This window comes from Lagenorhynchus albirostris, chromosome 1, assembly GCF_949774975.1.
Source record: "Lagenorhynchus albirostris chromosome 1, mLagAlb1.1, whole genome shotgun sequence".
Lineage (NCBI taxonomy): Eukaryota > Metazoa > Chordata > Mammalia > Artiodactyla > Delphinidae > Lagenorhynchus > Lagenorhynchus albirostris.
In genome coordinates, this window is record NC_083095.1 from 88,252,041 (window position 1) to 88,324,129 (window position 72,089).

General features: G+C 39.4%; 1 protein-coding gene, 1 long non-coding RNA gene and 1 pseudogene across 5 annotated transcripts in view; 1 reads left to right on the forward strand and 2 right to left on the reverse strand.

The window, feature by feature from the left end:
- Window positions 1–2,807: 2,807 nt before the first annotated feature.
- On the forward strand, window positions 2,808–26,095 carry LOC132520520 (uncharacterized). Its single transcript, XR_009540559.1, has 3 exons — window positions 2,808–2,910; window positions 13,231–13,315; window positions 25,195–26,095. It is a non-coding gene; the product is annotated as an uncharacterized LOC132520520 (long non-coding RNA).
- Window positions 26,096–35,507: 9,412 nt separating this feature from the next.
- LOC132528466 (52 kDa repressor of the inhibitor of the protein kinase-like) lies at window positions 35,508–41,228 on the reverse strand (annotated as a pseudogene).
- Window positions 41,229–60,889: 19,661 nt separating this feature from the next.
- GATM (glycine amidinotransferase) overlaps window positions 60,890–72,089 on the reverse strand; it is a 15,372-nt gene continuing 4,172 nt past the window's right edge. For 2 of the 4 annotated variants that reach the window (XM_060149258.1, XM_060149252.1), the window contains 9 exons: window positions 68,484–68,701; window positions 68,194–68,389; window positions 67,158–67,348; window positions 66,037–66,174; window positions 65,731–65,895; window positions 64,383–64,446; window positions 63,806–63,922; window positions 63,629–63,693; window positions 61,096–61,849 (listed from right to left, as the gene is read on the reverse strand). In XM_060149258.1, coding sequence (XP_060005241.1) covers window positions 61,700–61,849; window positions 63,629–63,693; window positions 63,806–63,922; window positions 64,383–64,446; window positions 65,731–65,895; window positions 66,037–66,174; window positions 67,158–67,348; window positions 68,194–68,389; window positions 68,484–68,522 — 1,125 coding nt within the window. In that variant the 5' untranslated portion in view covers window positions 68,523–68,701 and the 3' untranslated portion in view covers window positions 61,096–61,699. Of the gene's footprint in view, window positions 61,850–63,628; window positions 63,694–63,805; window positions 63,923–64,382; window positions 64,447–65,730; window positions 65,896–66,036; window positions 66,175–67,157; window positions 67,349–68,193; window positions 68,390–68,483; window positions 68,702–72,089 lie in introns of all 4 variants that reach the window. The other 2 variants (XM_060149246.1, XM_060149249.1) reach the window with 2 other exon arrangements.

A 72,089-nucleotide genomic window follows, 5' to 3' on the forward strand; every position in this document is an offset into this window, starting at 1 on the left:
AGAGAATTACCCACCACTGACTGCGGCCACCTCGCCCAGGAAGTTACGATGCCCCCACGGGGTGGATACAAGAGATTGGCTACTACTAATTAGAGGAGTGAGAAGGGAAGATGAGGAGAGGAAGAGATCTGGAATGGTCTCTAAATCTGGCTTGAGTCTAAGGGGGGCTGCTATTCATTTACTGAAATAGTTCTGGGGTGGGGGTAAGGGAGGAGATAGGCTAATTCCATTTTGTGTTTGTTTGGTTTTTTTTTTTGGTCGCGCTGTACGGCATGTGGGATATTAGTTCCATCTTCACCCCCTGCACCCCCAGAAGCACAGAGTCCCAACCACTGGACCACTAGGGAATTCCCCCATTTTGGACACTCTGGGTTGGAGATGCTGTGGGATACCCCGGGCATCCAGGTAGAGATGAAGAAGGCAGCTGGAGTTTAAAGTTCAGGATAGGAAATCAGAGTTGGAGACATAGATTTGGAACCAACAGCAAATAAGTGACAGTCACAGTAGAGGTATTATGTTCTCAATCCTGGCTCCATGCAGGGAAAGTTACAAGATGCTCTCCTGTTGAATCTATAGGTTAACATCAGGGAAGGCAATCTAGTTCTCCAATTTAGTCCTTTTGGTCCATTGTGAGAATTCTGAGCTGTACAATCTGGACCTGGTCTTTTTTTTTTTTAATTCTTTTGTTCCTATTGTGGCTCTGTGTCATCGTTAAGGCCAAATGTAGTAAAGAATAGTTTAAAAATAACCAACTTTTGTTCACGAGTCATAGTCACATCACTCATACATATTATGCCAAAATGAAAAAAATACAAGAGTGTTTCTTACTCTCTTCTTTCAGAGCCAGAATTGACTGTTTGCTAAAGCTCCATAACGAAGGCCATTAGCATCCAGAATCTGAAGGAAGGACAATTTTTACCCAATCAATTATACTAGACATTAAGCCTGAATTTCTATCCTCTCTGCCTCAGAAGTAAAGAGCCCTGAGGATACCTAACTCAACTTTTAGGATGGAGGCCAACCAAAGAAATTACTTGGTAAAGCGTGAACTAAGTTGCAGCAAAGTTTGGGAAGTGAGTTTCCCAACAGGGGCAGAGTTAAGTATGAAGCCTGGGAGAAGAAAGGAAGGAACTAGTTCTCCTAACACATCCTATAGAGTTCCTTACTGGTATAATTTGAAGTATGAAAGAGAAAATACATTTTTTATTCACTGCTGAAGTCCTCACCTCCAGCTACTTAGCATAACATATTGATACAGTCTTGTTGCTCTGTATTAATCTGAACCACGATGCATTCCTTTGCCTTTTCATGTCACCACTTCCCTGAAGGGACCATCACTTTCCAGTCCCTAAGTGAAAAAGAGTTTAGGGTTTAAATAGGCCACTGTGAGACTGGTTCATTTCTTTACTCTTCCTTATTCAAATTACCTTTTTGTTGGCAAAGTTAGTTGAGCTCCTGCTCTACAATCAACTTACCAAGATCTTTAATAGAAAATCTTAAATTTAGTCTGTTCACTGTATCCTAAAAGTGAAAACTTACTGAACAATATTAGAAATTGACCATGGACCTTACCTGAACTTAGATTTGAAATAATAAATATTACCATAATATGGTAATAAATTCAATCAAATAAATGCTTAACATTTTTGTTCCTGGTAGTCAGTCTATAAATTATATAATGTAATGTGGTATACATGTGTTATGATGAGTAATGGAATCATGGTGAATGTGACAAGTATTGCGACCTTAGTAAGCACCAGGTGCTGTGCATGTCTTATATGTATTCGTCAAAAACCTGGGCTGTAGGTACTATTGTTCCCTTTTTACAAATAAGGAAACAGGCTGAGCAATTAACTTTCTAATATGTGGTATAGCTGGGATTTGATCCCAAGAGATCTGACTCTGAAACCTGCCTGCCTAACTGATTAAGTACAAAAAAAAGAATTACTAGATAGTGGCAGGGCCATGATTTTTTTTTTTTTAACCACACCGGTTTCCATGTCTTAAGTCTAAGGCTCTTTATACTTATCACAAGTTCAGTTATCTATACTGTATATAAATGGCACATGTATCTACTTCGCTACCGCAAGTTCAGTTCCTCCATTTGGTCACAAAACACTTTAGTTTCAAGAAAATTTTATATTTTAGGCTTCCCTGCTAAATTAGGAGTTAGGGAATGCTGACTTTACAGTTCTGACTGTAGCAGTAGATTTTGCTATGGCTACTGTGGAATAGGCAAGGGTGAAAGTTGAGAAATAAAGCCGGAAATCCGACCACCTGTGTTCTAGTTTTAGTTCACTTATGAAGCTGATCATGGGCAAGATACTTAACCTCCCTGTAACTTAGTTTCCTCATTTGTAAAATGGAGATAATATGCATCTACCTTACAGAGAAATTAGCTAATTCTTATAAAGCGTCTATAATAGTGTCTGTGGCACAGTAAGTTTGGAGTGTTAGCTACTATCATCATCATGGAGCTCAGTCCATGGCTATGAATCAGTTTGTTGGACTTCTTTAAAAGTTGGGCCAACACACATGAACATGGAGACAATTTGGAGAGAAAGGGCAGGCTTTCTAATTCGGATTCGTCTCCTATGTAAAGAAAATCTGGGTGCAGCTCTCCTCGCAAGGAAGCAAGACCGTACTAAAACCGTCGCCCGCAGAACAGACTGAAAGGTTGGAAGAGGAACAACGAGGCTTGTCCGGACCTTGGCAGGCTGGACACGTCGGTTGGGTGGAAAGAGCTGCCAGTCCTGGGAGGCGCACCCTGGGGACCAATCGCTCTCGGGCTGCGCCTTCAGGGGGCGGGAGAATCGGGACGTCCACGCGCGTTGGGCGGGGCCTCTGGGGCGCTCGCAATTCTGCCTTCAGTCCTGCGTGGGTCGGCGAGCCGCGGTCGGCTGGAGCAAGGTGAGCGCGGGAAAGCCGCGTGTACGGGGTGGTAAAGGAAAGAGGGGGGGTTACGACCGTAGAAAATGGGAAATAGGAAACGATGGGAAAGAGAGAGGGTGGGAGTTTGCGAGGGTCCGGATGAATGGGGAGAGGGAGGGAGGGATGGGGACCGGGCGGCGAGGTGAGACCAACTGGAAGGGGAAGGGAGAGTGCAGACGGGGCGTTGAAAGGGGAATGGGAAGAGTAGGATAACCCACCTTACAGGATGCCCTAGGAGTTCATTCCGAGTGAGGCAGTAAAGCAAAACCTGGAAGAGAGCTGTCATATGATCACCAACCTAGCCACACTTTCTGCCTCACTCGGCATGCAAATTACCCGGTGAGTGCAGAAGTGCTGTCTGGCCCTTTAAGACGAGGCTGGTAATGGGACTTTTCCTAGGCTCCTTTAACTGGGACTGCCTTTCTACTCAAAGCCTTGGACTAACAGATCAACAGATTCGACCTCTAAGTCACTGCAGGATTACCCCTCACATCCTCTAGTTTTGAGAAAGGAGCATCTTTTCTTACCTTTTCCTTTGCAGGATACCTGACACTTTGACTCCTCCGACACATTCTCTAAAGTATACTCCCCTAAGACAGTTTCTACTGATTTATCTGCCACCTTTCTGAAAACTTTTCTTTCGTTGACTTTTATGTTAGACTATTTTCTCTACATCCTCCCAGCCCGCCACCCCCTAAGAAACCCATCCTGATCGTGTAGACTTACAGACTGGTAAGGCAGGTTTGGGACTTTTGAGATAATCTAGTGGGGACCTCTCATTTTTTAGGTAAAAAAGAAACAAACAAAACAAAAACAAAAACCCCAAAAAACAAAAATAACAGAGACTCGGAAAGGTGAACGTGACATGTATTGCGACCTTAGTAAGCACCAGGTGCTGTGCATGTCTTATATGTATTCTTCAAAAACCTGGGCTGTAGGTACTATTGTTCCCTTTTTACAAATAAGGAAACAGGCTGAGCGATTAACTTTCTAATATGTGGTGTAGCTGGGATTTGATCCCAAGAGATCTGACTCTAAAACCTGCCTGCCTAACTGATTAAGTACAAAAAAAAGAATTACTAGATAGTGGCAGGGCCATGATTTTTTTTTTTTAACCACAGCAAAGTTTCCATGTCTTAAGTCTAAGGCTCTTTATACTTATCACAAGTTCAGTTATCTATACTGTATATAAATGGCGCATGTATCTACTTCGCTACCGCAAGTTCAGTTCCTCCATTTGGTCACAAAACACTTTAGTTTCAAGAAAATTTTATATCTTAGGCTTCCTTGCTAAATTAGGAGTTAGGGAATGCTGACTTTACAGTTCTGACTGTAGCAGTAGATTTTGCTATGGCTACTGTGAAATAGGCAATTAGGCAAGGGTGAAAGTTGAGAAATAAAGATGGAAATTATTGGAATGACAATTTCTGGCACTTAAGGGTTTAATCTATTAGGTTCCCTTCTACTCAAGGCCCCCAGGTTTTAGGAGTGGCTTAGGCAGGCTTTAAATGTATAAGTGTCCTCTTATACTGTAGCTACTAACTTCTATTTAAATTGAATATCATGAAGCTGGAGTTGTCCATCTTCCTGTTACCATTTTTCCTGCATGTGCAACTCTTGACATGATGAGCAGTGCCATGATTTCTGGCATCTCTTGATATCATGCAATAATCTCAAATCCTCATCACCTAGAATTTGTCCTTTTCATACTATTCATTGCCTTTTTATAGTTTATTCTTTTTTCTATTTATAATTAGATAGCTTATTTTTTCAGGAGCAAACATCAGTCATGAAACAGCCATCTACCATTTTAATTCCCAGAAATTGGCATGATATATATATATATATATATGTCCATATATATGCTATATAGATAAAAAGTATATACCTTCTCTCTATATATTAAAAATATGTATTTGTTTTAAATTATATAATTTAAGTCCCAGAAATTGGCATTTTATACGTAATTACCATATATACCATATTTTAAAATATATTAATATTATATATTAAAATATATTAATATTATATATTTAAATATTATAGATGTGTTTTAATTATATAATACCTGAATTAATGTTTATTGTAAAAAATAAAAACGAGAGATATATATAGAGTAAATGAGAAAATCCTTTTTTTTTACCCTATCCTTGTATCCCACTTATTTTCCTGAAATAATCACTGTTAATAATTTGGTTTATTCCATATCGTCTGTACATTTACATAGCTGTAGGGGGGTGGGTATGTGCATACACATACACACACAGGTTTTTAAAAACATAAATGAGACACTGTATCCATCTAGGGTCTCAGTCAGGAGACAGAAACCACACATCAAATAGAGTAAGTTAGTTTGACATAGAGAATTATTAACTAGTAATAGGGAATTAACTACCAAGGGGTGAAGAGAACTCTAAAAGAATTCGATAGCCGATATAGGGAGCAGCCACTACCTCCAGGGTTGAGGCAAAGCATTCAAGGAAGGAAAGAATTTGGAAGAGGCCCTCTCTTCCTCCAAGACTGATAATTGGACTATATGGGAGAGTATGTGATGGTTTATGTCACTGGATGACAAAGTTTGCTGAGTTGCTGCCCACTGAAGGGCTGGCATGCAGGAAACTGGATGTGCTGGAATGCCGAGTTGGAGGGCTGACGAAACTCGCCAGGAAGCCACTACGATTCTGGGAAGCTGCTCACAGGGATGCTGAGGGAACTCAATGGGAAGACACCCACAGGGGTGCTGTTGAAACTTGATGGTAGGCAAGCACCAGGCACGGAGAAGCCTACCCTCATCGGAGTTCCTCCGGCGCCCTCTACTGGTAGAGGTTAAAATCATATCAGAGGGCAAAGGAAAAATGCTTACAACGTCCAGGATCACAAAACAGGCAAAAGGTAGATTTGGAGCTAAGGAGCAATAAACCACCTGGCACAGATTCACAACTTACTGTTTTTCACTTAACATCTTAGAGAATTCTCATTTGATATATACAGCTCTATCTTATTCTTTTTAATGATTACATAATGTTCCATGTGTCTTAATTTCATTCCTTGATAGATATTTGGGTTATTTTCAGTTTTTCACTGCTGGGTGAGCATTCTTATACACATCACTTTGTGTATATGGCAACTATATCTTTAGGATTAATTTCTAGAAGTGGAATTGCTGGATCAAAGGATATACATGTTTAAACCTTTATAAATATAATACAAATTGATTTTTCACCAGTTGTGCATGATAATGCTGCTTCAGTCAAACTTTTAACAAAATGGATATCATAAATGTTTTATTTTTTGCCAATCTAATGGGTAGAAATGATGTTGTTTTAATTTGTATTTTCTTGATTCTTAATGAGATTAAGCATCTTTTCATATGTTTTTCTCATTCTGCAAGCATTGTTTTTTTAAATTACAGAAGTAATTTTTATAATAATTCAGTGTCAGAGTATATAAAGTGAAAATGATAGTGGTTAACGTGTAATGAGCATTAACTATATGTGTCAGGCACTATTCTGCGGGCATATTAACTTAAGCACAGTCTGTCAATCATTACCACCTGAGGTAACCGCTGTTGACAGTTGTGTGTGTGGTCTTCTAGACTTTATTCGAGCCTAACACAAACATATGCATTTATAGAACTTGTTCCTTGGGACTTTTCGTTTGCTTTGGTTTTACAAAAAATGGAAACTCTTGTGCATATTTTGTTCTACATTATGCTTTTTTCCCACTTAGTTATGTTTTGGACCTCTTTCTAAGCCAGTATGTAAAAATCTACCTCACCCTTTTAAATGTCTTCATAATATCTCATTGTATGGAGGTACCATAAATTATCCTTTTCCATTCTGGTAGATATTCACTTTGATTCAATTTTTTTCTTTTGCTAAAGAATCAGCGCTGCAATAAACCTTTGTATACATACCTTTATACACTCATTAGGTTAGCCTTTCAACACTATTTTCTGAGAATTAAAATGTTAGATTACTGCTTTGTGAATCCTCACATCTTCCAGTTTGTCCACTGTAGTTCAACTCATAGAGCTCCAATGCACATGTACTGTAGTATGTGTATATTACTGTACAGTATATACACAATGTGTAGTTGTAATATAATCAAGGTTTCCTCACAAATTACTTAGATAGATGTAGGTTTTAAAGCTTGAATAGTCTCTGTTAGGTATTCAGTGTCTTCCTATCTTTTATTACGATATCCTGACTGTAGGTCCTGATCCTCAGGGTAATAGTTTTTCTTTTCTAGTCTTCCCTGTATCCACTTTTAAACCATTCTGAGATATCTCTGTCAAATTCCCTTGTTCTCAGAAATGCAGGGTTCTTCTCTCTCTCTATTCCCTCTAGGTTTCTTGCCCTTCAGTATCTTACTGAGTCTTATGATAATCACTCGTCTCACCTATTCCACCAGCATTCCCAGAGCTCTCCCGATGAGAAAATCCTTGCATTTGCTTTTTTGGTGATTATGTACACTCTGCTCCCTTTTTTTGGGCTAAGAATGTTCATATCCATCATTGTTTCCAGGGTGAAATTCTCAGTTTTATAATTCCTTATTTTGATTTTCTTTGTATTTGTGTCACTATGCTTTTTTCTGTCTTACTCCTAAGGCCTTTTTGGTGGGTCTTTCAGCATCTCCCCCTTTTTTTTATTGAGGTGAAATTCACATAATAAAATTAACCAGTTTAAAGATCAGTGACATTTAGAACATTCACAATATCATTCAGTCACCACTTCTATCAAGTTCCAAAACATTTTCATTAACCCACCCCAAAAAGATAACCCCATACGCGTTAAGCAGTCATTCTTCACTCTTTCTTCCTCCAAGTTCCTGACAGCTCCAGACTGTTTTCTATCTCTATGGATTTACTTATTCTGGGTATTTCACAGAAGTAAAATCATGTGATCTTTTTTGTCTGGCTTAAACTAAGCATAGTGTTTTCGAGGTTCCTCCACGTTGTATCATGTATCAGTGCTTCATTTCTCTTTATGGCTGAGTAAAATTCCATTGTGCATATGTGTGTACCATAACTTGTTTATCCATTCATCTGTTGACGGACGTTTGGACTGTTTCCACCGTTCAGCTTTGTGAATAATACTGCTGTGAACATTCATGTACGTGTACTTGCTTGAGTCCCTGTTTTCAATTCTTCTGTATACGGTATACTTAGGGGTAGAATAGCTGGGTCGTATGGTAATCCTATGTTTAACTTTTTGAGGAACCACCAAATTGTTTTTTGCGGCAGGTGCACCATTTTACATTTCCATCAGCAATGCATAAGGGTTCCAATTTCTCCAATCCTTTCCAACACTTATTTTCCACTTTTCAAAAATAGTCATCCTAATGGACTTAAAGTGTTATCTCGTGGTTTTGATTTGCATTTCCTTAATGATTAATGATACTAAGCACCTTTTCATGTGCCTGTTGGCCATTGGTTAATTTTTTTTATTAATTAATTAATTTATTTTTGGCTGCGTTGGATCTTCATTGCTGCGTGTGGGCTTTCTCTAGTTGCGGCCAGTAGGGGCTACTCTTCGTTGCGGTGTGTGGGCTTCTCATTGGGGTGGCTTGTCTTTGTTGAGGAGCATGGGCTCTAGGCGTGCGGGCTTCAGTAGCTGTGGCACGCGGACTCGGTAGTTGTGGCTCACAGGCTCTATAGCGCAGGCTCAATAGTTGTGGCACACGGGCTTAGTTGCTCCGCAGCATGTGGGAGCTTCCCGGACCAGGGCTCGAACCTGTGTCCCCTGCATTAGCAGGCTGATTCTTAACCACTGCGTCACCAGGGAAGTCCCAGTATAATTTGTTTGAAGACATGTCTATTCAAGTTATTTGCCTATTTTTACTTCAAGTTGTTTATCTTTTTGTTGTTGAGTTGTAAGAGTTCTTTATACATTCTGAATACTAGACTCTTTTTTAAAAAATATTTATTTGGTTGTGCCCGGGTCTAAGTTGCAGCATGTGGGCTCCTTAGTTGTGGCATGAGAACTCTTATTTGCGGCATGCATGTGGGATCTAGTTCCCTGACCAGGGATCGAACCCAGGCCCCCTGTGTTGGGAGTGTGGAGTCTTAACCACTGTGCCACCAGGGAAGTCCCAAGACTCTATATTAGTCATGTGATTTGCAAATATTTTCTTTTATTCTATGGGTTGTCTTTCTCATTTTCCTGATAATGTCCTTTGATGAACAAAAGTTTTCAATCTTGATAAAGTCTAATTTATCCATTTTTCTTTTGTTGCTTGTGCTTTTTGTGTCATATCTAAGAATCCATTCTGAATCCAAGATCCTGAAGATTCACCCATATGTATCCTTGTAAGAGTTTTATAGTTTTAGCTCTTATATTTAGGCTGTTGATACATTTTGAGTTAATTTTGATATATCATGTGAAGTAGGAGTGTGGGTATCCAGTTGTCCCAGCACCATTTATGGAAGAGACTGTTCTTTCCTTGTCGAATAGTCTTGGCATGCTTGTTGAAATCAGTTGGCCATAGATGTATGGGTTTATTTCTGGACTCTCAGTTATATTCCATTGGTCTGTATGTCTATCCTTATGCCAGTACACACTGTTCTAGGTTACCATAGCCATATAGTAAGTCTGGAAATTGGAGAGGGAGTCCTCCAACTTTGTTCTTCTTTCTTGGTATTGTTTTGGCTGATCAAGGTCCTTTGCGTTTCGCTATGAATTTTAGAAGATTGGCTTTTCCATTTCTTTAAAAAACTTCTTTTTCTTCTTCTTTTTTTTTTAGTATTGTCTCTTCCTCCCTCAATTTATCCTTATAATTGATACCAAAGTTTCCTACGTTATCTTTCTTTTCACGCCTTTCTGATACCGTTTCACTACCTAAAGCCTGATGGTAGGTCCCTGTTGCATTCTGGATCAAGAATAAGTTTGCTGTAGGCTCCCTCAACTTCTCTTTTATTCCACTCCTGCTGCTTTTTAAAATGTATAAATAAGTCCTCAGGTTTAGTTATTAAAATATTTTTTCATCTACTCTGTGTCAAAATGAGTATTTCTTATCATATAAATAGTTCCTCAAATTTTGCTTTTTCCATAAAGCCTTCCCAGACTGATTATTGGGGGTGGGAAAAAGCTAATTACTTCTCTTCTCCTAATGCATTTGGACATGAGATTCCTAAGCTGTACTTGCTCCAGTATCATTCCCAACTATGTTCACTCTTGCTTTAACAAAAATGCACTTAAAATCACAGTATTTAGTGTTGGAGGGAACCTTAGGAATGTAATGCAGACTCCTAGTTAAATGTGGTTGAATGAACACATTCATTTATCTCTGCTGCCTATCCAAAGTCTTCTAAAAGGAATAAGTTCAAAATGCATAAACCCACAAGACAAAGAACCTGGGTGAGCAGATGACAGCAACCACATTTTGGAAGAATGGAAACTGACTTAGCAGAGTAGTAGTTCACTAAGCTGTTAGTGGCGAAGCCATAACAAGCCAATTTTTAGAACCCCCAGGAAAGATTAGGTGGTGGAGGTACTAGATGTCTCTGAAAGGGAGAGTGTGAGTGAGACAAAAAAAAATAAGAGGCATAGCTGAGGACAGAGATACTGTAATGAAAATTAGAATTAAGGGAACCTCAGTATTGGATGGTGACATCTCAGCCCCTTCTGTAACTCAGCTCTGAGAACGCTGGCAACCAGGCTTGCTCCATGCCCTCCTTGACCCCACAGGCAATTGGATAATTCCTCAGTGGGAAAACTTTCCATCCCAAGAGGGGCAAAACCCTGCAGTCCTAATACGATCATCCTGCACTGACCAGCCTGGCCTCCTACCCTGCCTCACCTCTGCTGTTGGTCTCATTGCTCTTCATGAACACCCTCAGACAATCCAAGAAAGGCCCAGCATGAAAGACAGACACCAAAAGGAACTCAGAGGACATTGAGGCAATGAAGCTGGCAGGGAAACTTGTTTAAAAAAATTCTATTTTCTGTCCTTGTTGATATCCTTGTCCCCCCCAAAGAAAGAAGGCTTTAAAAAGGAGCTTTCAGAAGAAAAAAAACTCATAAATTGAAGATACTATAGTAGAAGTGAAAAATTCAACAGAAAGGAAGGAAAATCAGGTGAGGAGACCCCTGAGAACTGAAACCATCTGTACCCACACAGCTTATTGTTTGCATTTACAAGACTTACTATTCCACTCATCTCAAGTGTAACTTTATTATTACAGGGAATGTTTCACAAGGCAATGACAGATGTAAATAATTTTGTTTATTCTGGGACTGTCCTTCCCCCAAACCCATTTAAATGCTGAGCTTACCAATAGATAGCATCAAGGAACAGTTGACTCCCCTAGACTCTTTGAATCTGCGTCTCAAAATCCTTCCTTGCCGGGACCACCAACACTAAACTGTTATCCTTGTCCAATCCTAATAAGCCCTAGCATTGAAAGACCTGCCCTAAACCAGGTTGCAAAACCTCAGAAATAACTAAGCTTTGCCCTCCCCCCTCCAAGAGGCTAAGACTCCGTCAAGTTAGTGCTGTCTCTTCCTTCAGTAAGAATAAACTCAGCTTTTTTTTTTTAATTTTTTTTTTGATTTTTTTTATTTTTGGCTGCGCTGGGTCTTTGTTGCTGTGCGCAGGCTCTCTCTAGTTGCGCCGAGCGGGGGCTACTTTTCATTGTGGTGCGCAGGCTTCTCATTGCGGTGGCTTTTCGTTGAGGAGCACGGGCTCTAGTTGCACAGGCTTCAGTAGTTGTGGCACGTGGACTCAGTAGTTGTGGCGCACGGGCTTAGTTGCTCCATGACATGTGGGATCTTCCCGGACCAGGGCTCAAACCTGTGTCTCCTGCATTGGCAGGCGGATTCTTAAGCACTGCGCCACCAGGGAAGTCCCTCAGCTTTGTTTTGCCAAAGGTGGTTTTGGAGATATTTTGGTGGAGCCAGAAATATCGCCTCTAAAAAAGTAGTACAAAAAAAGAGAGGAGGAACATGGGAGAAAAAGGATAAGAAAGTTAAAAGCCAATTCAGGAGACCTAACATCCAAATTATAAGAATTCCCAAAAGAGAAAATGGGGAGAAAAATATCAATGAAATAATTCAAGAAAATGCCCTAGAACTGAAGGACATATGTTTCCAGAATAGAAGCCATGATGGATAAAAGGAGACTTATACCAAGGTTAAAATCATTGTTAAATTTCAGAAAATTTGAGACAGTTAGTAGGCAGAGGGAAAAGTTCTTGGTTGCCTGTAGATTAATATTATTGCCCCCAGATGGCAGTAATGCCTCAAAAGGTCTAAGATTGTTTTGTTTTGTTTTGTTTTCTTCATAAAATGTCATCTCTTTCCAAAGCATTAGAAAGAGGCAGGCTCTGTCTGGATTCTTTCAGAGCTCACTCTGATTTTTTTCCTAAAAGACTCTGCTAAAAGGTCACCGTACAATGAAGGAAGGAAGTAAAAAGACAGTTCTCTTTGAGGAATGGCTCATGTGGCTCTGAGGGAAAAAAGACTTAAGAGAATGGACTCTGAACCTTACTTGTCTGTGTGGACAGAAGGACTTCTATCATTCATTTATTCTCTCAAGTCTTATTGATGCCTACTGTATGCCAGGTACTGTGCTAGGCACCAGGAATACCCCAGTAAAAAAAAAAATCAGAAGGAGTCTTTGTCTTCACAGAGCTTACATTCTGAGGGGAGGAATATCCAATACACAAGTTAAATCACATATGTATCTGAGGAATTTGATAGAGGACAGGGTAGAAGCAAGCACACCAGCTTGGAAGCTAATGCAGTTGTCCGGGTGGGAGATATGCATGACTTGGGTTACAGTACTGGTAGGGGAGAGAGAAGTAAGCAAATTCAAGATGTATTGGAGGGTAGAGTTGACAGGACTTGGTCATGGTCTGGACTCATTGTCTAGAGCAGATGCGTTAACGTGTCCAGATAGAGCAAGTGGCTGGGTTGCCATTTTCTCAGGTGCAGAAAGCATGGAGAGAAAGAGGTTTTGGAGGAGGGGATGGTGGTTAGAATCAAGAATTCAGTGAGGAATATTAATTAAGTTAGTCTTTCTCCCCAGGCATGAGGTTCTGGTAGATGTCACTGATCCAGGCTAAGATGAGGTTTGCTTTGATTACTGCCCAAACAGGATGGCTTGGTCTGGCATATTTGTTTTAAATTGGCTCACAGTTAGCGTTCATTAAGTTAAAAATTGCTTTAACTCAGCCTCCCACGGAGCAAGAGCAAAATCAGCTGGAATTTGCAGTGTTTTTTTCCTGAGGTCTGCATTTGAGAGTTAAAGAGCATGCCAGAGCACCTTTCACATTTTATTTTTTTGTACTCTGTTCAGGAATGGCACACAATCTCAAAGACAAGAAACTTCTAGAAAATGCAAGACCAGTTGTGTTGGTGGATCCTTGCCTTAGTATTTACAGGTAAGATCTTGAGTGTGATTCTGAGATGTCAGAGATGAAAACGTCTTCCGTTGACTCTGAGGATAGAGACCTTTGCCTTATTTTGTCCCCAGTGTAGTACCTGATACAAATGTACTCAGTAAATATGTATTGAATTGAAGCCACTCCATCTGGATTTTTTTCCAAGCCTCCAGACCCAAGTTAAACTCTCCATAGAACTTGAAATAGCTCATATTACCTGTTTCCCAAAAAGCTGTTACATGGGAGGAGGTGCCTCTCCAGACTCATCATGGCTTAGGACCACATCACCCGGTGTGTTAGGAAAAGACACACCTCCTTCCTTGTTCCTATAACCCCCCTCCATGGGAATATTTTGCCATCATCAACACAGTGTTAAGACAGAATTTTAAAATCAACTTAGCCCTGAACATCTGTGTTATCATTTGTAACCTGGAGGTTGAGTAGTTCTGTGCCCATAGTCAACAGTTAGTTACCTCAGTCACCTTCTTTGATTCCCTCCTTGAATTCTCTTTACACCTTTGGATTGTGCTTTTCTGAGGGTAAGAATTGTATATTTTATTTTTATATTTTTATTTTTAATTAATTTTTTTGGAGTGTAGTTGATTTACAATGTTGTGTTATTTTCTGCTGTATGGCGAAGTGAATCAGTTATACATCTATCCACTCTTTTCTATATTCTATTCCCATATGGGTAGAATCGTATCTTTTTAAACTTTATGCTTTCATACAATTTAGAACAGTGCTTTGTAGACCTGTGGGTGTGAAGGAGTGGCTTAGGAGAGCTTTAGCTTCCCCCCACCAATTTGCATAAAACTCACAGCTGCCCTCCAGAATCAGAATTCATATGTAAGAAGAAAAAAGTTTGTAAATTATAAATAAGAGCATCTTTAGAAAACACATTATTTTTATTGTTGTGTAATATGCATTCAAAGTAAAAACGGTGTGCTAACTACCCAGAAGCAGCCCTCAGTTAATACAAGTCCTCCAGTCTTCCCTTCCAGCCAGATAGCTACCCCTGTTTCCCAGCTAAAAAATCTGACACTCCCACTGCTCAAGAGATTTATTAACAGCTGTTGTTTAAGAGAGGGAGCCAATGCCTGGCAGAACATTCCCCTGTGAGCTGTCTCTCTCTCTGGGCTTTTCTTCTCCCTCTCCCATTAGGTTATGTTGTTTTTGTGCTGTAGACTGTATTGTGGATTTTCAGGAGTCCTTATTTATCTGTATATGTGTGATTCTTGTTTTCCTGATCCAAAGCTTTTTATGTAATACACTTTTGGGGGAAGTGACATGTCTAAAGTCCTGTGAAAACTCCCCTTGAATGTCTGCCTGAAATGGTAAGGAAAAAGTTCCGCTGTTTCTGGAAGGCAGACTTTGTTATAAGTTCATTGAAAGCAACACAGATGTGGGATATTAAACAAAGTGAAATTCTGGGAAGCTTTTTGTGTAGCAGATTTGGGGAGGGTAGTCTGGAAACATCATACTTACAGTTACACCTCAACCTAAATAATAAAATGTGTAAAGTAGTTTTCCTATATATTATTTTCTCCCAATTCAGAAGACTATTCCGAGGCTCAAGTTTTTCTCATAAAAATGATAACTGCTCCATAGACAGTATAATCAGTCAAAAAAACAAAATGAGAGGTTTAAATATTGAAAAGGAGGTGGCAAAATTATCATTAGTTGCAGATGACATTATAACGTACCTGGAAAACCTAAGGGAATCAACTTAAAAGTTACTCGAAATAATAGGAACATTCAATAAGGTAGCCATAACAAAATAAATGTACAAAAATCAATAATAGTCTTATATTCCAACCAAAACCACCTCAAAACTATCATAGGTAAAATTATAACTTATATTCCAACCAAAACCATCTCAAAACTATCATAGGTAAAATTATAATCACAAACCAAAACTATAGTAACAGCAAACTCCTAACAGGAAGTATGCATGACCTAGATGAAGAAAAATATAAAACTTAATAGAGGATATAAAAAGGCTTGCTGAGAAAACTCCATACTATAAATATATCCATTTCCCTTGCATTAATCTGTAGATTTAATGAAATCTCAACAAAAACTATAACTGATTTCTTTTTTTGGACCGTGACTTGATTTTCAGTTTCACTGAAAGAGTGACTGTGAAATTGATCAACCAAAAAAAAAAAAAAAAGTGTTGTATGGGAAGACTTAGCTCTGGTAGCCAACCTATAAGACAGACCCCAGTGATCACTGTCTGCCTCTTGGCTTTCACACCCTTGTGTAGTCCCCTCCTATATTGTACCAGGGTAGGGGCTGCCAGATAAAATATAGAATTCTCAGTTAAATTTGAACTTCAGACAAACAATGCATAATTTTTAAATGTTGCACAGGGCATACTTACATAGGCATACCTTATTTTATTGTGCTTTGCCTTATTGTACTTCACAGATACTGTGTTTTTTACAAATTAAAGGTTTGTGATAACACTGTGTTGAGCAGTCCTGTTGGTGCCATTTTTCCAAGAGCATTTGCTCATATTGTGTCTCTGTGTCACATTTTGGTAATTCTCACAGTATTTCAAACTTTTCCATTTTTATTATACCTGTTATGGTGATCTGTGATCAGTGATCTTTGATGTTACTATTATAACTGTTTTGGGGCACCACAAGCTGCACTTATATAAGATGGCAAACTTAGTTGATAAATGTGTGTGTTCTGACTGCTCTACCCCATCTCTCTCTCTGTCTCCTTGGGCCTCCCTATTCCCTGAGACACAACAATATTGAAATTAGGCCAATCGATAACCCTACAATGGCCTCTGAGTGTTCAAGTGAAAGGAAGAGTTGCACATCTCTCACTTTAAATCATAGGCTGGAAATGATTGAGCTTAGTGAGGAAGGCAGTCAAAAGCCCAGATAGACTTGAAAGCTAGGCCTCTTGCACCAAACAGTGAGCTAAGTTATGAATGCAAAGGAAAAGTTCTTGAAGGAAATTAAAAGTGTTACTGTAGTGAATACACAAATGATAAGAAAGCAAAACAGCCTAACTGATGATAGGGAGAAAGTTTTATTGGTCCAGATAGAAGATCAAACCAGCCACAACATTCCCTTCAGCCAAAGCCTAATCCAGAGCAAGGCCCTAACGCTGTTCAATTCTGTGAAGGCTAAGAGAGGAAGCTACAGAAGAAAAGTTTGAAGCCAGTCAAGGTTGGTTCATGAGGTTTAAGGAAAGCTGTCTCCATAACATAAGAGTGCAAGGTGAAGCAGCAAGGGCTGATGTGGAAGCTGCAGCAAGTTATCCAGAAGACCTAGCTAAGATAATGAATGAAGGTGGCTACACTAAGCAACAGAGTTCAGTGTAGATGAAACAGCTTTATATTGGAAGAAGATGCCCTCTATGACTTTCATAGCTAGAGAGGAGAAATCAATATCTGGCTTCAAAGATTCAAAGGACAAGCTGATTCTCTTGTTAGGGGCTAATGCAGCTGGTGACTTTAAGTTAAAGCCAATACTCATTTACCATTCTGAAAATCCCAGGGCCCTTAAGAATTATGCTAAATCTACTCTGCCTGTGCTGTGTAAATGGAACAACAAAGCCTGGATGACATCACATCAGTTGACCACATGGTTTACTGAATATTTTGAGCCCACTGTTGAGACCTACTGCTCAGAAAAAAAGATTCATTTCAAAATATTACTCTTATTGACAATGGACCCAGTCACCCAAGAGCTCTGATGGAGATGTACAATGAGATTCATGTGGTTTTTTTTGTTTTTTGTTTTGGCTGCGCTGAGTGGCATGTGGGATCTTAGTTCCCTGACCAGGGATCAAACCCGTGCCCACTGTATTGGGAGCTCTGAGTCTTAACCACTGGACCACGAGGGAAGTCCCTCATGTTGTTTTCATGCCTGCTAGCATAACATCCATTCTGCTGCCCGTGGATCAAGGAGTAATTAACAGTTTCAAATCTTATTATTTAAGAAACACATTTTGTAAGGTTGTAGCTGCCATAGATAGTGATTCCTCTGATGGATCTGGGTAAACTAAATAGAAAGCTTTCTGGAAAGGATTCACCATTCTGGATGCCATTAAGAACATTTGTGGAGACACTGTTTTGGGAAAGATCACCAGGTGTTCTCCTTACTAGCTGCAAGTAATAAATCAATCTTTCCTTCTCCCGAAAGGAAAAAAAAAAAAAAAAAGAACTTTCATGATTCATGGGAAGAGGTCAATATATCAGTATCCATAGGAGTTTGGAAGAAGTTGATTCCAACCCTCATGGATGACTTTGAGGAGTTTAAGGCTTCAGCAGATGTGGTAGCAAGAAATAGCAAGAGAACTAGAATTAGAAGTGGAGCCTGAAGATGTGACTGAATTGCTGCCATCTCATGATAAAACTTGAGAGGATGAAGAGTTGTTTCTTATGGATGAACAAAGAAAGTGATTTCTTGAGATGAAATCTACTCCTGGTAAAGATGCTGTGAAGATTGTTGAAATGACCACAGAGGATTTAGAATGCAGTAAGTCCCCTAAGTACGAACCTTCAAGTTGTGAACTTTCAAAGATGCGAACGTGAATTTGCATGTCCAATCATGTAAGTAAGTTCACGTGTCTGGCGTACATTGTCACGTGCATGCATCCTCTACAAGTGGTTGTGCTTTTGTGTACTTTACAGTACTGTATAGAGTACAGTAGTACAATATCTTTATTTCAAGCCCAGGATGTCCGGAAACAAGCGTAAAAGCAGTGGTGATGTAGCTGGTACTGCTAAGAAACATCAAGCGATAACGATGTAAACAAACTGAAAATAATTGAGAGAGTGGAGAGAGGCAAAAAGATGGTAGCTGCCACTCATTACTATAACATGAATCGTTCCACCATTGGCACAGTTCTAAAGAAGAAGGACAAGATCATGGAAACATGTGAAGTCTGCTGTGCCGATGATGTTGACAATAATACTGAAGAAGTGTGGACAAGTGACGGAGGAGATGGAGAAGCTTCTCAGTGTGTGGATGCAGGATCAGCATCAGCATTGAGTCCTGCTCAGCTTAATGCTGATTCAAGAGAAAGCTAAAAGCCTTTATGAAGACTTGAAGAAGAAGCACAGCAAATAATCAGAGAGCGCATCTTTTCATGCCAGCCGTGGCAGGTTTCATTGGTTCAAGGCTAGAGCCAGCCTTCACAATGTAAAGGTAAATGGCGAGAAACTGGAGAGGTCAAGATGGAGGAGTAGGAGGACATGGAGTTTGCATCTCCTCACAACTAGGGCACCTACCAGGTGCTGGTGGGGGACCTTGGACACCTAAGGGGACGGGAGGAACCCCCGAGCGACCGTAGGTAGGATGTGGGGGGGGAGAAGTGGGGAGGAGAAGTGGAGGCGGGACAGGACCTGTGCCCCTGAAGGGCGGCTGTGGGAGGGGAAGGGTTCCCACGCTCGGGAGGGGCCCACCCACAGTGAGATCAGTGGAAATGGAAAGAGACCCCTGAGGGATAGGAGGGAATGGGCCAGCATTTCCCCTACCCATTTGGGCCCCAGGGAGCCTGCTGAGGTCCTGATCTGCGCTCTGAAGCCCCCTCTGGCCGCACCCCATGCCAAAGCCCTGCTTCCGCCAAAGCCCTGCCCCACATGGCCAAGGCATTTTCTGGCTTTTTTTTTTTTGCTGTTGTGGTTCTGTTTTACCTTGCTGTTGTTTCACTTATATTTTTATTTTTTCTAATAAATTTTTTTATTTTTCTTATTTTATTTTATTTTTAATTCTTTGTTATTGTTCTGCCCCCCCACCTTTTGTTTTGGTCAAACCAAGCAGCTTGCAGGATCTTGGCTCCCAGACTGGGGGTTGGGCCTGAGCTCCTGTGGTGGGAGTCCAAACCACTGGACTAACAGAGAACTTCAAACCCCAGGGAATATTAATCAGGGTGAGGTCTCCTGGAGGTCCTTATCTTGGAACCAAGACCTGGCTCTACCCAACTGCCTGCAAACCCCAATGCTGGACACCTGAGGCCAAACAGTTGCTAAGACAGGAACACAGCCCCACCCATCAAAAAAAAAAATGAAGTGACAAAAATGTATGTTACAGATGAAGGAGCAAGGTAAAAACCTAGAAGACCAAATAAATGAAGAGGAAATAGGCAACCTACCTGAAAAAGAATTCAGAGTAATGATAGTAAATGTGATCCAAAATCTCAGAAATAGAATGGAGGCATGGATCGAGAAAATACAAGAAATGTTTAACAAAGACCTAGAAGAACTATAGAACAAATAGTGATGAACAATGCAATAACGGAAATGAAAAATACTCTAGAAGGAATCAATAACAGAATAACTGAGACAGAACAACGAATAAGTGAGCTGGAAGATAGAATGGTGGAAATAACTGCTGAGGAGCAGAATGAAGAAAAAAGAATGGAAAGAATTGAGGACAGTCTCAGACACCTCTGGGACAACATTAAATGCACCAACACTCGAATTATAGGGGTCCCAGAAGAAGAAGAGAAAGAGAAACGGTCTGAAAAAATATTTGAAGAGATTATAGTCGAAAACTTCCTTAACATGGGAAAGGAAATAGCCACCCAAGTCCAGGAATCACAGAGAGTCCCATACAGGATAAACCCTAGGAGAAACACACCAAGACACACATATTAATCAAACTAACAAAAATTAAATTCAAAGAAAAAAATTAAAAGCAGCAAGGGAAAAGCAACAAATAACATACAAGGGAATCCCCATAGGTTATTGCTGATTTTTCAACAGAAACTCTGCAGGCTAGAAGGGAGTGGCAGGATATATTTAAAGTGATGAAAGGGAAAAACCTACAACCAAGGTTACTCTACCCAGCAAGGATCTCATTCAGATTCGATGGAGAAATCAAAGCTTTACAGACAAGCAAAAGCTAAGAGAATTCAGCACCACCAAACCAGCTTTGTAGCAAATGCTAAAGGAACTTCTCTAAGCAGGAAACACAAGAGAAGAAAAAGGCAGGGACTTCCCTGGTGGTCCAGTTATTAAGAAACCGCCTTCCAATGCAGGGGATGCAGGTTTGGGCCCTGGTTGGGGAACTAAGATCCCACATGCTGCAGAGCAACTAAGCCAGCATACTTTGGAGCCTGCGCACCACAACTAGAGAGAAGCCTGCACACTGCAATGAAGAGCCTGCGTGCCGCAACTGAAGACCCAATGCAGCCAGATAAATAAAATAAATAAATAAATATATATAGAGATAGATAATATTAAAAAAAAAGACCCACAAAAACAAACTCAAAACAAGAAAGTGGTAATAGGAACATACATATCAATAATTACCTTGAATGTAAATGGATTGAATGCTCCCACCAAAAGACACAGACTGGCTGAATGGATACAAAAACAAGACCCATATATATACTGTCTACAAGAGACCCACTTCAGACCTAGGGGCACATACAGACTGAAAGTGAGGGGAAGGAAAAAGATATTCCATGCAAATGGAAATCAAAAGAAAGCTGGAGTAGCAATACTCATATCAGATAAAATAGACTTTAAAATAAAGACTGTTACAAGAGATAAGGAAGGACACCACATAATGATCTTGGGTTAATCAAGGGATCAACCCAAGAAAAAGATATAACAATTATAAATATTTATGCACTCAACATAGGAGCACTTCAATACATAAGGCAAATGCTAACAGCCATAAAAGGGGAAATTGACAGTAACACAATAATAGTGGGGGACTTTAACACCCCACTTACACCAATGGACAGATCATCCAGACAGAAAATAAAGAAGGAAACACAAACTTTAAATGACACAATAGACCAGATAGATTTAACTGATATTTACAGGACATTCCACCCAAAGGCAGCAGAATACAGTTTCTTCTCAAGTGCTCACAGAGCATTCTCCAGGATAGATCACATCTTGGGTCACAAATCAAGCCTTGGAAAATTTAAGAAAACTGAAATTGTATCAAGCATCTTTTCTGACCACAGTGCTATGAGATTAGAAATCAATTACAGGGGAAAAAAACCCTGTAAAAAACACAAATACATGGAGTATAAACAGTGCGCTGCTAAATAACCAAGAGATCACTGAAGAAATCAAAGAGGAAATAAAGAAAAGTGCATAGAAACACACATGAAAATGAAAACTCGATGACCCAAAACCTATGGGGTGCAGTAAAAGCAGTTCTAAGAGGGAAGTTTATAGCAATTCAATCTCACCTCAAGAAACAAGAAAAATCTCAAATAAACAATCTAACCTTACACCTAAAGGAACTAGAGAAAGAAGAACAAACAAAACCCAAATTTAGCAGAAGGAAAGAAATCATAAAGATCAGAGCAGAAATAAATGAAATAGAAACAAAGAAAACAATAGCAAAGATCAATAAAACTGAAAGCTGGTTCTTTGAGAAAATAAACAAAATTGTTAAACCATTAGCCAGACTCATCAAGAAAAAAATGGAGAGGACTCAAATCAATAAAGTTAGAAATGGAAAAGGAGAAGTTACAAAGACACTGCAGAAATACAAGGCATCCTAAGAGACTACTAGAAGCAAATCTATGCCAATAAAATGGACAACCTGGAAGAAATGGACAAATTCTTAGAAAGGTATAACCTTCCAAGACTGAACCAGGAAGGAATAGAAAATATGAACAGACCAATCACAAGTAATGAAGCTGACACTATAATTAAAAATCTTCCAACAAACAAAAGTCCAGGACCAGATGGCTTCACAGGTAAATTCTATCAAACATTTAGAGAAGAGCTAACACCCATCCTTCTCAAACTCTTCCAAAAAAATTGCAGAGGAAGGAACACTCCCAAACTTATTCTATGAGGCCACCATCACCCTGACACCAAAACCAAAGATACTACATAAAAAGAGAATTACAGACCAATATCACTGATGAATATAGACGCAAAAATCCTCAACAAAATACTAGCACACAGAATCCAACAACATATTAAAAGGATCATACACCATGATCAAGTGGGATTTATCCCAGCGATGTAAGGATTCTTCAATATATGCAAATCAATCAATGTGATACACCATATTAACAAATTGAAGAATAAAAACCATATGATCATCTCGATAGATGCAGAAAAAGCTTCTGACAAAATTCAACACCCATTTATGATAAAAACTCTCCAGAAAGTGGGATAGAGGGAACCTACCTCAACATAATAAAGGCCATATACGACAAACCCACAGCAAACATCATTCTCAATGGTGAAAAACTGAAAGCATTTCCTCTAAGATCAGGAACAAGACAAGGATGTCCACTCTCACCACCATTATTCAACATAGTTTTGGAAGTCCTAGCCACGGCAATCAGAGAAGAAAAAGAAATAAAAGGAATACAAATCTGAAAAGAAGAAGTAAAACTGTCACTGTTTGCAGATGACATGATACTATACATAGAGAATCCTAAGGATGCCACCAGAAAACTACTAGAGCTAATCAATGAATTTGGTAAAGTTGCAGGATACAAAATTAATGCACAGAAATCTCTTGCATTCCTATACACTAATGATGAAAAATCTGAAAGAGAAATTAAGGAAGCACTCTCATTTACCATTGCAACAAAAAGAATAAAACACCTAGGAATAAACCTACCTAGGGAGACAAAAGACCTGTATGCAGAAAACTATAAGACATTGATGAAAGAAATTAAAGATGATACCAACAGATGGAGAGATATACCATGTTCTCGGATTGGAAGAGTCAATATTGTGAAAATGACTATACTACCCAAAGCAATCTATGGATTCAATGCCATCCCTATCAAATTGCCAATGGTGTTTTTTACAGAACTAGAGCAAAAAATCTGAAAATTTGTATGGGGACACAAAAGACCCTGAAGAGCCAAAGCAGTCTTGAGGGGAAAAAAACGGAGCTGGAGGAATCAGGCTCCTGGACTTCAGACTATACTACAAAGCTACAGTAATCAAGACAACATGGTACTGGCACAAAAACAGAAATATAGATCAATGGAACAGGATAGAAAGCCCAGAGATAAACCCATGCATCTATGGTCACCTAATCTATGACAAAGGAGGCAAGGATATACAATGGAGAAAAGACAGTCTCTTCAATAAGTGGTGCTGGGAAAACTGGACAGCTACATGTAAAAGAATGAAATTAGAACACTCCCTAACACCATACACAAAAATAAACTCAAAATGCGTTAAAGACGTAAATGTAAGACCAGACACTCTAAAACTCTTAGAGGAAAACATAGGAAGAACACTCTTTGACATAAATCACAGCAAGATCTTTTTTGACCCACCTCCTAAAGTAATGGAAATAAAAACAAAACTAAACAAATGGGACCTAATGAAACTTAAAACGTTTTGCACAGCAAAGGAAACTATAAACAAGATGAAAAGACAACCCTCAGAATGGGAGAAAATATTTGCAAACGAATCAATGGACAAAGGATTAATCTCCAAAATATATTATCAGCTCATGCAGTTCAATATCAAAAAAACAAACAACCCAATCCAAAAATGGGCAGAAGAACTAAATAGACATTTCTCCAAAGAAGACATACAGATGGCCAGGAAGCACATGAAAAACTGCTCAGCATCACTAATTATTAGAGAAATGCAAATCAAAACTACAATGAGGCATCACCTCACACTGGTCAGAATGGCCATCATCAAAAATCTACCAACAGTAAATGCTGGAGAGGGTGTGGAGAAAAGGGAGCCCTCTTGCACTGTTTGTGGGAATGTAAATTGATACAGCCCCTAGGGAGAACAGTATGGAGGTTCCTTGAAAAACTAAAAATAGAATTACCATATGACCCAGCAATCCCACTACTGGGCATATACCCAGAGGACACCATAATTCAAAAAGACACATGCACCCCAGTGTTCATCGCAGCACTATTTACAATAGCCAGCTCATGGAAGCAACCTAAATGCCCATTGACAGATGAATGGATAGAGAAGGTGTGGCACGTATATACAATGGAATATTACTCAGCCATAAAAAGGAATGAAATTGGGTCATTTGTAGAGATGTGGATGGACCTAGAATCTGTCATACAGAGTGAAGTAAGTCAGAAGGAGAAAAACAAATATCGTATGTTACTGCATATACGTGGGATCTAGAAAAATAGTACAGATGAACCTATTTCCAGGGCAGGAATAGAGATGCAGATGTAGAGAAAGGACGTGTGGACACAGGGCGGGAAGGAGAGGGTGAGATGAATTGGGAGATTAGGTTTGACATAAATACACTACTGTGTGTAAAATAGATAGCTAGTGGGAACCTGGTATAAAGCACAGGGAGCTCAGTTTGGTGCTCTGTGATGACTTAGCTGGGTGGGATGGGGGTGGGGATTGGAGGGAGGTCCAAGAGGGAGGGGATATATGTATACATATAGCTGATTCACTTCGTTATACAGAAGAAACTAACACAACATTGTAAAGCAATCTTACTCCAAAAAAAAAAAAAAAAGTATGTGGTGAAGTAGCGAATGCAGGTATGGTAGCTGCCCAGGAATTTCCTGAAACACTTTGCGAAATTATTGATGAAGGCACAGGTTTTCATTGTGGTTGAGTCAGGATTGTACTGGAAGAGGATGCCAGACCAAAGTTACATCAGTAAGGAGGAAAAGTGGTTGCCAGGCTATAAAGCAGCAAAGCATAGGCTAACTCTGTTGTTTGGTGGCAATGCTTCTGGTGATATGAAGCTGAAGCCTGTCTTAGGTTATCATTCAGAGAAGCCAAGAGCCCTTAAAAACATAGCCAAGGGCTCTCTTCCTGTTGTGTGGAAGAGTAACCCCAAAGCCTGGGTGACACAGGCCATCTTCCAGCACTGGTTTTGCCACCACTTTATCCCAGAGGTAGAGGAATATTGCTTGGAGAAGGACGTCCCATTCAACATTCTTTTGCTGCTCAACAGTGCTCTGGGCTACCCCCATTCATGGATGACTTTCATCCCAACGTCAAAGTAGTGCATCTGCCATCGAATACTGTGTCATTCATCCAACCTATGGACCAGGGAGTTACAGTGACTTTCAGGAACTATTATTTATATAATACTTTTCGTCAGGCGGTAAAGGCAAGTGACGAATCAGAAACAACCTTGCGACAATTTTGGAAGGACTATAACATCTACAAGGCCATAAAACCCATTGATTTTGCTTGGTGTGAGGTTATGGCCGTCACCATGAATGGGGTTTGGAAGAACCTTTGTTCATGATTTTTGTGTATTTGAGAAGGTGGATGAGGAGTCCAAAGAACTCTTCAGCAACTTAGTGACCCTCAGAGAGAAGGTGGAGCTAGATCTGCAAGAGGACGACTTCATTGAACTCCTGGCTGTGCAACACGAAGAGCATACTAGTGAAGATCTGATGGAATTGGAGGCCCAGAGAAAGGACGAAGAGAGACAAGAGGAAGAAGAAGTAACTGAAGAACCGAAGAGATTCATGACGCAGGAAATATCAAGGGGATTTTCTTTATTTGAGGAGGCACTGTTAGTTTTTGAGGCACAGGACCCGAACATAGAATGGTACACGAAGGTTGCAGCGGCCGTTCAGAATGCAATCCAGAGCTACCGTGTCATTTCTGACAAGAAAAAAAAGCTACTACTCAGACATCACTGGATCGTTCTTTCAAGAGGATAGATAGAATTGAATCCAGCGAGCAACCAGAACCTGTGCTGACAGTGTCGGGCGTGAGTGAAATTGCATCTTGCCCTCCGTCTCCTATTGCTGGTGATCCCACCACCTCTCCCTCCTCCAGTCAGTAACTCTTCTCGCCTGTTCACTCGATGCCAGCCCCTGTATGCCAGCTGTTGTACTATACTACTGTACTTTTCAAGGTACTGTACTGTAAGATTAAAAATGTCTTCTTTATTTTTCGTGTTTGTTTTTTATATATTATTTGTGTGAAAAGTATTATAAACCTATTACAGTCCAGTACTATATAGCCAATTGTGTTAGTTGGGTATCTAGGCTAACTTTGTTGGACTTAACGAACAAATTGGGCTTATGAACGCACTCTCGGAACAGAACTCATTCGTATGCAGGGGACTTACTGTATTACATAAAGTTAGTTGATAAAGCAGTGCCAGGGTTTAAGAGGATTGACTCTAATTTTGAAAGAAGTTCTGTGGGTAAAATGCTATCCAACAGTATTTTTTAATTAAGGTATGTGCATTTTTTTTCAGACATAATGCTATTGCACACTTACTAGACTATATTATAGTGTAAACATAACTTATACGTGCACTAGGAAACCGAAAAATTCATGTGACTCACTTTATTGCGATATACTAAATTTTGATGTTTATCTGAAAATTATATTTAACTGAGAATGCTATACTTTTTAAAATCTGGAACACTATTAATTTACAAATTAATTGGTCTGTGTGACCCGTAACATATGACAGAGGTAAGGATATGTCAGCTTCAAGATTAGGTTATAAAAGACAGGCTTCTGCCTTGGACATCCCCCCATCCCCTGGTCTCTCACCCTGGAGGATACAAGCTGCCATATTGTGAGCAGCCCTGTGGAAAGACCTATGTGGCAAGGAACTAAAACCTCTGGCCAGCATCAAGTGAGGAACCAATCCCTGTCCACAACAACAAAGTGGGTGACCTTAGAAGTGGCTCCTTCAGCCCAGTCAAGCCTTGAGATGACTTCAGCCCCATCCTACACCTGGATAGCTACCTTGTGAGACTCTGAGGCAGAACCACCCATCTAAGCTGCCCCCAGATTCCTTACAATTGTGTGAGGTAATGTTGTTTTATGATGCTGAATTTCAGGGGTTACTTGTTATGCAACAATAGATAACTAATACACTGACCCAATTGGATATTTAATCATGAAGCTATAATGCTTGAAACAATTTGGTATGTTATGCCAAGAAATCTACACTTCAGTGGAATAGTATTGGGAGTCTAAAAATAGAATGTGTATATGGGAATTTTGTAAATGATACAGGCATTATTTCAAATCAATGTGGAAAAGATTAATTAGTAAATAAATTATGTTAGGATAGTTGCCTAGCCATTTAGAACCTTGCCAAAAATAAAGATGATCTGTCTCTGGACAAGGCTTTTAAATGAAATGAAATGGAAATTTTAGGATATTAAAAAAGCAAAAAGCATTCAAACATTTAAAAAAATTTTCCTTTATTCTCTAAGACATTTCTAAGCAAAATGTTTGTCTTATTTGCATTGCATTTAGTCTCCTGACAAAGATGAGACTATCTCAAATATTTGTGTAGTCCAGGGCCACCCAAGCTGACATGGCTTGCGTGGTCCTAGAGCTGGACAGTGCTTGCTGGACAACCTACAGCCCAACTTCCCGCGCAGTATTGACAGCTTCAAGGAAGAGGGCAATGGGTTCTGATCCCTTTAATACCTCCACCAAGCAAATACTGTGGGCGCTTGGTGACTTAACTCTTATTGTGTTAAGTGTATACTTAAGTGTATACTTAACTCTTATTCCTCACTTGCGGCAGTTTCAACATTGACATTCACACAACTTTGTAGCCTCATTCAAAGTACTAAGGGGCAAGTCTCTCTCAACTTTCTAATAGAAACATTAAATAGCAAGTGAGCATTAACAAAGAAAGATGTATGACTTCTCATGGACATTCTGCAAAACTGCATGTACTTTTTCCTTATTGATATGTATGTATTTACTTTCTTAGGTCACACAAATCCTGGTAAAAATTACTTCATGATCATAATTTGTTAACTTTATCTTCTTTCCAGAAGAAAAATGAAAAAAATATATACATCATAGTGTTAGAGACTTTGGCTAGAATTTCCCATAACACTAATTTTCTAAAAAAAATTTAAATATAGGTTTTTTTTTTTAAATACAGGAAAGCACAAAATGGCCCACTACCCAGATAACCAATTGACATTAAAAAAGTAAGGCATGGGGCTTCCCTGGTGGCGCAGTGGTTGGGAGTCTGCCTGCCGATGCAGGGGACACGGGTTCGTGCCCCGGTCCGGGAGGATCCCACATGCCGCGGAGCGGCTGGGCCCGTGAGCCATGGCCACTGGGCCTGCGCGTCCGGAGCCTGTGCTCCGCAACGGGAGAGGCCACAACAGTGAGAGGCCCGCATAACGCAAAAAAAAAAAAAAAAAAAGTAAGGCATGAAAGGAAATTCAAATATTCCAACAACCTTTTAGAAAAACAAGGGTACTACAGTTAATATATACTTGGTGATACAATGAATCCCAATTTTAGAAAATGTGTGTGGTAGAGAATGTATCTTTAAACTGATGAATTATGTTTTCTTTCCAACTTTTTTCCTTTGTATATTTTTTACATAGTTGATATGTAAAATGTATATACATTTTTGTAGCCTGTTTTTTTACTTAATATTATCATATAAACATTACCTTAATGTTAAAATTAATTATATTCTTAACGTAATTTATTTAATTAAATAAAACTTACTTTAAGCATTCCATTGTAACTAGTTAGCCATTTTCCCATTGTTGACACTTAAGTTATTTTCAGTGTTTGCTTTTATAATTAAGGATTTTACAGATATCATTGTGCATACAGTTTTGTTGACTTTCAGATTATGTCCCCATGATAAAATACAGAAGTGAAATTCTTAAGGGTCTTGCTACAACACAATATAAAGATGGCTATAGAAAATATAGGACTAAACTAGCGATACCTCAACTGAATTTGGGGCCCAACAATTCAGAGTTTTTCTGTTAACATAAATACAGACAAGCAAAGGAAATAAATATTTAAGAGATTATTTATCAGACTCTTCTGGAATCTACTTTGTTCTAGACACTGTGCTAAGTTCTGTAGAGACTATGAAGATCAATAAATAAAATTCCTTCTCTTAAGCTTACTATGACTATATTTACTAATATATTATTATAATGTAATAGTGTATTATAACCCACAGCCCATTCTAATTTAGTTTCATCTTGGTATTTAAAGTTCTTCAGGGTCATATTCCCATTTTTCTGTATGCTTTGGGCCTTTAAGCTACTTTAATATTGGCCTAAGCAAGATGTTTGGAAAGTGAAAAGAAATATAATTCATGTCAAATTACAAATGAATCGTTTGGGGTAGATATGTTTTATATAACAGAAAGGCATAAATTACTATGGATTATGCTTCTCATAAATTAACAAAAGGTAAACTGCATCAGGATTTTAGTGAACTCTGTACAAAAAAATTCTCACTTCGGGCTTCCCTGGTGGCGCAGTGGTTGAGAGTCCGCCTGCCGATGCAGGGGACACGGGTTCGTGCCCTGGTCTGGGAAGATCCCACATGCCGCGGAGCGGCTGGGCCCGTGAGCCATGGCCGCTGAGCCTGCACGTCCGGAGCCTGTGCTTCACAACGGGAGAGGCCACAACAGTGAGAGGCCCGCGAACCAAAAAAAACCAAAAAAACAAAAAAACCTCACTTCAGTCACACTATAAAGGAAATGATATTAGGCAAGAGTTGTGGTGTGGAAGATGATATCCTAAAAATGACTTGAACTTCATGGTAAAAACATAGTCTTCCCATTCAACACAATGAAAAATCATACGTTCTAATGCTGAAGAGTTCAGAGTGAGGCATTTATGGAATTGTGAGTAGGCCATATCAATATGGCATGATATTGTCACACCCATCAGCTGCTGGCTTATCCATCCCTAATATTTCCAGGCCTTGAGCCAATGTATTCATTTAATCCAAATACCAACATTACCAGATAATGGTTCTGACTTCTTTTAAATTAATTAATTCATTCATTCATTTGACTGCATTGGGTCTTCATTGCTGTGCGTGGGCTTTCTCTAGTTGTAGCGAGCGGGGGCTACTCTTTGTTGCAGTGTGCAGGCTTCTCATTGCAGTGGCTTCTCTTGTTGTGGAGCATGGGCTCTAGGCCCGTGGGCTTCAGTAGTTGTGGCACACGGGCTTCAATAGTTGTGGCACGCAGGCTCAGTAGTTGTGGCTTATGGGCTCTAGAGCGCAGGCTCAGTAGTTGTGGCACACGGGCTTAGTTGCTCCGCAGCACGTGGGATCTGCCTGGGCCAGGGCTTGAACCCGTGTCCCCTGCATTGGCAGGCGGATTCCTAACCACTGTGTCACCAGGGAAGTCCCAATAGTTCTGATTTGATATAGGAGATATTCCTCTGCTAAGGAAGGTCCCATGATCCTTACAGGATGACAAAAGGCATAAAGAGGAAAAAAAAGAGAAAAGTTTTGAGTTTTTTTCCTGTCGTCAGCACCTAGTTGAGTAGGACCAGATTTTTTTGATTTTCCGCATGATTCTTAGGTTCATCCAATGAAACATGCTGTACCTAGCAGTTTTTCCACAATTTCGGGTGCCCAATATTCCTGTTGTGGTAGTTTTTTTCATTCTCCAAAGAGTTACTTAGGTCTACTTTTTAAAAAGCAGATTAAACATGGGTAAAAAAAACATAATTCAGCTAGTAGTTCTTAACCTTTTTTGTGTCATGGAATCCTTTTAGAATCTGATTTTTAAAAAACCATGAAAATGCACATACATAAAAATGTTACAAAGTTTCATAGAGTTCAAGGGCTGCCTTGATCTATGGATGTCACAGGAGTCCATGGTCCCCTGTTGAGAACCCTCATCTAGAGGTTAGAGAGATTGTGTATTAACTATATAGCTCTTCGCCCCCCACCCCCCACCCAGATTTTCCTGAACAGTACCATAGTTGGTTCGAGATTTGTCTTTGGAGACCTACTGATGGAAGAAATATGCTTTTCAGGTATGATCATTTCTAATAGACTCATAACTAGTTTCTCTGCCTTCAGTGAGGCCACTGAGTTTTACAAAAGAGAAAAAAAATGTGCTTAGATATTTGGGGTTCTCTTTATTCATCACATAAACTCTGTTAAAATCACTCTATGAGGGACTTCTCTGGTGGCCCAGTGGCTAAGACTCTGTGCTCCCAATGCAGGGGGCCCGGGTTTGATCCCTGGTCAGGGAACTAGATCCCACGTGCTGCAACTAAGAGTTCACGTGCTGCAACTAAAAGATCCCACACGCAGCAACAAAGATTGTGTGGCAACTAAGACCCAGCTCAGCCAAATAAGTAAATAAATAAATATTTTTTTAAAAATCACTCTGTGAATTAGTTAAATTTTTAAAAACTAGACTTTATTTTTTTAGAGCAGTTTCAGATTCACAGCAAAATTGAGCAGAAAAGGCAAGATTTACCATATTCTTCCTTCCTGCGCACCCACAGCCTCCTCCACTATCAACATCCCCCCACCAGAGTGGTACATTTGTTACAATCATTGAACGTCGTTGACGTATAATAATCACCCAGAGTCCACAGCGTGCATTAGCTTTCCCTTTTAGTGTTGTACGTTATATGGGTTTGACAAATGTATAATGACGTGTATCCACCATTATAGCATTACGGAGTATTGTCACTGCACTAAGTCTTTTGTACTCTACCTCTTGGTCCCTCCTTCCACCCTAACCCCTGGCAATCACTGATCTTTTTACTATCTCCATAGTTTTGCCTTTTCCAGAATGTCATGTTGTTGGAATCATAGAGTATGTAGCTTTTACAGATTGGCTTCTTTTACTTAGTAACATGTTCTTAAGTTTCCTCTGTGTCTTTTCATGGCTTTTCATAGCTCATTTCTTTTTAACACTGAATAATATTCCACTGTCTGAATGTATCACAGATTGGGACTTCCCTGGCGGCCCAGTGGTTAAGACTCCACGCTTCCAATGAAGGGGGTGCGGGTTTAATCCCTGGTCAGGGAACAAAGATCCCACATGCCATGTGGCGTGGCCAAAAATAACTAAAATGTACCATAGTTTATTGATTTGCCTGCCGAAGGACATTTGGTTGCTCCAACTTTTGGCAACTATGAATATAGCTGCTATAAACATCTGTGTGCATGTTTTTATGTACATATAAGTGTTTAAACTCTTTTGAGTAAGTACCAGGGAGTGTGATTGCTGGATTATATGGTAAGAGGATGTGTTAATTAACTAGATGGGGAATCCTTTCACAAAGTATACGTGTATCAAATCACCACAGTGTATACTTTAAGTATGGTACAATTTTATATGTCAATTATACTTCAATATAAAGCTGATTTTTTTAAGTATTTTTTTTTAAGTTTTGTAAGTAACTATCAAACTGTCTTCCAAAGCAGCTGTACCATTTTGCAATGTATGAGAGTTCCTGTTGCTCTACGTATTTGTCAGCATTTAGTGTTGTCAGTGTTCTGGATTTTGGCCATTCTGGTAGTTGTGGCAATCTCACTGTTGTTTTAATTTGCATATCCCTGAAGACATATATTGTGATGGCATCTTTTCATATGCTTATTTTCCTTCTGTACATCTTTTTTGATGAGGTGTCTGTTAAGGTCTTTGGCCCATTTTTCAGTTGGGTTATTTGTTTTCTTATTGTTGCGTTTTAAGGGTTCTTTGTATATTTTGGACATTAGTCCTTTATCAGATGTGTCTTTTGCAAATATGTCTGTCTGTGGCTTGTCTTCTCATTCTCTTGACATTGTCTTCCACAGAGCAGAAGTTTTTAATCTTAATGAAGTCTGGGTTATCAATTATCTCTTTCATGGATCATGCCTTTGGTGTATCTAAAAAGTTACCCCTATATCTAAGGTCAACTAGGATTTTTGCCTGTGTTATCTTCTAGGAGTTTTATATTTTTGCATTTACATTTAGGCCTGTGATCCATTTTGATTTAGTTTTGGTGAAAGGTATAAGGTCTGTGTCTAGATTCCTTTTTTTTTTTTTTGCATGTGTATGTCCAGTTGTTCCAGTACCATTTGTTGAGAAGACTATCTTTGCTCTATTATATTACCTTTGCTTCTTCATTGAAGATCAGTTGACTGTATTTATGTGGGTCAGTTTCTGGGCTCTGTACTCTGTTCCCTTGATCTATTTCTTTATTCTTATGCCAATACCACTCTGTTTTGATTACTGTAGCTTTATAGTAAATCCTGAAGTCTGGTGGTATCAGTCTTCCAGTTTTGTTCTTCTCCTTCAATGTTGTGTTGGCTATTCTGGGTCTTTGGCCTCTTTATAGAAACTTTAGAATCAGTTTGTCAACATCTACAAAAATAACTTTCTGGGATTTTTATTGTGATTGTGTTGAATCTATAGAGCAAGTTGGAAAGAACTGATATCTTGACAATATTGAGTCTTCCTGTCTGTGAACAGACAGGAATAAATGGAATATCTCTCCATTTATTTAGCTCTTCTCTGATTTTGTTCATCAGAGTTCTGTATTTTTCCTCATATAGACCTTGCATATATTTTGTTAGATTTATACCTCAGTATTAGATTTTTTAAGTGCTAATGTAAATGGTAGTGTGTTTTTCATTTTAGATTCCACTTCTTCATTGCTGGTACATAAGAAAATGATTGGCTTTTGTATATTAACTTTGTATCCTGCAACCTTGCTATAATTGCTTATTAGTTCCAGGATTTTTTTGGTTGATTCTTCCACATTTTCTACACAGACAATTACCTTCTCACCATTAAGTATTTTAGCTGTATTCTGTAGGTGTTCTTTATGAAGTTGAGGATATTTTCCTCTTTTCCTAGTTTTCTGATAGATTTTATTAGGAATGGGTGTTGGATTTTGTCAAATGTTTTTCCTGCATTTATTGATATGATCATGTGATTTTCTTTAGCCTGTTGATGTGATGGATTACATTAGTTGATTTTGGGTTTTTTTTTTTTTTTTTTTTTTTTTGCGGTACATGGGCCTCTCACTGCTGTGGCCCCTCCCATTGTGGAGAACAGGCTCCGGACGTACAGGCCCAGCGGCCACAGCCCACAGGCCCAGCCACTCCGCGGCATGTGGGACCTTCCCGGACCGGGGCACGAAACCACGTCCCCTGCATCAGCAGGCGGACTCTCAACCACTGCGCCACCAGGGAAGCCCTACATTAGTTGATTTTTGAATGTTGAACCAATCTTGCATACCTGGGATAAATCCCACTTGGTCATGGTGTATAATACTTTTTATACATTATTGGACTTGGTTTGCTAATATTTTGCTAAATATTTTTGCCTTTATGTTCATGAGAGAGATCAGTCTGTTTTTTCCTTTTCTTGTAATGTCTTTGTCTAGTTTTGATATCATGGTAATTCTGGCCTCATAAAATCAGTTAGGAAGTATTTCCTCTGCTTCTGTCTTCTGAAAGAGATTATAGAGAATTGGTGTAATTTTTTCCATATTAAAAGTTTGGAAGAATTCACCAGCAAACTCATCTAGGCACAATGTTTTCAAAATGAAATTTTAAAACAAATTTATTGAAAAGCCAAATCCATATTTTATTTATGTTGAAATAAGCTTATTTCATTGAAATAAGATGAAATAAAAATTCATTTAGATTAAAATAAAATTTATTCTCCTCACTAAAGACAATAGCCATATATACTGTTATTCCTAAATGAACCACAAAATATTTATTTTTGCAAGTTTTCCAGCTCAAGATGAAGTAAGTGTAGTCAGAGAAAAAGCAGAAGAAAACAGTAAATCAGTTGTACCCATTGCCTCTAATTCTGTCTTGAGCGTGATGCAGAAGTGTTTAACATATACCTGATAAAAAGGTTATGATAAAAGAAGGTGTAGGCTCCACAAAGTAACATAGATGGCAGCAACCAGATGTGGAACAGCAGTGGTAGGCTCTTCATCTGAACTTCAGTTGTAACTTGTTCCTTTAGGTTCACTTGATAAAGACAAAACTACACGGTTTAACCAGCTCACAGTTTGTCTCTCTCTCTCTGGTAATTCCCTTCACTGTACATTACAAATGTTTAACAATATACTTAAACCTTCAACTAGTCAAAGGTCAGTTGTGAGATTCGTTGTAATATTTTATAAAATGTATTCCTTCCTCCCCCACCTCCCCAAAATTTATTCCTTCAAAGAACTGATAACTCAGTACAGTTGGGTCCACAGTGATAACAGATGCTATGTTTGAAATGACTTTCAACAATTCCAGAGTGCCGGTACCAGAGATCATGCAGAAATGAAATGTGGCGCTTTCAGTACTATCTTCTGGAAGACCAGATAAGTTTTCAAAGTGTGAGCGTTAAAACGGTGGTTGTTTTTTTTTGTTTTAACATCTTTATTGGGGTATAATTGCTTACGGTGATTGTTTAAACAGGTAGATTATCAATGGCTAATGTATTCAGTCAGAGCCCGGTAGGCAAAAATATTCAAAGATTAAGGTGCCTACGTGCACCTTACAGCTTTTCCTTCAAATATTAAATATAGGAGAAAACCTATTTTTAGACATTCTTTTAGGTATTTTGATAGTTTATGAATTATCTGTAGGAAGCATAGTTGTATAGTTTGATATATGTGTCCACCATGAAATCCAGGTCATGTTTTATATAAAAATTCATTTTAAGCAAAACCAAGTTACTTGAGCTTAGGTCTGTCAAAGTGTTCCTCAGGTGTGCTTTGAGATGCTTTCCTCCATTTTCCTGGGGCTCATTCTCAACCTCCATCACAGGAAGAATGCAAAGGCCCTTCAGCAATGCATAAACATTAGGAAAACACTTGAGGCCAGGCAGGTGGAGGGCTTCATAAGGGGTGGATGGAAGCTCTACCTCTGTCCTTCTGTGTTTCTGCTTGATTCTCCAGTTGTGGAGCTGGGCTGAGAGTGTGTCAGGGTTCGCTAAGTCACTTGTGTACACGTCAGCATGCTATTCCTCTGATGTGTTGAATTTGAGCTGTGACCGATGGTACCAGAGATAAGCATTTACATGCTTTGGGGTGTTGTTCTGAGTATATACAGTTGGTACTTGAACAACTTGGGGGTTAGGGGCACCAACACTGCCTGCAGTCGATCTGCACAATCAGCTCTCCCTAACCACAGTTCCTTCCTATCCATGGATTTGCCCAACTGTGGATCACGTAGTACTGTGGTATTTATTGTTGCAAAAATCCCGTATAAGTGGGCCTGTGCAGTTCAAACCTGTGTTGTTCAGGGGTCAGCTGTATCTTTAAGTTCCCGAGTAACTCCACTGTTGGAACACTTAGGGATTCTTCAGAGTAAGTCTCAGAGGTTAATTGAGATTCCGGGTTACCTTGCTGAACTCTGTGGAATTTCCCAGGGAGTTTCATTTGAATATCAGGTTTGGTTATCAAACTTATGGCTTCCTCAAACCGAAACCCATGGTAAGTTTTAATATTTAAATGTTGTTCATTACTGAGGGTAATGAAGATTCTTTTTTTTTTTTTTTTTTTTTTTTTTTTTGCGGTACGCGGGCCTCTCACTGTTGTGGCCTCTCCCGTTGCGGAGCACAGGCTCCGGACGCGCAGGCTCAGCGGCCATGGCTCACGGGCACAGCCGCTCCGCAGCATGTGGGATCTTCCCGGACCGGGGCACGAACCCGTGTCCCCTGCATCGGCAGGCGGACTCTCAACCACTGCGCCACCAGGGAAGCCCAAGTTTTAATATTTTCCATCACCTCGTTAGTGAATGCAACGCTGCAGTCATTCTACTGACTGCAAAGAAAACATCAAAGATTTGCCCCTGGAGATTTTCTCCAAAGACTCTTGAAAAAGATAGGACTTTTTAAAGAGGTTAAGATAGGACACTTTAAAGGACAACAGTGACAAAAATGAAATAAAAATCTGTTGATACACTGCAGAGGACAAATGCTCACCCAGCTAGATGGTTATTCCATCTAAACATAAAGTAAGTGCTTGCAGGAGACCTATTTAAATTTCAAAAGCATCATTCTTGTCTGTCCACTGAGAATGATAAATTTCCTTCAGGTCATTACCCTTTTCATTATTCTGAGAAGAGACAGAAATTACACTGTCAAGTTCTAAAAGAGTCATGGTAATTGATGGATAAAAGAACAACCTTCCTCAATTGTTCCCAATGCAACAGGTACGCCCCTAACAGGCACTGATTTTGCCAACCACATATGTAAGGCACAGGAAGAACAGAGTGTGTAGACAGCTTAGGGATACTTCCCTACGAGTCTTAAAGCAACAACTTTCATTTTTGAAGAAAATCTACTGGATACAACGTCTGCCTGGCCATGACAGTGCTCCATATTTAGTCCCTACTTCTCAGTTACCCCAGTGTGAAATTACGCAACCAGAATTTCTGTATCAACTTGTTGAGGAAGGAAGCCTACAGATTCTTCTCTTGAGTATGAAATTCCTCAGCAAACCTCACCAGGACGATCTGGTGTTCTTCCCCAGCTATGTTCACACATCATCATAATCATGAGTCCCTCGCTTTCCTGAGGGTTTCTTCCTGAATGAGGCTCTCACGGATCTCTAGGAGCTGATTCTGCTGTTTGCCAACGGTATGTTAACTGGTGTTGTCTCAAAGTGCCTCTCAGGACCTCTTCACCAGAATCTGTCTTGGACTTCTGCAATGCTTGAGAGTTATCAGAAGTTAAGAGAATTTATGGGAGTTCATCAGCCTCATGTCCATCCAGAGGTAGGTTTTGTTTTACATAAGAATTGAAATTTCAATACAAACTACTATGTATAAAATAAATAGTAAACAAGGACATACTGTACAGCACAGGGAAATACAGCCATTATGTTGTAGTAACTTTAAATGGAGTATACTCTATAAAAGTATTGAACCACTATGTTGTACACCTGAAACTAATATAATATTGTAAATCAACTATACTTAAATCTAAAAAAAAAAGTTCTTTTAAGGAAATTTCAAATAAAGGTTTTTTAGGTATTGTTTCCATTCTCTTCAAGAGTTAAAGATAAGGGGCTTCCCTGGTGGCGCAGTGGTTGAGAGTCCGCCTGCCGACTCAGCAAACAGTGGCCTGATGCCTAATCCATCCTGCCACCTGACTATGTAAAGAAAGTGTTATTGGAACATAGCCATGTCCGTTCTGTATCTGCTTTCGTGCTCTGATGCAGAGTTGAGTAGTTGAGTAGCAGGGATTGAACCCATGCCCCCTGCATTGGGAGCGCAGAGTCTTAACCACTGAACCAGCAGGAAAGTCCCTCTTTTTTCTTTTTAAACTTGCTTGTGTCAGCTCCTGTGGATAAATATTTGGCTGGTAATTCTTTCAAAGTAAGGTTAGAGAGGTTAATCCATGTTCACGGAGTTAAATATCAGAGATAAGGAGACCTTTAGTCCTCCCCCACCCCCCAAAAAAGTGGAAATGGTAAACAGTTGTCTAGACAGCTAAGTCTCCCTTGGTCAAGAAGTTTCAGGTTTTAAAAATTATTAACTACATATTTATGAAAAAATTTTTTTACTTCAATATGCTGTATTGGTGCCATTTTAATTAATCCTCCAATTTCCTCATCTGTAGAATGAGGGGGTTAGGTAGTTGGTGGCTCTCAATGCAGGCTGCATATTCAGATCATCAGGACCCCTGGTCCCCATCCTAGATAATTAAATCAGAATGTCTGAGTATAAGCTGAGATTGAGCTCAGTAAATCCTAGAGGACAAAGAAATTCATAAACTTTAAAAGATATTATCTTGGGCTTCCCTGGTGACACGGTGGTTGAGAGTCCACCTGCCGATGCAGGGGATGGGGGTTCGTGCCCCGGTCCGGGAGGATCCCACATGCTGCGGAGCGGCTGCGCCCGTGGGCCATGGCCGCTGGGCCTGCGCGTCCGGAGTCTGTTGCTCCGCAGCGGGAGAGGCCACGGCTGTGAGAGGCCCGCATACCGCAAAAAACAAAAAACAAAAGGTATTATCTCAATATATTTTCTTGAAGTATTTCCTACAACCACACAGTTCTGTCATATCATTCCTGGGTGGTGATGATGTGAAACTATTGTAGCTCACAGCTACTCCGAGAAAGGTCTGCTTTTACTTCAATTCGCCACGTATTCTGAGCCAAACTGGAATGCCCTGGAATTCTTCAAAGGGAAAAGAAATGCTCAGATGAGCAGACCTCTCCCATTGGAATTCTCCTTAACAGCTGACACAAGACTAAACAAAACCTCTTCCCCAAAGGCTTATCTTCTGGGTCTACCCTGAAGGTAAGAGGTCCCTTAGCCACCCTACAGTCTGTAGACAAACTAGAAATCTCTCATCTCCCCACAGGTTCATGACTGGATGCAGGACAAGTACACCAAAGGGATTCCTTATGATAGTGGCTTCTGGTACACACTACTGGAAAGTTAGGCTACCTTGAAGATAGTTATTAATATTCAGACAGTGTTCCTAGGGATAAATTAGACTAGACCAAAGAATACTGCATTTAGGGTACTTGTGTTCTAGGAATTGAGTGGAAAATTCCCCTGGGGTCCTCATTCTTTTACCTTTGTCTTCCCTAAAGAACCAAAGCACGGGCTTCCCTGGTGGCGCAGTGGTTGAGAATCCGCCTGCCGATGCAGGGGACACGGGTTCGTGCCCCGGTCCGGGAGGGTCCCACATGCCGCGGAGCGGCTGGGCCCGTGAGCCAAGGCCCCTGAGCCTGTGCGTCCGGAGCCTGTGCTCCGCAACGGGAGAGGCCACAACAGTGAGAGGCCCGCATACCGCAAAAAAAAAAAAAAAAAGAACCAAAGCACTCATTAAAACCAGTAAGGAAATGCCTGCATACATGTTCAGGATCCAGTACTCTAGAAGGGGCGGTTGAATAACCATATTACATGTCTGATATGCTATATTATAAACTTACATTCCTCAGTGTCTGGTGCTCTGGCTTTTGCCAGAAGCTTAACAGAAGACATGTAGACATCCATCACACTCCTTGCAGTGGTAGCAAAGTCACCAGTCATCAAGGCATGGATTTCAGAGAGCAATAGCCTTCAATGCACGGACAAATTAGAAGTGCCGCTGTATGCAAACTAGAACGATAATCAGAATTGGATGTGGGCAGCCACAGATGAAAGAACACCAGCTACTCACAAAACAACCCCAGAAGTAGAAGGAGCAAGTCATTTTACTGTGGGAACCTGAATTCGGAGAATTAAGTAGTCAACCATTAGGAAAACCTCAAGTTAACTGAACAGCAGGGATGAGTTTCTATCATTGTGGAAAGTTCCTACAGAAAAAGTTATTGAAAAACCTTCTATACCCAGCAGAGCTCTGGGGACTCTGAGATGTGTTTATAAAAATATCTGAGATTACCTAATGAGAAAGATATATGCTACTTACCATACCCACAAGAATTGTTTCCCTCTGCACTCAGAGTTTCTGTGGCTGCTATGCCCAAAGTAACCTACATTAACCAGGCAGTCTGCAAACAAGATGGCAAAGTAAACAATAAAAATGTATTCTCCTTCCTACTTCCATTAATCCCCAGAACTAAATACTGGTATGATATGGGTCAGTTTTCTGGGCTGGACACTAGTTTTGCTTTGGCTTCAGTGAATGCCCCTGGAATTTACTTTATATGGAGTATATTGGGTTGGCCAAAAATTTCTTTTGGGTTTTTCCATAAGAGGTTACGGAAAAATCCAAACAAACGTTTTAGCCAACCCAATACTTCCCAGGTTCTTCCTAAGGTTCCCCAGTGTAGGGATGGCTACTTGAACCAGCACAGGGGAAACTGGTTCATTCCTATTCACACACAGAGTTGACTCAGTTTCCCATTTGCAGATTACCACCCTGAGGTCATTTATGAACTTAACAAATCTCATCATATTGGCTTTTTATCCAACCATAGTAGCTGAATTCATTTTTTTTCTAAATTAATATTTTTATGCCCCTATTGTAATGAAAGCCAAGCTTCTTTGCTCTGTCACTATGACAGGAAATTATTAGTCTACAGCAAGCCTTCTGGAGAGTGAAGGAAAGACGGGGGCGTTAACTCATTCTCTAAACTGAGTTCCTTGGAAGAATCAGAAATTATCCTGGATGCCATCCAGTAATGGGTGGCAGAGCATTCCCATCAACCAGGAATTTCAGAATAAGAAAGCAGTCTCTGTGACACTGACCTTGCACACTGACCTTGCACACCGACTCTTCATCTTTGCTTGCTGCCTCTGAAATGGCTGCCCCCAGAGGCTTTGCCTCATTGAGGCTGATCTGTCTGGCAGTGGAAGAGTCCAAATCCAGGATAAAAAGTAGACAAATGGGGGAGGAAGAAAATGAGCAGCTTCTACCTTCCACTGAACACTGATATCCCATTATAATAAAAATGCTCTTTCTTAACACAGCCTCTCTGACATTTTACCATACTCATCTTTGGGCAGAGTTTACTCTCTCTCTCATCATTTCTAGAATAATCTTTCTTGTCAGACACCATGGACAGCCACTTGGCCCTGAATTCTACTGCTTTTCCCCCAAATTTCCTTGTGTAGGGTATAGCAGTTTTCTCTAGCTGAGTTGTTCATAGGCCCATAAAATCTTAACAGTTTTCAGAAAATGTGCCATAAAAATAATTTCTAACACAACAGGGAGGCACAGAACCTCTCGGCAGCTGCTACCAATGGAGCATCAGCCCTATCCTGTAGCTGCTGAGACGCTGTGGATTAAATGTCTCTGAATAAGTTTGTGGCCTGTCAGTAGTTGTTCCAGCATAAGAATAAATGTCTCTCTGGAATAGAAGAATGGGCAGGAAATGAATAACGGTACGTTTCTCTACGTAGCCTACCCACAGAAGTGTACAGTCACATCCATACCAGCTTGTGTTAACAATAAAATGTGGAAGAGAACAATATAATCCCCTCTAATGTAGTATGGAAACCAATGCAGGGTTGGTGCCTAGAAATGAAGACAGATCTATGGGAAATGATCATTTGGAAAATAATTATTTTCCATGTTTCAGCCCGGGCTGAAGGTGCTAATGAGCACTAAGAGTTCTGTAAATAACTAGAGGGCAAAGAGAAAGAAAAAAGGAAGAGTCGTAGACTTGGTAGCCAGCCCTTTAGAATTGATAATACATTCCTAGTTAACCCACCCCATTCCCAGAGAGTTAGCGATATCACTGGCCCCAACAATATCATATAATAGTTTTCAAATCTATAGTGTAAAGAAGGCCAGCTTCCCTAGCCTGTCAATAAAGGATAGAGCCACTATTCTAATCTCTGACAGTTTCCCATCCCTTAATCTGCGTTTTTCTTCAGTTTTTTTTTTTTTTCATATAATTGGGATGATGGAAAGACTTTTGGCAGGAGAAACAGAACTTCTCACATCTACTTTCTTTTTCTTAGGAAAGAGCTCATTCTTTGTGGATTTGCCAACCTGGGCCCCGGTAGGGATCATGTGAGAAAACTTGAGTGAGCACAATAGGAACTCCCCACTTCCTTTTCCTCCTATTAAACCTCCGGAATATTACAGACAATTTTAGAAATGGGTATATTTCATTAGGGCCAAAGTGAAGGCCCTGGTGGAAGATTTGTTTCTATACAATGTAAAGCATGAATACTGGATTTATTAAAATGACCAGGAACCACGAGAGTAGAAATGGTGTCAATCCCCTATGCCCTTGCTAAGTAGATGAACACAAGATTAGTAAAGGAAGGCATAATAAAAGCATGTTTCTTAAGAATGCGTGTTGTTCTTCGCTGAAATTCAAAGAAGAGGAATAAGGGAGGAAGAGTCAAGAGTTAGATGTTTAGAAGGAATATTTTAAAGCAACAGTTTGGACTTTTGCTCTCACATGATAGGTTTTGGCTTAGATTTGCAAAGCTAGCGTTCCAGAAGTTGTTTTATTTCTACTTAGGTATTAATTAAGCTACCACTAGGTGCCATTCTCACAGACAGTAGTTAAGAGGGTCAAAGACTGATGTGCTTTTGATTTTTTAAAAGAAATAGTACTCTCATACAGGACCTAGACATAAATAATTCCTACAATTCTTCTTAAGTGTAAAGCATTACACACAATTGGAAGCAGTTTCAAAAAATACCTAGGTATAATTAAGAGCTCTTAAAAATCCCATACTGATTTCGATATTATCGATTATTGCTTATCCTAGTGTTATCTTGCTTCGTTTTATCTAAGCCTTGAGAAGAACAGAATTTTCAAATTCACCCTGAACTCTTCTTGAATTTGGTCTTCCAAGGGCCCTAGTCACAGTTCTGGGACCTTCAGCAGCTTTGTCAACTACCAAAACCTCTTACTTCTTCCGCTGAGGCTTTAACTTAAGCTTTAGGCTGGTGTCTGCTAGTCTTGAACAAGCTTAGGTGACTTTGCCCAGTGCACCGCATCCCTGAGTACTCAGAGCTGTTTCCTTCCTCAGCTGAAGGAGAACTAGAGGGAGAACACGCCTTCTTGACTACCTCTGTGATGGTTAACTCTGTGTGTCAACCTGGCCCAGCTGTTTGGTCAAACACCGGTCTAGATGTTGCTGTGAAGGTATTTTTAGATATGATTAACATTAAATCAGTAGACTTTGAATAAAGCAGTTTACCTTCCATGATGTAAGTAAGCCTCATCTAATCAGTTGAAGGTCTTAAAATCGAAGACTGAGGTTTCCCAAAGGAGAAGGAATTCTCAAGACTGCAATAGAGAAACTCTGCCTGCCTGCCCTAAAGACTGCAGACTCTCTAGCCTCTAAAATTCCATGAGCCAATCCTTAAAATTAGTCTCTCTTCTCTCTCTGTCCCTCTCTCTCTCTATCCTATTGGTTTTGTATCTCTGGAGAACCCTGACTAATACAACCTTTCTAATAAGAAAGTTATTTCTAGTGAAATAAGTCAGAGAAAGACAAATGCCATATAGTATTACATATTTGGAATCTAAAAAAAAGAACTCGTAGAAACAGAACAGATTGGTGGTTGCCAGAGGTGGCGGATGGAGGGGATGGGTGAAGGGGGTCAAAAGATACAGACTTCCGGTTATAAGAAATAAGTTCTGGGGCTTCCCTGGTGGCGCAGTGCCGATGCAGGGGACACGGGTTCGTGCCCCGGTCTGGGAAGATCCCACATGCCGCGGAGCAGCTGGGCCTGTGAGCCATGGCCGCTGAGCCTGTGCATCTGGAGCCTGTGCTCCGCAACGGGAGAAGCCACAACAGTGAGAGGCCCGCGTACCGCAAAAAAAAAAAAAAAAAAAGTTCTGGGGATGCAATGTACAGCATGATAACTATAGTTAACAATACTATATTGTATATTTGAAAGTTGTGAAGAGAGTAGATCTTAAAATTCTAATCACAAGAAAAAAACATATGACTATATGAGATGATGGATGTTAACTAGACTATTGTAATCATTTTGCAATGTTTACATAAATCAAGTTATTAGGTTGTACACCTTAAATTAGTACCATGTTATACATCAGTTACACCTCAGTAAAACTTGGGGAAAAAAGAAAGTTATTCCTCTATCTTTGCTTTTAGCATTTTTTTCTTTGAAACCATAACTGAGCTTCTAATCTGCATCAGTCACTTGCACTTATTTACGGGCATTTCTTCATGGGTTCATGGGTTTCCTTAGTAATAGCTCTAACAGGTTTCTATTGTGCACCTTCTTTTTTTTTAAAGAACCTTATCATTCATGTATCTTTTCTAGAAAAGAACATTTCAAAATTACATTTAAAGTTAAAACATAAATACTAAGTGATTTCATCATACTCCTTTGTCACAACTTTTTCAGATGTAGCTCTTAAAAATATTTTAAGTCTTTGAGGATATCTATCAGATAATGTCCCATTTCTTTTTTATTAGAATCACTTATGTATGTTGGATTGTGGGTAGGGAAGAAGAAATGTATTTAAATGAATTTAAGGCACTAAAGACTGCAAGGTTGATAGTAAAAATGCTGACAGAATACAAATGCCAATTTGCAAAGGAGAAGGCAGAGCTGTTAGTAGTGATAAACTAAGAATCCTATCAGAATTCCTCCTAATAAACTGGTAGCATACAGAACCCTTGGCTACCTTAAGTTCCTTTCTCCTCATCTCCCCTGTTGCCTGAAGCCTCAGTGATGTCCCACCAGAAGAGCAACTTTCCAAGACTGCATGAGTGCCTTCTTCACTGGGGCTTGTGTATCTTTACCTGCTTGTGTGGCAAGTAGGTGCTTCTTTGGGTCTTGGAGATAGAAACACATAGAAATATGATTTAGTCCTTAAAGAATAAAGGAACCCACCCAGTTCCCAAGGGGGAGGATAAAGTTCAGAGCGATCAGCAAAATTTTTTTGACCCATCAAATGCAAAGCACCTCACTCAGGCTCTTGGGAGTGGTACCAAAAAAAAGTAGAAAACAGATCTCTTATCTTCAAAGAAATTACAGATGGGCTGATTTTCAAAAAAGCAGAAGACATACTTTACTGTTTACAAACTCCCAGAGGGATTTAAATTCTACATTCTACCCATGGGAGCATTTTTCCCCACTACTTGGGAATCCTCTCTGTATTGATGTGTCCCCAAAGGAGGTGAGGCCAGCTCTGTTTCTCCAATACAAGTGCCCAGCAGCAACTATGGCACCTACGTGCTCTGCAAAGAACTTTTCCAGCAGTTGGTGTCTCCAGGGCCACAGAGCTCCCCTTTGGTACTTGGCGGGAAAGTTGACCACTTGAAAGTAGAGAATAAAAGAAATGTGTGTGAAAATATGTGGCGTATATAAGTGGTGTGTATAAAGGGAACGTGATGTCCAACCTTGTGTTTTTCCTTCCTTCCTGGAACCAGTTTGAACAATTGTTACCCAGTTAGTAGAAGTTGCAGGTCTGAACAGAAGCTTCCTGGTCTCTCCAAAGGGTGATTATAGCTGATGGTTGGAAGCTTGGCATTTCTAGAGAGAAAGAGGTGGCAGTAGCCCTTTTGCAACTTTTAGGCAGTGGTAAGAATTCTAGCCCTTCGTCTTTAAGCATTATGTTGAGCAGACTTCAGCGTTTTCTTTCAGCATTTTATTCAAGAGAAAGAGTGGAGTGAAGGACAATGAGTCCAAAGTTTATAGCCTGAGCCACTGGAAGGTTGGAATTACTTTAACTAAATAAGCAGAGGCAGACTCAGGGAGAAGCAGGTTTGGGGGGAAAGATCAGGAGTTCAGTTTGGGACATACGAAAATTGAGATGCCTGTTAGACATACAAGTAGAAATGTGGAGCAGGCAGCTGAATATATGCATGTGGACAGGTCAGGGCTGGAAATGTGCATTTGGATGTCATCTACGTGCATGAGACTGAATGAGATTCCCCAGGAGAAATTGTAGTCTAAGACAAAGAGCCAGAACGGAGCCCTGGAGCAGTCCTGCGTTTCAAGTCAGAGAGACGGGAGGAACCAGGGAGACCAAGTAGCAGCCATTGAGGAGAGAGGAGAGCCAGGAGAGAGGGGTGTCCTGAAAACCAGAGGCAGAAAATGTTACAAGGAAGAAAAATAAAGTGATCAATTGTCGGGGACACTGCTGATGGGTCAAGTAAGGATAAAGAAGATGTGCCTTAGATTTCACAACGTGGGAGACATTAATAGCCCTAACAAGGGCAACTTATGTGAAGAGGTCGGGGTAGAGGCCTGAGTGAGTGGGCTCAGAAGAGAAGGGGAGAGGAATTGCAGACAAGGGGGGTAGATGATTATTTTGAGGAGTTTTTCTGTGGCAGGAACAGAAATAGAGCAGTAAGCTAGATGGGGGAATGAGGTCAGGAGTGGTTGTTTGTTTGTTTGCTTTTTACGTGGAAGAAATAGTACTATATTTGTATACTAGCGGAAATGTCTAGTAGAGAGAAAAAAAATATGGATGCATTATAGAGGGGAGAATTGCTAAAGCAATTCTCAGAACGCTGAACACATTCTAGCCTTGTGCCAGGAGTTTGTGCACAATAAGCGCCAGCAATTCTGGTTAAGGAAATAGTTTCTGTAGGGACAGAGTGGAAAGACTTGTGGCGCTCACTTGAAAGCCACAATCCCTGCATCCTGGAGCCCAAGGACAGGATGGGATGAAAATGCTGACCTCGATGTCTCAGCTTTGACCAGACGATACATTTTTTTCTGGGCATTCCCACAAATACCACCCAAGCATCCTTTCCGTGCAATGTAGCTTATAATAAAAACCTTCCTAAAACAGATTTGACCATTTGTGATCATTTGAAGGGACAAAATCAAATTTTCCCCTTTTACCTTAGAGATAATTGTTCCCATAGAAAATTTAGGCTGTCTACAGAATTATACAGGAAATTTTACTTAGTTTTTTAAAAGGTTTCAGGCATTATCTTTAATGTCTATGCAAATAATAAATTTCAATTTAGGAATTGATTTGTGGTAAGCCCATGGTTTCTTAAATCAACTCATTTTCCCCCCATTTCACTGATTCTCTATTAGGCAATGCTTTCTTAGCCTACTTTGAATATACTAGAGTATTAGAAAATAATAAAACTACTGTTCATGTAAAAATATTTTGTTAGCCTGATTTTTGAATAACTGAGAAGAATTTCTCCCCACAGGTATGGTTTAGAGAAGTTTTAAATAGTTGATACCTTCCTAAGCTTTCCTTAAAAAAAGAAAACCAGTTCAATCAGGACTTTTCAGTATTTTCCACCAGTTACCCCTCCTAGCAGAGGAGAACAAATCATACTCTGGAGAGTACGGGGGTATGGCCAAAGTAGCCAATAAAATCATTAAGTTTCTTTGAAGTCTCTTTTTGAAATATTAAAATCCATACAAATATTTCATTTTATACTATAATAACACCATATTTTAAAATATATTAAAATGTTTTAAATTATCATTCAGGGAAAAAGAAACGTTCCGCTTGTATCATTGGTTCAATGAAGAGGCTGCTTTTCTTGGAGTCTGTCCATGTCAGAAAACTGGGCTGCACCGAAGGCAGCTGACACCAATACCAGATTCATCATCTCGACAACTTCTCTTCTCTATTTTGGAGTCCTAGTGTCTCTAGAACCCACACCCACAAAAAAACGGCAAACAGTTTTTCACTGCTTTATGGGCTATAAAAGGGTAAATGCTGAAAAAATATGTGTAGGATGCTGCTGGAGAGAGAGTGATGGTGCAGTATTTTCAGGTTCCTGTGATAAACAATTCTGAGAGTTGCGACATCCTGCTCACAGGCCAAGTAATCAGTGTCATGTGATCTGCTCTCTGACCCAGTCGGCCTTTTTTACTATTTACACAGAATTCTTGTCAAAACACTTTTATGTTGAAGAAAGAGGAGTAATGATGTTTTCTGTTTCACTAAAGCCAAAACTTTCACTATGCTTAAATGAACCGAGAATCTCAGTGATACAGTCCTTATGATTTCCATCTAACTCTCAATCTTTATTATAACAATTTTATTGATGTTCACAAAAAAAAACATTAACAGTTTTGCTTTGCAGTTGTTATCTGAAATTATTTAGACTTCAAACAAATAAACCAAAAGCTATTAAATAAGAAAATTGAGTGAGACATTCTTTATCACCACGATGAACAAGTTAGTCAAATTATCCAGGTTTTTGTCTTTGGTCATCACCTCTCTTTTCTTGCCTAATGAAAAGCAAATCGACCTTGAGTTTGAAACCTTACTCCAGTGTACTTCCCCCATCCCATATTATTTTGAACCAAATCCTAAATATCATATGATTTTATCCAGAAATATTTCAATATACCAAAACATTTGATTGAGGGCAATTATATCAGGAAATGGAACTGATTTGCAGGAGCCAATGGTTTTGTGTATAATCCAAGTAGTAACAGTGATTTACGAGGTGAGAAACTTATAAGGTAGATAAATATCTATTGTACAATAGATATCTCAGCCTTCTTGGACTCACTGAGAAGATACATGTTCAAGTTTGTCTACTCTGGTCAAAGTATAAATGTGGGCCACAGATACCCACAAAATTTGTTCTTGCCTCGTATAGCGTCTTGCATTCACTTAAGGAGACTCCAGAGCTAATATCAATGGGTTCCTCGATTACACCAAAAAATGCCAGAGTTTTCAATCACTCTCTACACATAAAAAATTTTCTACTCTACAGTATGCATTCAAGAAAAACACAAGTTTGACTGACATGGAAAAGCAGAATTTTGGTAATTTTACTTGTACATGTGTCACAAAACCCTTTTAAGGGGCAAACATTTTAAACAGTTTTTCTCCAAATCCTGGAATAAAACTGACACTCTCTGAAAAATGTACCATAGTTATCCTAGAGCTTTGAGAACTGCAGTTAGAATCTTGCAAGAATAAATATGCCCCTGCTTGAGAAGAGAATGAATCTGAAACCTTTGTGGTATGTGTGAAAGCTGGCTAGAGAAGGAAAGATGAAAAATGCTCTAGGGCATGATGTGTGTTAAGACTTCAAGTTGATCCCTCTCCGTGTTAGCAGATACAGTATCAGTAATACCTGCTGACACATCAAGAGCCAAGGAAAACCACTCGAAATCATTTGCCTTCTTGTTTAATTGATTATCAGTGTTGCTCCCAATGTCAACTCTTGGAGCAACGCTTCACACCAAATGGCTAATAGTTTTAAGCAAGTTTGTTTATTCTGGACAGATTCCTTCAGCTGCTGCAATCCAACATGATCTAGTGAACTTACCAGCAGTAAATGGCTTTCCTTGCTTGGCTAGCAAATGAGCCAGTAGGAAACTGGCTTTTGTTGCAGCCTTATTTTCATTTTTTACTTTTGTGAAGAAATTTTTCTGTGATGAGACATTCCATTTAAGAGTTTCCAATTTTTCTGACTGTTCCTCTCCTGTGAGTTGGGAATATTGTGATCAGGCTTAGTTTGGTAATGTCAGCACAGCCTTAATGTCATTGTATAATAAACACAATGCTTTGGCATCTAATTTGATCAAAATAACACACATTCCACTGTGCCTTAGAGGCATGACATTTGAAGTCCACTTTTCTTGTTTTGACATGATGGGTATGCACTGGCAGTGAAAAAAATGAAATGTCACGGATAGAGTGATACATAAGGCTCTTGAAACACTGTCAAGTTCTAACTGTGTCAGTGGGATCTGTCAAGTTCTAAGTGTGTCAGTGTGATTCATAGCCCGTGAGCAGCAGCATGAAGCAGTGATAGCACCACATAAGTAAGGCCTCTGTCCCAACTTACTCAACTCTGCTATTGTAGCACCAAAGCAACCATAGACAATACAGAAGTGAATACACGTGTGTGTCCCATAAGCATTATTTATGGACACTGAAATGAGAATTTCATGTAATCTTTCACATGTTGTGAAATCATCTTCTTCTTTTGACTTTTTTCAACTATTGAAGAATACAAAGGCCATTTTTAGCTCCAAGGATGTTGAAAACATTTGCTGAATCCTGCTCTAGAGGATGAGCCAAGGGAAGAGGTTTTTAAGAGAAAGTCTGGAAAATGGCACTGGAACTCTCACTTCTGTGTTGAACTCAGAGGAGGCAGTTTCTGACAATGTCATGGGGCAAACTTCAGGTATAAGTTTCTTACCATAAGGATGGTAAGAAAATGATTATGGGAAATACAAGCAATCCTTTCATGAAATTTACCTCTATATGGGGGGAAGGAAATGAGAGGTAGCTGGGGGATGATGTGATTTAAGAGAAAATTGTTGTTAAAATAGGAGAGATTTGGACATGAGCACTTAACCTTTATTTTCTCTTCCTTTTTTAATAAGAAAAATAATACCTATCTTGAAGTTTTTTAGAAAGGTCAAATGAGATAAAGCATGTTTTTTACTCAGGATGATGCCTACCTTATGGTAGATTCTCAGTAACTCATATATTAATATTCATATATGTTCATTATATTTTTTGGTAAAAAAACCCAACAGAGTCCAGATTACTTTGCTATTAGGTTCCTAAACTATCTTATTTAAAATCAAGACTGTACTCTTATTAAGGTGTTTTGAAAATGGCTAAATAAATTGGAGGTTGACCAGTTAGTCAAGACTTTGTAACTTCAATAATTTTGATTTTGTAACTTCCTCAGCTTTCCTTCTTCTAGACTGAGTTCAATCAGTTTAGTCTGTCTTCACGTGAGAGCCACGTTGCCCTTCAGATCCTTTTCATCGTCTTTTTCAAGCCATAATACAGTCATACCAACTATTATACAAATGAATCACATAAATCATACACTGATTTGGTATATTAGTAGGGTTATTTTTATTCTTACTAGTTTTTTTGGGGGGAGGAATGTAAATTTTTTTTTAATTTAATTTTATTTTTTTTATACAGCAGGTACTTATTAGTCATCAGTTTTACACACATCAGTGTATACATGTCAATCCCAATCACCCAATTCATCACAACGCCACCTCCACCCCCACCCCCCGCCACTTTCCCCCGCTTGGTGTCCATACTTTTGTTCTCTACATCTGTGTCTCAATTTCTGCCCTGCAAACCGGTTCATCTGTACCATTTTTCTAGGTTCCAAATATATGTGTTAATATACGATATTTGTTCTTCTCTTTCTGACTTACTTCACTCTATGTGAGTCTCTAGATCCATCCATGTCTATACAAATGAACCAATTTCGTTCCTTTTTATGGCTGAGTAATATTCCATTGTATATATGTACCATATCTTCATTATCCATTCGTCTGTCAGTGGGCATTTAGGTTGCTTCCATGACCTGGCAATTGTAAGTAGTGCTGCAATGAACATTGGGGTGCATGGGTCTTTTTTTTTTTTTTTTTTTTTTTGCAGTACACGGGCCTCTCACTGTTGTGGCCTCTCCCGTTGTGGAGCACAGGCTCCGTACGCGCAGACTCAGCGGCCATGGCTCATGGGCCCAGCCACTCCACGGCCTGTGGGATCTTCCCGGACCGGGGCACGAACCCGTGTCCCCTGCATCGGCAGGCGGACTCTCAACCACTGTGCCACCAGGGAAGCCCACATGGGTCTTTTTGAATTATGGTTTTCTCTGGGTATATGCCCAGTAGTGGGATTGCTGGATCATATGGTAATTCTATTTTTAGTTTTTTAAGGAACCTCCATACTGTTCTCCATAGTGGCTGTATCATTTTACATTCCCACCAACAGTGCAAGAGGGTTCCCTTTTCTCCACACCCTCTCCAGCATTTGTTGTTTGTAGATTTTCTGATGATGCCCATTCTAACTGGTGTGAGGTGATACCTCATTGTAGTTTTGATTTGCATTTCTCTAATAATTAGTGATGTTGAGCAGCTTTTCATGTGCTTCCTGGCCATCTGTATATCTTCTTTGGAGAAATGTCTATTTAGGTCTTCTGCCCATTTTTGGATTGGGTTGTTTGTTTCTTTAATATTGAGCTGCATGAGCTATTTATAAATTTTGGAGATTAATCTTTTGTCCATTGATTCGTTTGCAAATATTTTCTCCCATTCTGAGGGTTGTCTTTTCATCTTGTTTATGGTTTCCTTTTCTGTGCAAAAGCTTAGAAGTTTCATTAGGTCTCATTTGTTTAGTTTTGTTTTTATTTCCATTAGTTTAGGAGGTGGGTCAAAAAAGATGTTGCTGTGATTTATGTCAAAGAGTGTTCTTCCTCTGTTTTCGTCTAAGAGTTTTATAGTGTCTGGTCTTACATTTAGGTCTCTAATCCATTTTGAGTTTAGTTTTGTGTATGGTGTTAGGAAGTGTTCTAATTTCATTCTTTTACATGTAGCTGTCCAGTTTTCCCAGCACCACTTATTGAAGAGACTGTCTTTTCTCCATTGTATATCCTTGCCCCCTTTGTCATAGATTAGTTGACCATAGGTGCGTGGGTTTATCTCTGGGCTTTCTATCTTGTTCCATTGATCTATATTTCTGTTTTTGTGCCAGTACCATATTGTCTTGATTACTGTAGCTTTGTAGTATAGTCTGAAGTCAGGGAGTCTGATTCCTCCAGCTCCGTTTTTTTCCCTCAAGAGTGCTTTGGCTATTCGGGATCCTTTGTGTCTCCATACAAATTTTAAGATTTTTTGTTCTAGTTCTGTAAAAAATGCCGTTGGTAATTTGATAGGGATTGCATTGAATCTGTAGATTGCTTTGGGTAGTAGAGTCATTTTCACAATATTGATTTTTTCAATCCAAGAACATGGCATATCTCTCCATCTGTTGGTATCATCTTTAATTTCTTTCATCAGTGTCTTATAGTTTTCTGCATACAGGTCTTTTGTCTCCCTAGGTAGGTTTATTCCTAGGTGTTTTATTCTTTTTGTTGCAATGGTAAATGGGAGTATTTCCTTCATTTCTCTTTCAGATTTTTCATCATTAGTGTAGAGGAATGCAAGAGATTTCTGTGCATTAATTTTGTATCCTGCAACTTTACCAAATTCATTGATTAGCTCTAGTAGTTTTCTGGTGGCATCCTTAGGATTCTCTATGTATAGTATCATGTCATCTGCAAACAGTGACAGTTTTACTTCTTCTTTTCCAGTTTGTATTCCTTTTCTTTCTTTTTCTTCTCTGATTGCCGTGGCTAGGACTTCCAAAACTATGTTGAATGATGGTGGTGAGAGTGGACATCCTTGTCTTGTTCCTGATCTTAGAGGAAATGCTTTCAGTTTTTCACCATTGAGAATGATATTTGCTGTGGGTTTGTCATATATGGCCTTTATTATGTTGAGGTAGTTTCCCTCTATCCCACTTTCTGGAGAGTTTTTATCATAAATGGGTGTTGAATTTTGTCAGAAGCTTTTTCTGCATGTATTGAGATGATCATATGGTTTTTATTCTTCAATTTGTTAGTATGGTTTATCACATTGATTGATTTACATATATTGAAGAATCCTTGCATCCCTGGGATAAATCCCACTTGATCGTGGTGTATGATCCTTTTAATGTGTTGTTGGATTCTGTTTGCTAGTATTTTGTTGAGGATTTTTGCATCTATATTCATCAGTGATATTGGTCTGTAATTTTCTTTTTTTATAGTATCTTTGTCTGCTTTTGGTATCAGGGTGATGGTGGCCTCATAGAATGAGTTTGGGAGTGTTCCTTCCTCTGCAATTTTTTGGAAGAGTTTGAGAAGGATGGGTGTTAGCTATTCTCTAAATGTTTGATAGAATTCACCTGTGAAGCCATCTGGTCCTGGACTTTTGTTTGTAGGAAGATTTTTTATTTATTTATTTATTTTTTTGCCGTACGCGGGCCTCTCACTGTTGTGGCCTCTCCCGTTGCGGAGCACAGGCTCTGGACGCGCAGGCTCAGTGGCCATGGCTCACGGGCCCAGCCGCTCCGCAGCATGTGGGATCTTCCCAGACCGGGGCACGAACCCGCATCCCCTGCATCGGCAGGCAGACACTCAACCACTGCGCCACCAGGGAAGCCCTGTTGGAAGATTTTTAATCACAGTTTCCATTTCATTACTTGTGATTGGTCTGTTCATATTTTCTATTTCTTCCTGATTCAGTCTTGGAAGATTATACCTTTCTAAGAATTTGTCCATTTCTTCCAGGTTGTCCATTTTGTTGGCATAGAGTTGCTTGTAGTAGTCTCTTAGGGTGCTTTGTATTTCTGCAGTGTCTGTTGTAACTTCTCCTCTTTCATTTCTAATTTTATTGATTTGAGTCCTCTGCCTCTTTTTCTTGATGAGTCTGGCTAATGGTTTATCAATTTTGTTTATCTTCTCAAAGAACCCTTACTAGTTTCTTTTTAAGGTAACTATTTTTTTTCTTTCTGTAAGTAGTACATGGAGTTACCATATGACCGAGCAATTCCAGTTTCACTCTGGTATTGCTGGGTCCACACGAAAACTTGCACACAAATGTTCACAGCAGCACTATTCATAATTGCCCCCAAATGGATATAACATAAATATTCACCGACTGATGGACAGATAAAATGTGGAATATCCATATAATGGAATTTTGTTCAGCCATAAAAGAAGAATAAAGTGCTGATATGAGCTACGAAGTGGATAAGACTTGAAAACATTTTGCTAAGTGAAAAAAATCCCATCACAAAAGACCACATTTTGTATGGTTCCATTTATTAAATTTGCAGAACAGATAAATCTATAGAGACAGAAAGTAGATTAGTAATAGCCTAGGGCTTAGAAGAGAAATGGGGAATGACTGCTAATGGGTATGGGGCTTCTTAGTGGGAGGATACTTTATAGTCTGTTGTCTGATAATCTGATATCTGGAGTCTGTGGATATATTTCTGTTGAATGGTTTGCTGAAAGGGTCTTTACTCTTCATGTGTCTGTCTATCTTTGGTTGTGTATGGGACTTTGTATATGGAATCTTATTTTTAGAAACAATCTGAAGCCTAGACAGATGTTACATTCCCTCAAAGAAGAATTCTTATTACTTTTTTCAGTCATCTGGGAGTGCCAGCCATCAAGTATCATTTTAATCCAATTCCAAGCTAGAGATTTTCTGGGCTACTCAAATGATGTGAAGCTGAGCTGCAGACGGTGCAAGGGCTGGTTCACTTGCATTTCACCTTAATTCCTGGTGTGCAACCAGGTTGTGTGATTTGGGGGAAATTCCCTCAATTTCTTCCTTTATCATGCTATTTAGAATTAACTGTCTAAAGACTAACACATGATTAGGGACTGAATTGGATTAAAAATAAACATTTATCTTCACTTTCCCCTGAAACTGCCCTAAAATGATAGTAATGGAATAACAAGGTAAAAACCCACAAGGACTAAGAGAAAAGGGAGAACAGTAGATGAGAGCTGCCTATAAATTTTTGGAAGACAGGACAGCTGATGGAGGAGTGATACCTAATCCAGACAGCAGGGTACAGGAAGCAGAGACCAATGTGAGCCAGTTCACCACAGAATCCCACAGAAAATGTGCTGTTCCCATTATCAGTCGACAGGGGGAGGCAACCACAACTTGCATTGATGTGTTATGGTCTGTAATACACAATTACTGTATCACTTCAAAGATATTTGAACTTGCCCATGTACTGTCACAGTCTGGTCAGGTGGGCCCTAGATCTAATAAAACTGGACAATGTTCAAATATGCTATATTGGTGATATGGTTATCTCAGAATCTGAGGATCAAGCTAAAAGAGACCTTATGAAGGTCATAAATCATATAACTAATTGGGGATAATTGATTAACTCCAAAAAAATCCAGGGCTGTACACAGACTATGAAATTTGGAGGGACTGCATACTGTAGACAATGAGCAATAAATTATTTCTTCCCATCTCTCAGGCTATAGGGACTCAACACCTAGTGGGCCTGTTTGGCTTTTGGAAAAATTGTATCCCTCACTTAGGGATACCGTTAGCTTTAGTTTGTAAGATTACCCAGAAAAAGGCTATATTTGACTGAGGAGCTGAATAGCAACAGGGCTTCTTAGAACCGCAGAGGGCTGTAGCCCAAATTATCCCATTAGGACCTTATGATCCTTATGATGAAATAATATTAGAAGTGTTGGCTGCCTGCACTCATGCCAACTGGAGTGTCTGGCCAAAGGCAATATTTACTGCTCAATGGTGACCTGGACTTTTGAACTAGAAAAGTACCGAATGCTACTCTCTAGTATATTCCTGTTGAAGACAGTTACAGGCTTGTAACTGAGCATTTATGGAACAACTCCAATAATAGAAGGATATAAGATTATATTAAGACCTGAAATACCAGCATGTCATGGGTGATGTTAGAAAAGCATTCCAACAGGAAGGACAATGCCCAAACAAGTTCCATCCTAAAATGGATTTGGTACACAATGGGAGCATATTCCTGAGAGTTTCCGTGGGAGGAACTCACTTTAGTCACAAGCAAGTAGCCTCTTTTCCCCTAGGACTGACTATAGAGCCTCCTGAAGAGGATTGGCCAGCTGTTATTTGGCCCTACTGAGCCTCAAACTCTTAATAAAAATTGCCCTATTTGCCAACAGGAAAGGCAGGATTTTTGGTTCCTCTGGGGAAGTATTCCCAGGGGAAAAGGTCCATCATACAGCTGGCAGATAGATTACATTGTCCCTTTACCTATTGTTTGACAACTTAAATATTGGTCTTAAGGGTTTGGTTTCACATACCAATGGCTAAAGTCAGTGTTGCAAATTCTGTCAAAGGACTGCAACAACCACATACACACATGCAGACACACACACACGCACACACACACACATATATATCACCTTCCTGTTTGGCCCTCCTAGTTACATTTCATCAGATCAGATCAAGACACTTCACTGCCTATGTATACAGTGAAACGGTAGGTATAGAGTAGGCTATTCAGTAGGCTTAGAATATTACTTGTCACTCTCAAAGTAATGGGTTAATAGAAAATGGGGATAAACAAAACATATGCTTTTTAAACTGAGGGAAAACAAGTGATTGAAGGGCCGTTCCACAAAATTATAGGACTATGTCTTATAACTTGACCTGAGGAGGATTAAAGGTAGAATTACATTAGATAATTGGGTAAAACTGATATTGTAGAAGCTAATAAAACATGTGATAATACTGATACGGACAATCAAATGTGAATATTGGGAGACTGAACTAAACCCCTTTAGGATATTATCCCTGTGGAGGAGAACCTGCATGAAGAAAATTTTGACCTGAGCAATGGGAGGTCGACTACAGTCCCTGAATCCCTCAGCAGATACATACCATAAATACAATGGCTGTAGAAGAAGTAGACAAACAAATTGTAAAGTTAGTTCAGAAGTATGAGAAAGTTTATGCTGGAATTTTCAGCTATTTGTTTAAATCCATACCAGCTGCCCACGGATTATTACAAATGCCTGGAATTTTCATGTACATTTTGATTGTCTACTTGATTATATATCGTCAAGCAAGTAATGGCTCTCAAACTAAGAGTGACCATTTTGTCCTAAAACGGTCTTGACCATGGATGAGGGGTTAGTCCGTGCTGTGAGGGTTAATTCCTGCAGACCTGAAATTGGCCCGAACTCTTTTACTAAAATAAGAAATGTACCCACCTGACACTGACCTCTGGTCCAGGCATGACACCTACTGATTATTAGTGCTGCTTTGTAACCATGGGTGGGAGGAGTTTCAAGGCAAGCTTTTGACATCGTTTATTGATAACAGTAAAATTGACTTGCACCTGGTCTGAGACACCCAGAGGGTTCTGTCATTGGAACTGGTTACATAGCAAGTATATGCCCACGTGACCAACAGGGGATGAGAAACCCTGCTTGAGACTCTACGTTGGGCTCCTTGGTTCTGAGATGGTCCGTGCTCATATTGGTGGTTCCAGATATGAGAAAGTGTGTCTAGACAGCCCTTACAGAGGGCTAACAAATGCAGGTCGGGCTTGGCTGCCCTGGACTCTTTGCTGTGAGATGGCCTTTGGCTGTGATGCATGTCGTTACTTTAATACTATTGCTATATCGTGTCCTTTTCCTGTAATAAACTATATAGATTTATAAGCACTGTCATTTTAAGTCCTATGAGACTTTAGCAGTCAAACCTCATTTAACTGTTACTGTTGGTGCACTGTGATGGGAATCTAAATGTTTTTCATATTCTTCTAATTTCTTAAAAAAAAAGATCCTCTACATCCAAAAAGTTGACCAAAAAAAATCTGAGGTACTGTATTTTTACATTCTTCTGAACTATTGGGTGGTATTCCTATGTAGTTGCAAGTTAACACACTAGAGTGGTCAGATCCATGAACTTTTATTTTTAAAAGGCTATTCCTGAAATACCTTGCTTTTTTACAAGGAACTAGACCTGCCCTGGCAATATTAGATATTTTTATTTAAATTTAGTTCATTTTTTATGACAGTACGTTCATCCTAATATGCACAGCTGTTTCCTTAGACATTGAGTTACAAAAGGCTTGGTGGTCCCTAGGAAGAATGGCAATCTGCAGTTGTTGGCAAGTGATCTGGAAACCGTGACTCTAAAGCGGCAAATGGTGGGCCTTCTGCCTGCTACAGATACCATAGAAGCCACCAGATTGCAGGACTGGTGGATGACAAAAAGAAACCTGATAGCAATTGTGTGGTAGACACCAGGCTGCTTCTGTTTTCCTCTACAACTTTGACAAGAGGGGACACCACAAGGAGTGCCAAGGATCTAAAAATAGAGACTTTATTAAATCATTCAGTTGAGCTATCTTTGTTGTTGAAGTAATCGTCTTATTTAATAACCACGCAAAAGGCCAATGCTAGAGACATGATGAGATGAGGAAGAGGGAAGAGTCCAGGATGGCTTGGCCAACTGAATCAGTTGTGATAGTGTTGAGCCTGCGATGCCTTTGCACATCCAGATAATGTCCACAGACAGTTGGGAACAGGACCTGGGGCTCAGGGCCAGGCCTAGACTAGAAGATCCAGGCTTAGGGCCTCCCCTCCCACGTAGCCTCTGGGAATTACTGGTGGATATGCAGAGGGGAAGACCTGTGCACAGGTGAGATAACCCGCGAGGGAGAAAGCGGTACCTCAGAAACCCAAAAGAGGAGAGACCTTCAAAGGAATGGTCAGTAAGGCCTGAATTGTATCCACTGGAAATGACACTTGGGTCAGGGTTCTCAGCAGTACACTGAAGCAATAAGGTAGAAATCAGATGGCAAGAGATTGAAGAGTAAATAAAAGGTGAAAAAGTGGACATATCAGTAGATGTATTCTTTCTGGAAACTGAGCTCTAAAAGACAGTGACATTGCCAGAGGGATGGTTTTTGTTTTGAAGATTATTTTGAACATGACTATTTGCTGAGGGAAAACACACACACACACACACACACACACACACACACACACAGAGGCTGGAGTTATAAGAAAGATGATAACTGATGAAGCCAGTTCCTGAAAGAGGAGAGAAAGATTAGAATCTAAGGACAGTTGTGTGGATTAGACCTGGTCAAAAGGTTCACCTCTTTCTCTGCAGTAGTGAGAGAAGTGTCTTTGTAGAGGGTTGAGAAGTACAGTTGAGTGATGAGAGGAAGACCCAACTTTTCTCTTTAGAGCTTAGCTAGTACAGGCAAGGAGAGAAAGAATTTAACCAGGGAATGCAAATGCAGGTAAATCTATAGAGAAATGGAGCAGAAAAGCTGAGGGAACTGACACCTGACGGCCTCTATTTTCTCTGTGAAAAATGAAGCAATATGGTAAGAGAACAAAGTGAAGGTCTGGAATAGCCACTGAGGAGAATGTGGAGGGGTGTGTAATAGAATTGCAGAGTAGTATTTAAACCCAGGAATATATCCCCTAACTGTGCACCAATCCACATGATTGTAAGGTTTCTTTTTTTTGCGGGCCTCTCACTGTCGTGGCCTCTCCCGCTGCGGAGCACAGGCTCCGGACGCGCAGGCTCAGCAGCCATGGCTCATGGGCCCAGCCGCTCCGCGGCATGTGGGATCTTCCCGGACCTGGGCACGAACCCATGTCCCCTGCATCGGCAGGCAGACTGTCAAGCACTGTGCCACCAGGGAAGCCCCTGTAAGGTTTCTTAAGCAGGATTCAGTCGAGTGTAGAATGGGCAGGTATTTCTGTGGTGCGTGAAAAAAGACACTAGGCTACAAAGGCACGGTCGAAACCCATGACCACTTCAAAGTACACCTCCCCCCATCCCCACCCCACAGATTTTTCATGGGTCAAAATACTGAGTATCTAGAGAATGGAGACTTTTTTCCTCTTCTGGGGCCTAGGATTAGTCCCTTATATTCAGAAGACATTCAGATATTGTTGACTGATTGGATTAATTAATAAATAAAATCTGACTCTGCTAAACATTTCTGAATACAAGCATTAGGTTTAAATTTTTATCTACTAGGGGTGAATATATTGAATAATTCAAAGCATTAGAACACTGTTTCAAGAGCTATATTCCCATAATTTACTTATGCTTAAAATGATTAGACTGATGCCAAACTCTAATAAAACCCATTCTGTAACACAGAAGTTTATTAGAATAAACATACATGTACCGTATCCAATGTTAAAATTATTTCACATCGCATGTAGGTTTTACCTCCATTCGTTTTTTTTTTTTAATGCTTTTAAAGTCTGTGCTTTAAATAATTTGCACATCTGTAAACAAATCTTAGATGACCAAAGATGCAATGTATCCACTAGATACTGAACATCAAAATTTAGGAATTGGAACTGATAGTTATATCCTATTGCACTAAATATTCCTCTAAAATTCTGGACAGAGAAGAAAAAAGAGATTAAAATAAATCACTTGAAATGAGGTAAGTTGTATGAAAAGGTTTTTAATAGCAAATATCACCAATGTTGAGATGAGAATATTAAAAATATTCATGGAAAAATTCACTTAAATGTTTGCAATAGTCTAGGTTATTTTTAAAAACAAAAAATTAAAAATTACCAAAATTCCTTATTAGAAAAAGAGACAATTACTGGTTCTAGAAGATCTGTATACATTCTGAGTCTTTTATTTAGAAAAAAGAAGTGATACAAACATTCACAAGTTTAGCAAAAAGGAAAAAAAAAGTGACTATTAGGACTAACATTTCAAGCTGCCTTTTGGAAAGAAAATTAAAAACAGAGGTAGATGGTTAAATATATTAGTAGCCAAGTTACTCAAATGACTAATTTTTGTTTTGGTAGACATTCACCAAATTTTTATGCTTGAAGCCAAACAGTAAAATATTTAGGAGAAGAGAGTAAGATCTAGCACAGGTTATTTTCCTTTTATCAAAGAAAAATAATAAAAATAAACCAGGCTTAAGACCCCTGTTATGGATATGATTGTATAAAGTACTACAGTTCATGCACTTTTTAAAGCAGGAGAATGAACCTTATCCCTAAGCTTCCTAGTTTTATTTGAGGCCAAGCCCCAAGCCCCAGCAGGCCTGGTCAATCAAAGTAGGACTGTAGGGTGCCTCGGCGCCGGACATCGCAGGTCCAGCAGTGGAAGCCTCCTCCCAGGGAATTGGCATTACGAATGTTAACCTTAATGGTACTGATACCTGCATGGAAAAAGAGAGACGTGGCCAGTTAGATGGACTCACATGAAGATTCTTCTATAGAAATGAGCCTAAAAATGGGTAGGAATACTATGGTTCTAACCCTTAAGTCCACCCCAGGATAGTCTTTCAATTTTATTCGTCAATTATATTTCATCTAATCTATTCCACTGCTAATATAAAACCTTCACCAGAAAGTCAGCAGAGACTCTGAAGTCTATTTTGTTCTATTGACTATTCACAAGTCAACAGGTTTCATGAGTGGATATATCTGACAAATGTTCAGAAACAATCCAAATAGTAAAATTTCAAGGCCTTTTAACTACTTTGTCAGACTGTTTCTAATTTTACCATGTCAATTTAGTAAGAAAAGTATAATTTAGCCAACCTGAAAAGTTGACTTTACCTACCCACATATAAGCAGAGTTTATCTGACACAATTAGCTTGACCAGGCCACCTTAAGGAAACAATGGAACAGAACTCATCTGGGTTGTATGGTCATACAGGTATCAAAGCTACTCAGGCAGTTAGTTTAATCCAGCACCATTTGTATTAATATGGTTATGATGTACATGGCCCAGTCAACCAGTGGTATTTTGGAAGAATCTGTTGTGTTTGGCATAATGGGGTTTTAAAAAGAAAATCTATTCTCCTCTCTCAAGGAATCCATGATTTTGAGAGGAAAGCTAAGCTACAGAGTTGCTGAAGGGCCCACTGGTATAGTTAGAAAGGCAGCATGAGTCATCTGGAAAGCCTTTCATGAGAAAGTAAGACTGAGCAGGGCTTTGAAGAGTAAAAACAGGGTTTGGACACAGGTTCAGGAGTGGGCTTGGGATAAGAAGTGGGCTTTTAACCATGAGCATGTGTTTCCTGATAGAAAGACATATCTATCTTAGTCAGATGGCTAGAGCCATATAACCTTGAACTGGAGAGAAGTTAATTTGCTTTAACAAGTTCCCTATGTTCAAAAAGACTTTATTAAAAACAAAATTATAAATCAGATATTTGGTACTTAATAATATTTTAAGTTGAGAAACAATAAAATCTTAAAGGACAGGAAACTGAACCCAAGCAACTGGCTTATTTAACAAAAGCCACGAAAAAAAAAGTGGGATAGCATTACAGGTGAAATCATTAGGTTGGGCTCAATCTAAAACTAATGGGCTAATCTTTTTAAACTGATACTTCATTAAAGAGGGATGTTTCAAAGGGGCAAACAATATCTTCTGAGTAGTACACCTGAAATATAAGACATAAATCAAAACATGACTTGATTTCAACAAGTGTACTGCCTGGCTTTATTTGACACTTAGGATATGTCAAGTAGAATGATAGTGATAAACACACACTTCTGCACCCTAATAACAGCCATATGAAAATTCTTTAAATGCTTTTCTCAGTATAGAATAACTGGTCTAAATTTTGAATACCACGATAAGCAAATTCCCACCCAAGTAATAACCAGTTCTGCTTTTTAGTTCAAAGCTGAAATGATTTACTGACATCCTCTATTGTATTTCATTACTTTGTTCACAGTGCTTATCACACAGATAAGTCACTTCTATATCTGTATCCTTATACGTCCTTTAAAATATGTAATGACAAATTACTTTTAAAGGACCCCAACAATTTCTTATTTGGTGAAGGGCCAAATCATCTATATGCTTATCTGCAAAGGGGTAGCTCTCCACACTTGGGCACCGGGAAGTTAGATAAGTCATAGAAGACTGATAAACTTATTGCTTAGGGGGTGTCTAAGGAGCCTGGGATGCATCTCCAACCTTTTGAGGTTGTGATTGTTGAAAAGAAGTATATTGTCCATCTATGAAATAACAACTTGGTACTTCTAAAAGGAACAGAAATTCAATTAGATAAATCATACATCAGACCTAGCATGTCATTTCTTCTCATTTAATATTTTTGAATATGAACATGTTTCCTTTATGCTGGGTACATACCCAGCTTTTCAAACATCTTTTGAATCGGGACTTCGTTGGCATCCACCATAACACGCTTTTCATCTAGCATTAAGACATTCATGGAAAGCCATTTGGACGACATCCAGAGTGGGTGATCTAAAAATAGCAATAACCGTTAAATCATGTCTGCTGTTATTCTTGGTTAAAGCAAGGATTCAGAAGTGAAGAATATTCAAGTGACAGCTCAATTCTTTCAATAGTTCAGTTTCCCTGTGAAAATTTATTTTAATCTTAAGACTATCTGTAAATGTTATGAATCAATCCATACTCATTACACATTTGAATTTCACCTTGTTGTCTTTAAAAAGCCATTTCTTGCTTTCCGTCAAATTGTTTTGTACTGATTTTTCCTGTCTTTTCATTTTCATTTTCTATGGAAGGAGAGGTTGTGAACACAAGTCCAGCCTTGTTCTAGTACCCGTAGTGCCAAGCACCAGTTTACTGCTACCAGAGAAATATTCTAAATTGCTAATATGCAGGCTGCTGTCTATAGGTGAAAGATTCTTGGCCACTGAAGTAATTATTTTAGGCTATGAGTATACAAAAGTAAACATACCATCTGGGATGACTGGTATTGGAGGAGTAACTATGGTCCATCCTGCTTTCTTGAAAAGATCAATCTGCAAGACCAAAATAAAAAAAAACCCCCCAAACCCAAAGAGGCTTAAATCTATAGATACTATTCTTATCATTCTTGGTCTCTGATAGCCCTTATGATTAATAATTCTTTTTGAGAAGCTGTCTTCTCAACTGCCAAAATTTAAAAATTAAAATTTCAGAATATTCGGATGATTTTGTCTGAATCTTAGTTAAAATGTACATAAAGTCCTCAGATTGCCAGATTAAAATTAAAAAGTAACAGAAATGTTAAAGCTTTTAAAAATATTCTTGTGCTTTTCACAGGTTTCAGAGATTTTTTAAAAGACCAAAGGTATTTTCCTTGAGAAATTCTCATTAAAGAAAATGAAAATATTTCCTCTTACTTAGTTGTAAGAAAACAAAATATGACTATGTCAAACCCATAGTCCATCCACTTCATAGTCTGTCACTTTGCGTCTGTGACCATGGTATAAAGACAGATGTTAGGAATATACTCCCAAAGAACCATAACTGTCCCTAGTGACCTATTATAACCCAACCATCCCTAGTTCACATACCCACTTAGTATATAAATTATATTAAATAAATATTTAATAATATATATAATTGATTTATGTAAATTATATATAAATAAATTAAAATGAAGTGAATAAGTAATCTTGGTCATTGGTCTAAATATATAGAATAGAAATGAACAGTGATACGGTAAAATAGTGAATTTTGCAATGGCGCACTGCAGCCCAGCAAATAACACAAAATCACTCACCGCCCAACTGGAAGTAGGGGGCAGCGGGCAGAAGTAGGAAGCTGCAGGGGGGGATAGACCTGCTGCAGTGCAGTGGCTCTGCTCCTCCCCTGCAGGGTGGGCCTGGCTGAAGGGAGCCCCACTGGAGAGGGAAGAAGACACCCACTGCCTAGTGGTGTTACCCCAGACATGCAGAGATCATCTTGTTTGCAATTCATCTGCTGAGGAACCTCGGCTGCAAGTTATGAGATAATACCACTCTGTTCAATAAAAACACACACATACGCACAAACTTGAGGCTCTGACGGCAGCAAGCAGCCAAAGTCAGAGTCTGATGACACTACACTAATTATCACGGCTACAGTGTATATTTCTGAGTGTTGGACATCCTGTAGTAAATATAACATAAGCAATCCAATGTTTGATCATAATAATGTGAGCATTGCTGAATCTGTCGTTTAGAACCATTAGGAAATCACGGAAGTGCTTAAAATAATAGTGGCAATTCCTTCAGTTGCCAAACTCTCTTGATTTTCCAGAGTCCTAAGAACTCCCCTACCTGGTGACATGGTCGGTCAGGATTGGAAAGCACAAGACCGGGCCCAATGATATTGAAGGTGGCATCAATGTGCATCGGATTGGGGTCTTTAAAGGAGATGATATGCACTCTGTAGTCTGGAGCGAGATGCTTACGCATCCATTCAATGCCCATGTAGTTTGTCACCTGAAAATAGAAAAGGAGACATAAACCTATAAAGATTTGGTTCTATGTTTAGATAACTAAAAATAGGATGAAAATATTTTAATTTTGGAAATTTAAAATATAATAATAAAGTGAGAAATTTCCGAGGTAGCCTTTATCCACCTGGCTTCTCTGTGCAAAGATGTCTCTTCCAGCTCGAATGAAGTCAGCAGCATCAAAGCATGGCTCGAACTCAGTCGTCACAAATTTTCCCTGAGCAGCCAATTTGTGTCTGTCTTCTACAGAATGGATGGGGTAATCCTAATTGGAACAAGAATGAACACACACAGTGCCTTGGTTCGTGAAGAGATGACTCATAGGGCCTTCATTACTAAGAAAATTAGTTCAACATCATCATTTCCTGAAATACTACGGCCCTGTGCTAGACTGAAACAGGCATGGGAAGATGTAGGCCCATGCTAAGCAAACCAAAATAAACCAAACCACCAACAAAAAAATGAAAAACTAGGCATGACAAGTTCCTGATACTTGGAAGCAAGTGGTACAGAGGCAGTAATGAAACTGAAAATACTCCATGACCCATCCATTGATTTATGTATCTATCTGCAGTACTGAAAATCTGCAAGATGAAGTCATTCTGTTCTTTTGAAAAAGGAGGTTGGCCCTGAGCCTAACTCATACCATAAAATGCGATGCCATGCATCCCCTACCAACTTTGACTGGGTATGCGGTTGGGTAATAGATTCATTACTTACTTATGTCTTTAAACCCATAAAGGGTTTAAAGAAATTTTCGTTTTTTGATTCCTTCTATAAGTGATCAAATAGTAAGTGATCTAATAAGAGACATATACTTCCTTTTACTGTGAATATGGCCTACAGACCAAATTCTTTTTCTAGAAGAGGCTGGAGTTCAGCCTAGCGACTGTTCTGTCTCCACCAATGAATAGCTGTGCGCCTTTAGACCAGTTTTCCTCCCTGTAATGGAATGAAACTACTCCCTCATGAGGTTGTTGTGAAAAGTAAACAGGACTGAGGATGTAAATAAAGTACTTAGTTCAAGATCTGGCACATGGTAAACACCAATAAGTGTTCGCTATTATTATTACTGTTATTATAACTTATCATTTACTGTTATTTTCATCATAAAACAATCAGTTTTCGAAAAGTAGGTCATCTCAGCTTCTGAAATACATAATAAATACAAGGTATCAGAGAATCTCTCAGTCTCTGTGGATTGTTTAGAAAAGTTACTGAGAAGCTCTCCCATAACTGGGGACTTACCTGGTCATAAAGCTCATCAGCCATTGTGGGCTTAGGAGCTGTTGTCCACTTGGCCCCGCGGCGGAAGTAGTCTTTGATAATTGCTCTGTACGCGCGGTACTCAAAGAAGCGAGCGCGCCAGGCCATGGGAGCCTCGATAATCTCATTTCCCACAACTATCAGGATGTCTCGAGGCATCGCACCATATAAACCTGTCAGGCCAGAAAGTTCCAGAGCAACTTCAGTGACGCTAATTTCCAAGACAGAAGAGTCTACATCATGTGATTTCATTCTTTGGTAAAAAAATAAAAATTACAGAAAACCTATACGTGTATATGTACATAATTTTACGCAAATGAAAAAATATTAAATGATACATCCTAGACTGTTAACATGAATTCTGTGTGGGGATGATGAAGCCAGGCCAAATAGAAAAAAAAAAAAAAAGAAAAGAGAAAAAGAAGCATCTCTTGTTCAAAGACATCTTGAACCACCAAGTTTTCACCTTTTGTAACTCCTAACAGAGTTTTTCAGGGAATATCAGTACCACAAGATGAAAATTGGGCCAAGGATCACTTATACAACTGTAAATTAGAACACACCGAACTCCGCAACTAAGGAGCCCACCTGCCACAACTAAGACCCAGCACAACCAAATAAATAAATAAATATTAAAAAAAAAAACACACTGAACTCAGGCACAAAAACAATCCTGCAGCAGTGTCAGTTAAAAATAAGATGGGAATGTTTCTGTTCCCCTTTTAATTTCTGTTCTTGAGGAAAATTAAATGGAATCCACTGGTCTTATGTAAGGAAATGCTCATGAAGTTTAGAAAAACTGCTTCTTTCAAGGAAATTCTAGATTTACAATAGAGTTTAAAATGTGTACATCTAAGTCTTACCAAAAAGAACCAAACTGTTCCTAAATAATCTTTAAAGTTTTGAAGGATTATTAAAACAAAGGGATCTCTGAGAAATAATCAGAGCTTTCTCCTTACAGATTGAGAGAAATTAAAAAATTAAGACTCTAGCAGTTAAAGTATCCAGTATCACTTACCCGTAGACTCAAAATCAGGAGTTTTATACTTCAAGGACCAGTCAATGGTGTCAGGCCTCCTCACTGTCACTCCTTCCATTTTTAAAATATTGCACATTTCTTCAATTTCGGCAACAGCCTTTTTCAAATGATCTTTGGGAAAATGATGGCCCCCATACTTTTGGTAAAAAGTCCAGTACTTTTCATATGTGTTGGCCTAGAACCAGAAGAAAGTAAGTGAAATACTTACAGGAAAAAATTACAGCTCAAGATAGGTTCATAGGTTGTGAACAATTACTTGTATAACTTACTGGAATTGAGACTGAGACCACATCTGGTGCAGTGTTCATCCCCAGAACCAAGCACACTGACTCTGGGAAGACACTCAATATTTGTTGAATGAAGATCTCTAAATTCTCTGGATGTTTTGAGACCTTTTGTTCCTTCTGCCTGAGATCTCATGCCTTACCACACACAGCATGTCTGCCCTCACATGGGCTTGGAACGCTCTTGGGCCACTTTTTACATGCTTCATAGACAAAATAGGACATGGACACTCCCATTAGATAGTCTCAATGAAATCAAATAAGAGAACAAACAAAACAGCTTAATAAAAGCACACCTACCTATACGAAGATAAAACCATGGGCTACCCAGGCATCCCAGAATTCTGTCTAAAAAACAGCACTTCAAGATACTTTGTAGGAAAATAGGACACTGCTCCCTTAAATGTTAGGGACATACTCTCAACTATGCTTTGTTTCTCTTAAAAAGCCATTATTGATTATTTTCTCATTCAACAGAATCACCACTTGGCAAACCTGTGCAGCGGTGCAAGTCTACCTTTAGTGCTTCCTACACTTCCCTGCCAAAGTGTCTCTCCCCACCAACCTCTCTTCTCCCAATCCATCTAAGCTTTCATAGTGCTTCAGGTCCTTTCACCATAAAAAGAAGTGATTTGAGGGCTTCCCTGGTGGCGCAGTGGTTGAGAGTCTGCCTGCCGATGCAGGGGACACGGGTTCGTGCCCCAGTCCGGGAAGATCCCATATGCCGCGGAGCGGCTGGGCCCGTGAGCCATGGCTGCTGAGCCTGCACGTCCGGAGCCTGTGCTCCGCAATGGGAGAAGCCACAACAGTGAGAGGCCCGCGTACCGCAAAAAAAAAAAAAAAAAAGTGATTTGATAAGCAAATCCCCAAATTTTTAAGTAGCTGAAAAACAAATCTTAACATTTAGGAAGTGTCCAAGGGTTATACGCATTTTAAAAGACAACTGAATGGAAAGCGGTTGAATGCTTTAAAAAGGCTCAATCAATTTGCTAAAAATTACTATTGAATTAGGGTAGGTACAACAACTATAAAATACTGGTTTTCAAAAGTGGAACAGTCTGGAAGGATTCTTCATTCAGATTGTTTTCCATGTGCAAGGTTCTCAGTCAAATTAAAAAATACATTGGGAAATGTAGGAGACACACATGGATATAATTTATTAAGACACACAAAGCAGAATTCCAATCAGAAGATCCAAATGCTAAGAAAAAGCCTTGGACCTTCATCAAAAGATTGGCAAAGCAACGTACATTTATATGTTTTAAGTTTTTAAAAAATGTTTAAAGCAGGTATTTTTATTTTATTCTTATTTTTAACATCTTTATTGGAGTATAATTGCTTTACAATGGTGTGTTAGTTTCCGCTTTATAACAAAGTGAATCAGTTATACATATACATATGTCCCCATATCTCTTCCCTCTTGCATCTCCCTCCCTCCCACCCTCCCTATCCCACCCCTCTAGGTGGTCACAAAGCACCGAGCTGATCTCCCTGTGCTATGCGCTGCTTCCCTCTAGCTATCTATTTTACGTTTGGTAGTGTATATATATCCATGCCACTCTCTCACTTTGTCCCAGCTTACCCTTCCCCCTCCCCATATCCTCAAGTCCATTCTCTAGTAGGTCTGTGTTAAAGCAGGTGTTTTTAAAGTGTTTCCTTATATCATTGATTAACCAACCACTAGTCCTAATCATGTCCGATGAGGTTTCCATTATTACAAATCAGATAACTTCAGACAGTGGTAAGTGCCATAAAGAAGGGGAAAGTGGGTAATGAGACAGACTATCTAGATGTCTAGCTCCTTAATGTCAAAGACCATGTCTCTTCCAGATTATATGTCTCTACTTCCACCTCAGCCTGATAAATATCAAACATATGGAAGCAGACCTGCCTCTTGTTAGTTCAATACCTAGGTTCACATCAATTAGGCTGGAGCTGAGCCTGCTGGGGAGGGAATAAGAATCTGAAAAACAGGTCTTCAGCAAACAGGGAGATGCCAGTGAAGCTCTAAAACAGGGGCTGGCAAACTAAAGTCCATGGGTCAAATCTGGACTGCTGCCTGTTTATGCAAATAAAGTTTTATGGAACATAGAAATACTCATTTACATATGGCCTGTGGTGGTTTTGCACTACAGTGGCAGAGTTGAGAGTGGAGTAGTTGTGACAGAGACCTATGGTCTGCAAAGCCTGAAACATTAATTATCTGGCCCTGTAAAGAAAAACCTTGCCAAACCCTGTCTAAATGATCAGTTAGTTGCTTTACTTTTGAAGATCTATAGGTAAACAATAAGCTCAATTTCTGGCCCATGAAAAATGTTATCAGAATTAAAAATTTGATTGCTTGTTAAGATCAATCCACTCTTTTAAAACACAGAACAAAACAAGAGCACTCTACTGTTTTCTACTCCTAGGAGGTCCTGCAGTAGCAACCAGAGGAGAGGATAATAATGACTCTTTATATTCCTCTCAGACACATCCTGGTACTACTCATCCATTCACCACTTCCTCCTTCTCATGCCAGGCACATCTCTAACAGTCCACGAGGGGACAAGAAGTCTTTGAAAATTTAACACTGGGTGAAATAGTTTCTGCTGCACAGCCATGTTTTCTTGCTGGACACATTCCAAAGTATCCCATGTGACTATTTGTGCAGAGTGAAGCTTGCTTGATAAATATAAACTTCCCTGGGAGAAAAAAGTTATTTGAACAAGTGTGAATTCTCTTGTATAGTTCATACTCTGGCTAAGGTTGAACAAAGTCTGAGTGATCAGGCCAGACTACATTTTCCAAGAGGTAGTTGGAAATTATTTACACTTCCTTTACAACCCTGCTAAGTAAGTTAGCAATCATTTACCAAGTGTCTGCAAGATAAAAAAACACTGTATTAAATGCTTAGCATGGGATGTTTTTAATAATCTGTTGCAGACATGTGGCTGCACTCCTAGAAACCTGATGGTCTTTCAGAGCCTAAAATCCTTTAGGGGTGTTTGCCAAATGAATTTTAAATACTGTCTTTGGAAGGCTAGGAAATCTCAATAGAAACATTATTTATCCAGCTGCAAACTGATATTACATTAACGTTGATCGACTTTGTATTTTTTTTATTAATTTTTATTGGAGTATAGTTGCTTTACAATGTTGGGTTAGTTTCTGCTGTACAGCAAAGTGAATCAGCTATACGTATACACATATCCCCTCTTTTTTGGATTTCCTTCCCATTTAGGTCACCACGGAGCACTGAGTAGAATTCCCTGTGCTGTACAGTAGGTTCTCATTAGTTATCTATTTTATACATAGTAGTGTGTATATGTCAATCCCAATCTCCCAATTCATCCCACTCAACTTTGTATTTTTAAAAGGTCCTTTTATCAAGGGCTTTAGAAAAAAAAGACAAAAGCAAAACAAAAAGCACATATTTGATGGAAAGTATTCACCATGTTTGCAGAATAAAAAGCCACATAGCTTTCAAAAATTGTGCTTCCTGATGACTATGTTCCTCATTCCCATAAAATTTTTCTAGCACTTACATCTTCCAACATATCTTATGCTCTAACTGCCTATAAATGGTTTACTACACTATTTTGTATTTCA